Source organism: Phaseolus vulgaris, unplaced genomic scaffold, assembly GCF_000499845.2.
Source record: "Phaseolus vulgaris cultivar G19833 unplaced genomic scaffold, P. vulgaris v2.0 scaffold_19, whole genome shotgun sequence".
In the NCBI taxonomy this organism is placed as follows: Eukaryota; Viridiplantae; Streptophyta; class Magnoliopsida; order Fabales; family Fabaceae; genus Phaseolus; species Phaseolus vulgaris.
The window spans coordinates 9,893-81,981 of NW_027174088.1; the positions used below are offsets into that span (position 1 = coordinate 9,893).

The 72,089-nt window shown below is 46.6% G+C and overlaps 1 long non-coding RNA gene across 4 annotated transcripts; it reads left to right on the forward strand.

The window, feature by feature from the left end:
* Positions 1–29,198: 29,198 nt before the first annotated feature.
* On the forward strand, positions 29,199–32,468 carry LOC137817181 (uncharacterized). 4 transcript variants are annotated; one of them, XR_011081936.1, is made up of 6 exons: positions 29,199–29,534; positions 30,317–30,430; positions 30,562–30,916; positions 31,025–31,143; positions 31,276–31,384; positions 32,253–32,468. It is a non-coding gene; the product is annotated as an uncharacterized lncRNA (long non-coding RNA). The 4 variants fall into 4 exon arrangements; XR_011081937.1 differs by having other exon boundaries at positions 29,201–30,430; positions 30,562–30,708; positions 30,849–30,916; XR_011081935.1 differs by having other exon boundaries at positions 29,201–29,534; positions 30,359–30,430.
* Positions 32,469–72,089: the final 39,621 nt, after the last annotated feature.

The following is a 72,089-nucleotide window of genomic DNA, read 5'->3' on the forward strand; positions in this document are numbered from 1 at the left end:
CTCGCCAACACCACAGGCTCCTTCTTCACCAGTCCAAGCGGTTCCACTGGCCACTACGCCACCTGCAGCTGAGGCCCAAGAGCCAAATTTCCTGGAGGACCCCCCGAGCGCCTCTACACCGTATGTGTCAGCCGGAGGGGGTCCCCCTTCAAACGCCTCCGCTGCAGGAGATGTTCCAATCGGGGATGAGGTTGCTCACACCTCTCCGATTCTAATCACCGAATCCCCGATCCCGTCGCCACGCCAGGAAGCAAACACTGAAGATCCTGCTAAGGAAGGTGGCGACGAGAACCCACAACAAGCCCACCTGGCGCCTCTCCAAGCAGCAAACCTTCCCCTTGAGGTCACAAGGATGTGGGAACCTCTGACCGCCAAACTGAAAACCATAGCAGAGGACATCCCAGCGATTATAACCAGGGCTGTGGAGGGCTCAACCAGGAGGCTCCAGGACGACCTCTTCAACCTCAAAACCGAAAACAACACTATGAAGATCGAGGTGGAGAAGTTGTCCTTCAGCCTGACGCTCGCAGAAATCGAACACTCCCGAGTGGAGGATGCAATGAATACCGAGCTCAGGCTGGCGCGCAAGGAGGCTACTGACCTTCGCCGCAAAGTTCACGATCTTGCCCAAGAGAAGGTCGAGCTGGAAAGCAAAATCGTGCCTCTTCGCGCCAAGGCGATCGACCTGGAGGCTTACATTCAAGCTGACGCCGCTAAGGTGCAAAAACTGGAGCAGAGGTCGATCGACCGAGAGAAACTACTTGGGCAAGTAGAAAAGGCGAGGGACGACGCCATGGCTGATCTTGCTGAGGCCAACAAAGAGAAGGGAAAGATGGCTGCTGAGTTGGCCCAAGCACAATCGGAATCCAAGAAGGTTACTGAAGACCTTCTCCAGGCTCAAGAGACCAACGGACAACTTAAAAAACAGGTTGAAGAGCTGGAACAGCAGAACAAAGAGTTGAAAGAGCAAACCGAAGACCTCAAGAAGCGGATTGAGGAACTTCAGGGGCAAATCGAAGCACTCAAGCTAAATTCTGCTCAGATTCTGGCTGCTGGATTCGAAGCTGCGCGGGAACAATTCGCTTGCCTATTTCCCGATCTGGATCTCAGCCTGGTGTCGTTGAACAACGAAGTAGTAGATGGAAAGGTCGTTCCTGCTGAAGACTAATCAACTCCACCTCATCTGCTACTTTTATGATTTCCCTTGTATTATTCTATAAAAACTCCTGTATGTATGCCTTTAACAAATACTTATCTCAACGACAAAGTTTGGGTATTCACTCTCTTGACTTCTTTAAGCGCTTTAACCTTCTTTGCATGTTTAACTTTGTCGGATATAACTTAACGATTTTGCAAACACGGCCTTTTGACTTAACTGCTTCGAACCACTTCAAACTCAAGCAAAAATCACTTTAACCAACTTGTACTCTTAAAGCAACTAACCTTATCACAAGAATACCCTTCAAGCAACGAACTGTAACACAATTATTGGCTCAAACAACGTCCCACTCGACCTGCTTTATCAAACAAGTCTTTTAACCTTCTCGCCGCTGTTTAATATTTCCCGATCGCCAAGAACTCTTGGTACCATTAGCTCTTCCTAGCCTCATGCTTTGGCAATCGTTCCTTCGCATGGGGCAGAGACGCCTTTAGGGATCTCTCTTTACCCTCCTGGACTTCAGAACAAAGATCGGCTGACTAGGCGTTCTCTTCGAACCTACCTTAGCCACCTTCCATACTTCTTTCACCCTCTGCGCCATACCTGAACTCGTTTGAGACGAGAAGGATTTATCTTGCCTAAGCTCGCATATAAGCGAGAAGGTCTTAACTCGCCTGAACTCGCTCAACGGCGAGAAGGACTTTATCTGGTGCCTCAACTTGCCCAGGGTGTACATCTCCTCCCCCCTGGATGCACTGAGGACCTTTTCTTTCTCTCGCCCGCACTCGCCCGACGGCGAGGAGGTCTTTGACTGGCCTTAGCTCGCACAACGGCGAGAAGGACTTTATCTGGTGCCTCAACTTGCCCAGGGTGTACATCTCCTCCCCCCTGGATGCACTGAGGACCTTTCTCTTTCTCGCCTGCACTCGCTCGACGGCGAGGAGGTCTTTAACTTGCCTCTACATTGCCCCAGGGGTTCCATCTTCTCGCCCCCAGAAACATGGAGGACTTTTTACTCTTTCTCGCCTGCACTCGCTCGACGGCGAGGAGGTCTTTACTTGCCTCAGGACGCGCGAGGGCGTTGAGGTCTTTCATCTGGTGCCTCCGATCGCCGAAAGACGATGAGGACTTTTAAAACTTAACTGGTGCCTCCAATCGCCGAGAGACGATGAGGACTTAAAACTTAATTGGTTCCTCCAATCGCCGAAAAACGATGAGGACTTAAAACTTTTAACTGGAAACATGCGATATATCTTTTCTTGCCTTAAATCACTTACAAGTGAAAAGGTCTTTCTTCAAAACTTTTGGAAAACAGCAAACATGCAACCAGAAAACGCCTTATACTTCGAAAACTCTTCTTTTATTGGGTGGCCTCATTAAAAACCCTCCTTAGGGAAAAAAGAGTGCCCCCTTGAAACTGTTTTAACAGAGACATTGTAATATAACATTTGTGTTTGTCTTTACTTACAAAGCTCTTAACTATAGTACAACTTCAGGTGTGTGGCGTTCCAGGTGCGAGGGATCGCCCCTCCTTCTAGCGTTTCTAAGCGGTAGGCCCCGTTTCCGAGCGCCTCGGTTATTCTGAACGGTCCAGTCCACTTGGGTGACAATTTATTCTCCATCTCGTACTGGTGGGCCTTCCTCATCACCAAGTCGCCCTCTCTAAACTGCCTTGGCATCACCTTTGAGTTGTATCTTCTTTCAACCCTTCTCTTCACGGCCTCAGCCTTCAACCTCGCCTCTTCCCTGACCTCATCTAGCAGATCCAGGTTTAGCCTTCTCTCTTCATTCGAGTCTTCCTCTACGAAGTTCTGGAATCTCGGCGAGCTCTCCTGGATCTCCATTGGAATCATGGCATCACACCCATAGACCAAGCTGAACGGGGTCTCGTGGGTTCCTGACTGCACGGTGGTGTGGTACGCCCAGACTATACGGGGCACCTCCTCAGCCCAACTTCCTTTGGCTTTCTCAAGCCTTCTCTTCAAACCACTCAACAACACCCGATTAGCTGACTCCACCTGGCCATTTGTCTGAGGGTGCTCGACGGATGCAAACACTTGTTGAATTCCCACCCCTTCGCAAAGCTTCTTCAACAGGTGGCTTGCAAACTGCGTCCCATTATCCGACACCAGGCGTTTAGGCACTCCAAACCGACACACGATGTTCTTCCATACAAAACCTTCGATCTTGTGTGCGATGATCTGGGCCACTGGTTCTGCTTCAATCCACTTGGTGAAATACTCAATCGCCACCACCAAGTACTTCATTTGCCTGATCGCCAGCGGGAAAGGTCCCAGGATGTCGATTCCCAAGTATGAAACGGCCAAGGGCTATAGATCGACTTCAACTCCTCGGGAGGTGCCTTATGCCAATCGGCGTGCTGCTGGCATTGTTTACAACATTGGGCATATTTCTTGCAATCTTCTCTCATCGATGGCCAGTAGTAGCCTGCACGGAGAGTCCTCGCGGCCAGAGCTCGACCCCCGACGTGGCTTCCGCATATACCTTCGTGGAGCTCCGCCATGATTCTCGTGCACTTCTCGCCGTGTACACATTCCAGGAGCGGGTGAGTGAACCCAAACCTGTACAGATCGCCATCAATCAACGTATACTTGCTGGAATTTTTCTTTACCTTCCTAGCTTCCGTCGGATCCAACGGGAGGAGGCTATCTGCCAGGCACCGTTTGTATTGCGTTATCCAAGTGTCTGGCTCATGGGCGGCGCAGACCTGCATCACATCCACCTTCTCTCCTCGACATGCCCTAACTCTCGGCGATCTCAGAGTTTCTTGCGTCAAGGACTTATGGCTTCTCGCTGCTCTCTCCGTCGACTTGCTTATTTGAAGGACCAGGTGATCTGCTACAAATGCCCTTGGCGTCTTCAGAGTTTCTTGAATCACCGTCCTCTGCCTACCCCCCTTGCCTGAGCTGGCGAGCTTAGCAAGCAAGTCAGCTCGGGCATTCTGCTATCGGGGCACATGTACTACTTCAAAAGACGCAAAGGAACTCTTCAATTCCTGCACATACGCCAAGTAAGCCGCCATTTGTGGATCTTTAGCCTGGAACTCGCCGGTTACTTGCCCTGTGACTAGCAGCGAGTCACTCTTAGCCATCAGCACCCTAGCTCCCATCTCCTTGGCCAGCAAAATCCCGGCGATCAGCGCCTCATACTCTGCTTGGTTGTTGCTGGCTTTGAAGGCAAACCTCAAAGATTGTTCAATCAGCACGCCGTTGGGTCCTTCCAATATGACTCCAGCACCGCTGCCCTGCTGGTTCGACGATCCATCCACCGAAAGTACCCAACGGAAATCGTCTCCTTCAACCCGCGTCGCCTCTGATGAGAGCTCAACCACGAAATCTGCAAAGATTTGCCCCTTGATCGAGCCTCGGGGCTCGTACTTAATATCAAACTCTGACAACTCTACCGCCCACTTCACCATCCTTCCCGCGACGTCGGGTTTCTTCAAGACCTTTTGGATGGGCAGGTCAGTCATCACCAGTATTGTGAAACTGTGGAAGTAGTGGCGCAACCTCCTCGCCGAAAACACCACAGCCAGCGCAGCCTTCTCCAGGGCCTGATATCTCGTTTCTGGGCCCTGCAACACCTTGCTCACGAAATAAATAGGCTTCTGAGCCTGATCTTGATCCTGGGCGAGCACCGCACTCACCGCCCTCTCAGTCACAGCGAAATACAACCTGAGAGGGATTCCCGCCAGCGGTTTGCACAGAACCGGCGGGCTCGCCAGATACACCTTCAGTTTGACGAAAGCTTCCTCGCACTCCTTCGTCCAAGCAAACTTATTATTGCGCCGCAGACATTGAAAATAGGGATGCCCCTTTTCTCCGCTAGCTGACACGAAGCGAGATAGGGCTGCCATCCGACCTGTTAGCTGCTGGACTTCTTTTACCGTAGCCGGGCTTCTCATCGCCAAGATGGCGGCACACTTGTCTGGGTTAGCTTCTATTCCTCTTTCAGTCAAGAGAAAACCCAAAAACTTTCCAGCCTCCACGCCGAAAATGCATTTTTCCGGATTGAGCTTTAACTTGAACTTGGCGATCGTCGTGAACAATTCTTCCAAGTCTGCAACGTGCTTGCTTTTCTCCTGCGAGGTCACAACCATGTCATCGACGTAGGCTTGCATGTTCCTTCCCAGCATTGCTGCAAGTACTCGATCCATCAGCCTCTGGTACGTGGCCCCCGCGTTCTTCAGCCCAAACGGCATCACCTTATAGCAGTAGCACGACCTCTCCGTCATGAAGGCTGTTTTTTCTTCATCCATGGGATGCATCTTGATCTGATTATAGCCCGAGAAGGCATCCAGGAAACTCAGCAGCTTGCACCCTGCAGCACTATCAACCAAGGCATCAATGCTTGGTAAAGGATACGAGTCCTTTGGGCAAGCTTTGTTCAGATCGGTGAAATCGACGCACATGCGCCATTTCCCGTTACTCTTCTTCACCAGTACGACATTTGCCAACCACTCAGGGTACTGGACTTCCCTGATGTGGCCTGCAGCGAGGAGTTTCTGTGTTTCATCCCTGATCGCCTGCCTCCTCTCCTCGTTGAATTTTCTTCTCCTTTGTCGCACCGGTCTCACCAAAGTGTCCATCGCCAGATGATGGCACAAGAAGTCGGGATCAATCCCGGGCATGTCCGAAGCGGACCAAGCAAATGCGTCCAGATGCCGCTCAATCACCTTGGCGATCTGGTCCTAGAGATCGACCTCCAGAGATCTTCCGAGCTTGAAGATTTTCCCTCCGATCTCCTTCTCGAGCCACTGCTCGACAGGTTTAGGCCTGGATTCTCTGGCGATCACCGCCCTGGCGATTCCCTGTTCCCTTGCTTCCTCGGGGCGATTCCGCGCCTCTTCCTCCTCCAGGCCAGCATTCCTCTCCCCTAGCTCAGCGTCTACCATCTCTACATCCCTTCCGGCGGCCTCCTCTGTTACCGGCGGTCTGGGCTTCACACCGGGAGGTGGGGTGGTTGTTACATAACTCACTGATCTTTTGTTTTTCAAGCTATTCTCATAGCACCTTTTCGCTTCTTTCTGATCAGACCTGATCGTGATCACCACCCCTTCCATGGACGGCAACTTCACCTTCATGTGCCGAGTCGACGGAATGGCGCCTATCCTGTTAAGAGTGGGCCTTCCCAACAGGATGTTATATGCTGAAGGGGCGTTTACGATGAGGTACTTGATTTTCTCCGTCCTCGACCCGGCCTCATCTGTAAACGTGGTTCTCAGCTCAATGTACCCCCTGACCTCCACTTGGTCACCAGCGAACCCATATAAGCACCCTCCATAGGGCCTTAGCTGATCAAGGGGCAATTCCAGCTGTGTGAAAGTCGGCCAGAACATCACGTCTGCCGAGCTTCCTTGGTCCACCAGAACTCTATGGACCTTCCTCCCTGCTGTAACCAACGAAATAACTATGGGATCGTTGTCATGAGGCACAACGTCCCGGAGATCCTGCTTGGTGAACGTAATGTCCACTTCCGGCGAGTGATCTTCAAACATGTCCACTGTCATCACCGATCGCGCATACTTTTTCCTCTGCGATGCGGTGCATCCGCCACCTGAGAAACCCCCTGCAATGGTGTGGATCTCCCCGTGGATAGGCATCTCGTGTTGCTGGGCTTCTCCACCTGCTGGCTGGGAACTCGACGCTCCCCCCGTCCTCCTATCCAGCAGATAGTCGTTTAGGAACCCGCTCTTAACCAGATCGTCGAGCTGATATCCCAAAGACAAACACGAGTCCAAGGTGTGGCCAAAACATTGGTGGAACTCGCACCAGGCGTCCGACTTTGACCCCAGCACCTTGTCGCCCACCTTCTCAGGCGCCTTCAACCTAGCAGATATGTTAGGGATAGCGATCAGGTCCGCTAGTCCCATGACAAATTTGTGCTTAGGCGGGCGATTGTAATCCCGGCGTGCTGGTTGTTGGCGCGCTTGGCTTTTTCCCTTGTTTCTCCTGTCGTAAGGATGGCGAGTCCTCTGGTCTTTTCTGGCCGCCGCCGCCGTTTCCAGCACCCTCTGCGTCTGGATCCTGGTCTGGGCGCGTGGCCTGGCGGGAGCCACACTGCCTCTCTTCTCGGCGACTTCACTCTCGTCGGCGATGTGGGCCACCGCAAGTCGCCTGCCTTCAGCAAACGTCGCTGGATGAGCCCTGATCAAGGCCTCGCAGAATGGCCCTGGCTGCACGCCCTTCTTGAAGGCATAGACCAGCATTTCTTCATCCTTGGCCGGCGATCTGACCATCTGCGCTCCGAAGCGATTGAGGTAGTCTCTGAGGGACTCCCCATGGTACTACCTTATATCAAACAGATCATAAGACACCCTGGGCGGTGCCTTATTCACAATGTACTGCTCGACAAAGATTTTCGAGAACTGTTGAAAATTGGTTATGTGGCCGTTAGGCAGGCTCACAAACCACTCCATCGCCGTTCCCTGGAGCGTACTCACGAACATCTTGCAGTAGACGGCGTCTGACCCTCCCGACAGCATCATCTGCGTGTGGAACGTGGTCAGATGAGCCTCTGGATCCTCCACGCCGGTAAAGACAGCCTTAACCGGAACCACGCTCGTGGGAATAGGCGTGTCGGTAATCGCCTGAAGAAAAGGCATTGGGAAAACACGAGGTGGCGTCGACGGCGCCACCTCTTCAGCAGAAGAACGTCCTTGCTGCTCCTGAAGGGCTCGACGCAGCTCCTCAGTCACCTTGCTGAGCTCCTCGTTCCTGGCGCGAGAGGCGACCAGGTCCTCATGTATACTCGCCTGCTCTACGCGCGAGGCTTCCACAGTTGCCTGCAACGAGCACATCATCTCTGCCATCTGCACCATGGTCATGGCGGTGTCGGCTTCAGCAGCGACAGGCGCCACGGGACTGGAACGATTGCTTCTCATTTTTCTCATTAACTTCAGCGAATCACAGGAATGCAGCAAACAACACTTCAGCCTCGATCGAATCAGCGATCAATCGGAGAAAACAGTGCGGAACAGTGCAAGAAAACTCAAGAACACCGTAAGTCTTCAAAGAAAATCACAACTTCGCCAGAAACCACCCCTTTCCCGCGAACAACCAAACAAGCGAAAGAACTCGAACTTCCACCAAACAGATTACGCGTAAGCAGCAGTAAACCTTACTCCACCGATCGAAAAGCCAAAAGAACGGTTCAAAATGCAAATTCACCGAACGAAACTCCAAGAAACTGCGAACGACGGTTGCACCAGCACACAACCACGCAAAAAACCTCGAAAACTTCCAAGAACTCACGCTGTGGATGGGAGCAAGTTTTACACGGCCCCACGGTGGGCGCCTGATGATCCTGCCTGTTGACTGGAACGCTGGAAACTGCCTCATCAAAGGATCGTCGTGCGCACCGCTTCTCACCTCCGTTCCTCTTCGGGATCTATCTCAAGAACCTGCAAAGAAACAGCGCGGCGCCGCTGCGGCCGATCGCACTCCAACGCTCAAGTCAGTGACGGTATCACCAAAAACTAAGAGAACTGGAACTGTGCAAATCCTCTCTCACAGTTAGCTCTATCACTCGCAAGCGTAAAGTGTATGAGCTGAACGTGCGTACCTCAGAAAGTTTGTTAAGAACTCTTATATACCTGGTGGCTTTCTCTCTCCTGGCAATTACAGACTCGGACACGTGGCTCGCATCCAACTGTACACGTGCCATCATCTGGAGGCTCCCTGACTTGGCGCTGCTTCTACTCTCATTTTGGCTAAGTTTCTTATGCATGGTACTGCCCAGTGCATAGCTAACTTAGGAGTGCGATCTCTACTGGAACTGGCGAGTTAGGGGCCTTCATACACCTTCCCTGTGGTCTCGCCGGCCGCCTTCGTAACCTGCTTCTCCTTCATCTTCGGCGATGTGCTTGTTCTGGCGATCTCCGACTGCTTGGTCGCCTGGGTCTACATCTGGCGACTTCATCTTCAACCTGGCGATCGCCCATTCTGGTAAGCTGGAAGTCGGAACACGCCAGCTTAACAACTGGCGACTACACGTGCCCCCCGACTTCCTTCCTTTCTGCCAACCTGGCGCCTTGTCAACACGCCTACACTGTAGCAGGATGCCACGTCATCACACCCGACCATCAGGGCGGTACACAAGCCATTCAGGGTACTGGACTTCCCTGATGTGGCCTGCAGCGAGGAGCTTCTGGGTTTCGTCTCTAATCGCCTGCCTCCTCTCCTCGTTGAACTTTCTTCTCCTCTGCCGCACCGATCTCACCAAGTTGTCCATCGCCAAATGATGGCATAAGAAGTCGGGATCGATCCCGGGCATGTCCGAAGCGGACCATGCAAACGCATCCAGATGCCGCTCTATCACCTTGACGATCTGGTCCTGGAGCTCAACCTCCAGGGATCTTCCCAGCTTGAAGATCTTTCCTCCGATCTCTCTCGAGCCACTGCTCGACGGGTTTTGGCCTGGTTTCTCTGGCGATCACCGCCCTGGCGATTCCTAGCTCTCTCGCTTCCTCAGGGCGATTCCTCGCCTCTTCTTCCTCCAGACCAGCGTTCCCCTCCCCCTGCTCAGCATCCACCATCACCACGTCTCTTCCGGTGGTCTCTTCTATTACCGTCGATCTGGGCTTCACACCGAGAGGCGGGGTGGTTGTCACGTAACTCACCGACCTCTTGTTTTTCAGGCTATTCTCATAGCATTTCTTCGCTTCCTTCTGGTCGGATTTTATGGTGATCACCACCCCTTCCATAGACGGCAACTTCACCTTCATGTGCCGAATCGACGGTATAGCGTCTATTCTGTTGAGCGTGGGTCTTCCCAGCAGAATGTTGTATGCTGAAGGAGCGTTTACGACAAGGTATTTGATTTTCTCCGTTCTCGAACCCGCCTCATCTGTAAACGTAGTCCTCAACTCTATGTACCCCCTGACCTCCACCTGGTCACCAGCGAAACCATACAAACAGCCTCCATAAGGCCTCAGCTGGTCAAGGGGTAGCTCCAACTGCGTGAAAGTCGGCCAGAACATCACGTCTGCCGAGCTTCCTTGGCCACCAGCACCCTGTGGACCTTTCTTCCTACTGTGATCAACGAGATGACTATGGGATCGTTGTCATGAGGCACAACGTCCCGAAGATCTTGCTTGGTGAACGTAATGTCCACATTCGGCGAGTGGTCTTCAAACATATCCACCGTCATCACAGACCTCGCGTACCTCTTCCTCTGTGATGCGGTGCATCCACCACCCGAGAAACCCCCTGCAATGGTGTGGATTTCCCCGTGTGTGGGCATCTCGTGCTGCTGAGCCTCTCCACCTGCTGGTTGGGAGCTCGACGCACCCCCCGTCCTTCTATCCAGCAAATAGTCGTTTAGGAACCCGCTCTTGACCAGATCGTCGAGCTGGTATCCTAAAGCCAAACACGAATCCACGGTATGGCCAAAGCCCTGGTGAAACTCGCACCAGGCGTCTGGCTTTGGTCCCAGCACCTTGTCGCCCACCTTCTCGGGCGCTTTCAACCTAGCTGATATATTGGGAATGGCGATCAGGTCCGCCAATCCCATGACAAACTTGTGCTTATGCGGGCGATTGTACTCCCGGCGTGCTGGTTGCGGGCGTCTTTGGCCCCTGCCCTTGTTCTTTCTTGGATCATAAGGATGGCGAGTCCTCTGATCCCTCCTAGCCGCCGCTGTCTCTAACACCCTCTGTGGCTGGATCCTGGTCTGGGCACGTGGCCTAGCGGGAGCCACGCTTCCCCTCTTCTCGGCGACTTCACTCTCATCGGCGATGTGGGCCACCGCAAGTCGCCTGACCTCAGCAAACGTGGCAGGGTGAGCCCTGATCAATGCCTCGCAGAATGGTCCCAGCAGCACGCCCTTCTTAAACGCGTAGACCAGCATTTCTTCATCTTTGGCCGGCGATCTGACCATCTGCGCCCCAAAGCGATTCAAGTAGTCCCTGAGGGACTCTCCCTGATACTGCCTTATATCAAACAAATCATAAGACACCCTGGGCGGTCCCTTATTCACGATGTACTGCTCGACGAAAATCTTAGAAAACTGTTGGAAGTTGGTTATGTGACCGGTAGGCAGGCTCACAAACCATTCCAGCGCCGTTCCCTGGAGTGTGCTTACAAACATCTTGCAGTACACGGTGTCTGATCCTCCTGACAGCATCATCTGTGTATGGAACGTGGTGAGATGAGCCTCAGGATCCTCCACGCCGGTAAAAACAGCCTTAACAGGTACCACACTCGCAGGGATAGGCGTGTCAGTGATCGCCTGAGCGAAAGGCATAGGAAAAACACGAGGCGGCGTTGACGGCGCGACCTCTTCAGCGACTGGGCACCCTCGCTGCTCCTGAAGAGCTTGACGCAGCTCTTCAGTCACTTTGCTAAGCTCATCATTCATGGCCCGAGAGGCGACCAGGTCCTCGTGCATTCTCGCCTGTTCTATGCGCGAGGCTTCCACATTCGCCTGCAACGAACGCATAATCTCCACCATCTGCGCCATGGTCATGGCGCCGGCGCCTTCAGCAGCAACGGGCGCAACTGGACCTGAACGGTTGCTTCTCATTTTTCTCATGAAACTTGACGAATCACAGAGTGCAACGAACAACACTTCCTTCAGCGGCGATCGATTCAGCGATCAATCGGTCAGAACTTCGCGAAACTGCGAAAGAAACCTCAAGAACACAGCGAACCTCCACAGAAACCTCCAACTCCACCAGAAACCAACGCTTCTTCCACGAAAAACAAAACAAGCCAAAGAACTCAAATCTCACCGAACAAAACTCGCGCAATCAGAAGAAAACTTCACCTCACCGAACAAAATCCAAACGAACGGTGGAAAACGCGAAATCACCGAACAAAACTTAGATGAACAGCGAGCAGTGGTTGCGCCAGCACACAACCACGCAGAAAACTACAAAAACCTCCAAGAACTCACGCTGTGGATGGGAACAGGTTTTACACGGCCCCACGGTGGGCGCCTGATGATCCTGCCTGTTGACCAGAACGCTGGAGCTATGCCTCGTCAAACTTGGATCGACGTGTGCGCCGCGTCAACCTCCGTCCTTCACTGCGATCCACCTCAAGAACCTGCGAAAGAACAGAGCGGCGCCGCTGCGGCCGATCGCACTCCAACGCCCAAGTCAGTGACTGAACCACCAAATACTAAGAGCAACACTCAAGAACTCTCAAGGAACCGTGACCCAGTTCTCTCTCAGTATTCTCTAGAACTCGCAAGCGTAAAGAAGACAATCTGAACGTGCGTACCTCAGAAGTTCGTTGGGAAACCCTTATATACCTGGGCACTTTCTCTCTCCTGGCAGTTACACATCTGGACACGTGGCTCGCATCCAGCTGTACACGTGCCATCATCTGGAGCCTCCTTGACTTGGGCGCTGCTTCTGACTCTCCTTTGGCTAAGTTACTTATGCATGATACTACTCAGTGCATAGCTGTCCTGGAGTGCGATCTCTACTGGATTGGCGAGCTAGGGTGCCTTCGTACACACCTTCCCTGTGGTCTCGCCGGCCGCCTTCATAATCTGCACCACCTTCATCTTCGGCGATGTGCTTGCTCCGGCGATCTCTAATCACTTGGTCGCCTGAGTTTACATCTGGCGACTTCATCTTTAACCCGGTGACCGCCGGTTCTGGTGTGCTGGAGATCGGAGCACGCCAACTTAATAACTGGCGACTTCATGAGCACCCCGACTTCCTTCCCTTCTACCAACCTGGCGTCTCGTCAACACGCCTATACCGTAGCTTGATGCCACGTCATCACTTCTGACTACCAAGGCGGTACAGTTACCAACAACGTCTCTAGGACCGAAAGTGTCCTTCACATGAGTAGAGGACCCAGAGGCCCATCTCACGTCGTTCCACACCCAGATGATGCTTGCACGAGGATCTGACGTTGTGTACTGCAAGTTGCTTTTGAGCACGTTGGCAGGCGCGGCGTTGGAATGGTTCGTTAGCCTTCATGACGGACACATCACCACCTTTGACCAGTTTGCGACGCTGCTCAGAGAGCAATACCTTGTTAACAAGGCCCCTACCCGGCTTTTTTATGATGTCTTCGACATCAAACAATACTAGTGGGAGTTCTTGAAGGACTACCTAAACAGGTTTGGGGTCCAAGTGGTGAGGTTGAAACCCACTGATGAGGCCATGACGGTGCATGCCTTTGTCAAGGGAATGTTGCCTGGACCTTTCAGTGAATCACTGCTAAGGTTCTACCCGAAGAGGTTCACTGAGATTAGACGTCGAGCGTTAGCACACATCGCCGTAGATGATCGAGTAACACAAAAATAAGGTTATGTCGGTCCTATTCGACCTCGAACGGCGACACGACATCCGCCTATGAGAATGCACGAGGCAACCATGGAGAAAAAGGTGGCGAGAAAAACCCTACGAACAGACCCAGGCGGGAACGCGCACGCAAAGGGACCCAACAAGAACTCTTGGTGTGAGTTTCACCAAGTAAATGGCCACTACATAAGCAATTGCCTGGCCCTGGCACACCAACTAGATGAGCTGGTGAACAACGGTTTCTTAAAAGATTATCTTCAAGAGCCACAGAACGATTAGGTGTTGGTAACTGCAGCGGCAGATCAGGGGCACGAGGTGCCTATTCACGGGGAGGTAAACACAATCTCAGGAGGATTCTCAGGGGGAGGATGCTCTGCCTCCCAGCGAAAGAGTACGCACGAGAGGTGATGACGGTGGAAGTACAACAAGTAGATCAGACCCCCGATGTCGACCTCTTCTTTGCCAAGGCCGACCTCCAGGATGTCATACCCCACGACAATGACCCGGTAGTGATTTCGCTAGTCACAGCAGGAAGGAAGGTGCACCGCATCATCGTGGACCAAGGAAGTTCAGCCGATGTGATGTTCTGGACGACCTTCAACAAGTTACAACTGTCCACGGACCATTTAAGGCCCTACATCGGATGTTTGTATGGTTTCAGAGGAGACTAGGTGGAGGTTCGTGGGCATATAGAGTTGATGACGACATTCACGGATGGCACGACTTCCCCGCACTACCAATATCAGGTATCTCGTTGTTAATGCTCCATCGGCCTACAATATAATGTTAGGTAGGTCAGCTTTAAACAGGATCAGAGTAGTTGCCTTCATAAGGCATATGAAGATGAAGTTGCCTTCCCTTGAGGGTGCGGTGATCACCATTAAGTCTGACCAAAAAGATGCTAAGAAGTGCTAGGAAAACAGCCTTAAGACCAAGAGAGGGTGTTCACTATTACGACCCAGCCTCCGAGGGAAGAAGGGATCACCTGTGCAGAGATCGCCCGGTAGAAACAACCCGAACCCGCTGGAGACGTAGTAGAAAGAGAGATCGGTGGGAAGATGTTCAAACTTGGCCGATATTTGAGCCAAGTGTCGCAGGATCAGGTTGCTGAGGTCATAGCGCGGCACCTTGACGCTTTCGCGTGGTCTGCCTCTGACATGCCTGGCATAGACCCTGACTTCCTGTGTCATCATCTTACCATAGACCCCCAGGTTTGACCTGTTCGCTAAAGAAGGTGAAAATTCAATGAAGAAAGGCGTCAGGTCGTATGCGAAGAGACGAAGAAGCTGTTGAAGGCTGGCCACATTAGGGAGATTCAGTATCCCGAATGGCTAGCCAATGTGGTATTAGTAAAGAAGGCTAGAAAGAAGTGGAGGATGTGCGTTGACTTTACGGACCTCACAAGGCCTGTCCGAAGGACTCCTACCCGCTGCCCAGTATTGATGCCTTAGTGGACAACGCCTCTGGATGCAGGCTCCTCAGCTTCTTGGATGCTTTCTCTGGTTACAACCAGATCATGATGCACCCCAGGGATGAGGGCAAGACAGCATTTATGACAGAGTTGTCTTGTTACTGCTACAAGGTAATTCCGTTTGGGCTAAAGAATGCAGGTGCCACCTGCCAGCGATTGATGGACAAAGTACTAGCGCCCATGTTAGGACGGAATGTCCAAGCATACGTGGACGACATGGTGGTCACCTCCCAGCAGAAGGGGCAGCATGTGGTCGACCTGGAAGAGCTGTTCACCATGATAGCAAAGTACAGGTTGAAGCTGAACCCGGAGAAGTGTGTGTTCGAGGTTGAGGCAGGCAAATTCTTAGGTTTCTACTCACTGAACATGGGATAGAGGCAAACCCTGAGAAGTGTGTTATGATAATAGACATGAGGAGCCCAACCTCGGTGAAAGAGGTGCAACAGTTGACGGGGCGCATGGCCGCTGTGTCCAAATTCATATCGGCGGGAGGAGACAAGGGGCACCCTCACTTCCAGTGCCTGAAGAGAAACAACAGGTTCGTGTAGACCCGGGAGAGCGAAGAGGCATTTGCGAAGCTAAAGGAGTACTTGGCCACCCCACTGGTGTTGTGCAAGCCAGAGCCAGGTACCCCGCTCTGCCTATACTTCGTGGTCACAGAGAAGGCGATCAGTTCGGTCCTATTGCAGGAGCAAGACCAGGAGCAAAGGTTGATCTACGTCGTCAGCAAGGTGTTGCAAGGGCCAAAGGTAAGATACCATGATGGAAGAGGCCCCAACACCAACCCTTTTAAGAGGCCACCAAAATGCTACATTGAGGCAACCACTAGAGTCATAGTCAAAGAGGGGTCAAGAGGAAACATTTTACATGTCATAAACTCTAGTGTGTAATACCTTTTTACTTTTGTCAAGTAGCATAGTTTAAATCTTTTTGTAATTGTGATGAAACATGCAAAGTGGTACTTAGAAGGCTAAACCTAAGTTTAATTAGAAATACCCATTTCTAATTAAACTAAGGTATGGTCCAATTAGCTAGACCTAATGGAGGTAAGTTCTAGACCAACCACACAAGGAAGGATTCTACAACCTACCTCCATTTAGGCGCCACTTTTCACATGTGCCATCACTTTGAATTTTCCCTCCTTTTCTCTTAGCAAGTCTGGCCTCCAAGGTCCTATATAAGGAGTGCTTTGGGTCATGTATTGACAATTTTTATTGAATAGTGAAATGCTACCAAAATTGTACCATTTCACTCCTTGCATAAACTCTCTTAGGAATAGGCTTTTAATCTTCAAACCTTCACCTACAAAGGAAGTTGGTTGAAGCACTCCTACTCTTCCTACTTCTCATGCACCTCCAAGGCTATCACAACTCTTAGGAGAGCCTTGTTCCACCATCAATCCATGGAGCTTCCGCATTCATCAACAAAAACTACAAGAAAGGAGACACAAATCCCTCATTTGGTATCAGAGCATAGGTTCTACAAGAGCTAAGTGTCTTCTCTCATTTTTTTGTGTTTGTGTTCTTCTTATTTTTGTGTTGTTCATCACTTGTTCATGTTGTCTAGCTATTTTTTTTATTTTTAATTTGATTTAGTTGCTGTTTTAAGCAATTCAATCGGTGCAAAATGTTCAAATTGTTCTTGAGCTTCTTATTTTCATATTTTGTGTAGGAATCTATATGAAATTGCGTTGTTGTTTTGATTTTAGGTTGTTTGAGTCTTTTTTGAAATTTTGTTCGGTTCATATGATTTGTCTTGAGTCATTTTATTTTCTGAATCCTTTGATGTTTTGTCTAGTCATGTATTTCCTAATTTATCATCAAATCCTTGTGCTGAATTTGTTGATAATTTTGGTTTCTTGATTTAATTTGAGTCCATAATTATATTTATGTGTTTGTTGATCCTTTGGTGCATTTTTCTTTTAGTTTGAGTTCATATTTGTATGCTAGTTCCATACAAATTCATATACATCTACTCCATTGTGTTTTTGAAGTTTCTTATTCTGTTTTTAAATTCTAGAATTAGGACTTCTTTGTGTTTTCAAATTCTGTACTGGCTGTTTTTTGTTATGAAATTTTAATACGTTGAAGAAAAATTCTGAAAATATGGATTAATAAATTTTCATGTGTTAGAAAATCAAGAAAAAAATAATTAGATGAAAAGATCAAATAGAAAAAAATGATAAATAAAAAAAAAGTGCATCCTGGCGCCAAAATATATGGTAGTTAGACAGTGATTTTGAAAACTTTATCACAATTATTTGGTGCATGTTTTTGGTGTGATTCCAACCCGAAACATTTGCTAAGACATTGAATCGTTTGTGGTTAAATTTTCATAAGCAAATTCAAAATAGCCAGCTCAGCATAAATATTTTAAGTCACGCTTTCTGAACCTAATTTTTTCCAGTAGTGTTGTTTTGGTTTTTCAAATCAATTCTAGTGCCTTTCTTTAGGTTCCTTTTGTGTGCCATCCTTTATTTAGTGCCTATTTTTTTTTGCTTGTCCAATATCATTCGAAACTCTTTCTAAGTTTAGTCACATAATTCAAATCCATTTGTTGTGGTACTGTTTTAAAATTTAATTTGTTTCTTGCTTTCTTTTCTTGACCTCTAAATTGTTGGTGGATAAATTCAATTGGTGCTTGTTAAGTGGAATTGACTTTGTGGTAAGTCTAGCTCTACTTAGTAGGTACTGTTTTGGAGAATTTAATTGTCTATTCATAAGAGGTTAAGGCAAGGAGCAACAGCAAACACAAATACAAATACCAAACACATACACTTTGAAGGACACAATAAAGAAGAATAACTACAAGCCTAAGGAGTGCATAGTATAGAAATCTGAATTTTAATTTGTGCAATTCAATTTCTTTGTATTTATTTGATTTGTAATTACATTTAATCTTTGTTTAATTAGTGGATTAATCACGTGTAGACGGTGGGTGTGTCTTCAAAGGCTCAAAGTGTCCAGAAGCCTCACCTAGGAAACGTCTAGTTTAAAGCTTTGTCAATTAGCAATCTTTAATTCTTCTTAGCTAGTTTGCTTTACATTAATTACTTGTATAGCTTTGCTTAATTGTTTACGGTAATTACTTGTCTAGCTTTGATTAATTGCTTTGTTTGTTAATTGTTTTGCATTGTTTTCCTTTGCATAAAATTTGACTTTTCATTCCTCATTGTGGTTGATCCTGCCTATTGACCAGAACGTTGGAACCTGCCTCGTCAAAGGATCGACGTGTGCACCGCTTCAAACCTCCGTCCTTCTTCAAGATCCACCTCAAGAACCTGCAAAAGAACAGAGCGGCCGATCGCACTCCAACGCCCAAGTCAGTGACCGAACCACCAAAAACTAAGAGCAAGAACACTCAAGAAATCTCAAGGAACCGTGCAATGTTCTCTCTCACAGTAAGCTCTAGAACTCGCAAGCGTAAAGAGTATAATCTGAACGTGCGTCCCTCAGAAAGTTCGTTGAGAACTCTTATATACCTGGTCACTTTCTCTCTCCTGGCAGTTACAGACCTGGACCCGTGGCTCGCATCCAGTCGTACACGTGCCATCATCTGGAGCCTCCTTGACTTGGGCGCTGCTTCTGACTCCCTTTTTGGCTAAGTTATTTATGCATGGTACTGCCCAGTGCATAGCTAACTTGGGAGCGCGATCTTTACTGGAATAGGCGAGTTAGGGTGCTCTCGTACACCTTCCCTGTGGTCTCGCCGGCCGCCTTCATAATCTGCACCACCTTCATCTCCGGCGATGTGCTTGTTCTGGCGATCTCCAATCGCTTGGTCGCCTGAGTTTACATCTGGCGACTTCACCTTCTACTGGGCGATCGCCTGGTATGCTGGAGATCGGAACATGCCAACTTAATAACTGGCGACTTCACGAGCCCCCCGACTTCCTCCTCTTCTGCCAACCTGGCGCCTTGTCAACACGCCTGCACTGTAGCTTGGTGCCACGTCATCACTTCCGACTACCAGGACGGTACACAAGCCCCCCAGTCTTAAGCGAAGACTTGTCCAGCGAAAAGACTAAAAGAGTCACGTCAACACCGACCTACGTGGCACTGACGCAGAATTCCAAGCGGTTGTACTTTCTGCTTCTTTGACGCTCCACCAAACCCCTCACCCATCGCTCGACTCGTGGCTTCATCAACGGTTACCTTCAGTTACCGTTTGCGCTTCCCAAACCCATTTCGAAAAACCCTTAAACCCATTTTCACTCCACTGTTCCATCACTTTTCTTCGTATTCGCAAACGCTCTAACTTCCTTCTGCAAAAAAGCTCTCAGCGCTCTTCAACATTCTGAATCACCAGCATCCTTCATCGTCTTCCTGACCATCAAAAGGTACCTCCTTTCCTTCTTCTGCTGGTTTTTCCTGCATTTTAACCGATTCGCATCATCCTGTAACTGTCTGGTGCATACGTTGTGGGTTGTTTTTGCGATTTCTCCTTCTTCGTAACTTAGGGCTCTATCAACGTCACAACGAACCTACATTCGTTCGTTTTTCACCTTTCTTCCATGATCGAGTCAGCCTCTATGACCCCTGATCATTTTTCCTTTTCTTCTTCCTTTGCAGCTTCAACAATGACTCGCTCAAAGATCACCCCAAATCCTCCTCCTTCATAACGAAACCCCTCTTCACAAGCACACGACCCACCGCGAGTACGTGGCGCTTCGTCTTCTCAGGCTGAGAGGCCTGCACCTTCCCGCCCCAACCTGGCCCAGGCTACTCCCCTTGTCACCGGAGGAGCCTCCGTCCCCCCACCAGACTTCAAAAAGCTATACCCCTGGGCCAACTCGACCCTGTTGGGGGAAACATCTTCTGTGAACACTGCAGGGGCAGTTCTGCGATTGACGAAGGGGGATGAATTTCATCAATCATTCCACAAGGAGCACGATGAGAAGATGACAGTGCTACCTTGCCCCTCCGATCTGCCAGTTTGCGCCGACGACAAGGCGAGCAACGATGGGCCCTTCTGCTTTGTCTACACAACTCTATTCAAGAAGGTGAAACTCAGGTTTCCCTTCACTCGCTTTGAGAGGGAGCTTCTAACCGAGCTCAACATCGCCGCCGCCCAGCTCCATCCCAACAGCTGGGCGTTTGTGCGGGCGTTCCAAGTGATGTGCGACCATCTAGGGTTGCCAGCATCGGTGGATGTTTTCTTGTTCCTTTTTGAAGCCAAGCACCCAAGAGACCGCCTGTGGGTAAGCTTGAATGGGATTGCTGGGAGGTCGATCCTCTCCATCTTCCAGCAATCCTATAAAGACTGGAAGGGAAAATTCGTCCAAGTGCGCCCCAACGACAAGGACGCTTCCCTACTCGACGGCTTCCCCTTGTACTGGGTAAACAAGGGGAGCAAAGAGTCCAAGAGCTGCTTCAGGAGACCCAGAAGTCCTGATAGCATGGGCGCATTGGACAGAGATCTCTGCTTCTTTTGGAAAAGTGTGGCGGATGCCAACATCACCTTCCTCACCACCACCCTGATCTGCTTCGAATTCTTCGAGGACCAACCCGAAATTCGAATAGGTTAGAACATTCAAGTTCTTCTTCTAACACTGCTTCTGCTAACTGTTTCTGGGCGTCTTGTGCGTTGTGCGCAACACTTTGATTTTATTTTTCAGCACCCTTTATCTGCTTTGCTGTTGCATACTGCCTTATGCATTTATCTTCTCTCTGAACTAACCCATGCATTTTTGCTCCATGCAGATAACATGTTGGGCCAAGGCAAGCTTGCTGAATTAAGGACGCTCGCCCGACTCCACGGGTTGGCAACGGGTTCCCAAACGGTGCCAAATTCGGTGGTGGAGATCGCCGCCGCACAGGGCCGATCGCCACCCAAGGGCCGAGCTCCTTCCGATGTCCAACCCGCCGCTCAACGCAAGAAATTTGTCCTTAAAAGGCCTAAGAGGAAAACTCCCCAGGTAGTCCATGAGGAGGAGGAGGAAGACGACGAGGCCACTGAAGATGGCCTTGTTACGAAGAGGAAGAGGGTGGCACCTTCTTCACCATCTGCACCACCCCCTCTTCCAGCATCAACACCAGCTGCGGCCGATCGCACTCCAACGCCCAAGTCAGTGACCGAACCACCAAAAACTAAGAGCAAGAACACTCAAGAAATCTCAAGGAACCGTGCAATGTTCTCTCTCACAGTAAGCTCTAGAACTCGCAAGCGTAAAGAGTATAATCTGAACGTGCGTCCCTCAGAAAGTTCGTTGAGAACTCTTATATACCTGGTCACTTTCTCTCTCCTGGCAGTTACAGACCTGAACACGTGGCTCGCATCCAGTCGTACACGTGCCATCATCTGGAGCCTCCTTGACTTGGGCGCTGCTTCTGACTCCCTTTTTGGCTAAGTTATTTATGCATGGTATTGTCCAGTGCATAGCTAACTTGGGAGCGCGATCTTTACTGGAATAGGCGAGTTAGGGTGCTCTCGTACACCTTCCCTGTGGTCTCGCCGGCCGCCTTCATAATCTGCACCACCTTCATCTCCGTCGATGTGCTTGTTCTGGCGATCTCCAATCGCTTGGTCGCCTGAGTTTACATCTGGCGACTTCACCTTCTACTGGGCGATCGCTTGGTATGCTGGAGATCGGAACATGCCAACTTAATAACTGGCGACTTCACGAGCCCCCCGACTTCCTCCTCTTCTGCCAACCTGGCGCCTTGTCAACACGCCTGCACTGTAGCTTGGTGCCACGTCATCACTTCCGACTACCAGGACGGTACAGTGGTCTAAGTAATTTACTTAGAAAAAGAATTGTGTGAAGTTTTTTAGGGATAGGTTTTGGCAAGGAAAGACTTGGTACTTAAGAATTCCTACTGACTCACCTTTCCTTCCTAGAAAGCTACCTTCACTACTTTCCTCTTCTTTCTTGAAGTAAAATACTTTTAAACACAAATATTTAGCCTTGTCTTCTCACTCTCAAAATCTAATGAAAGTGATATAAATACCACCAAATTTCTTATAAAACAATTAGCCAAGGACTTTCAATCACTCTCATATAGACAATTGGAGCATGAGCCCAAATCAAGGAGTTGAGATTGGCTAAAGAAAAGGATGAGATTTCTCAAAAATAAAAATAAAATACGTTCTCATGCATCTAGTTCTAAAGATCATGATTCTTTTGGGGAGGAAAGCCTTAGGATATATGAGTATTATCAACCACCCCCTAGAAGAACTAGAAGAGATAGAACAGAACAAGAGAGCCCAAGAGAGGTTAGGGTATACCTACCCATTTCCATGGAAAAGAAAATGTAGAAGTCTATTTAGATTGGGAAATGAAGGTAGAACAATTATTTGCTTGCCATAGAGTGAGTGAAGAAAGAAAAGTACCCCTAGCCACTCTTAGTTTTCAAGGAAACGCTATGTATTAGTGGACATCTTTAGAAAGAGATAGGCGTCTTCATAAGGAGCCTCCGATAGAGTATTGGAATGACCTTAGGTGATGGATTTCCTATGAGCTCTTCTTGGATTTTTGTTGATGATGGTAGCTTACTAGAGGAGATGGACAAGGTCCTCCTAAGAGGTGTGGTGACCTTGAAGGTGCATGAAGAGTGTGGAAATGGGGAGGTTCGGCCAACCCCTTTGAAGGTGGTGAAATGAAGATTAAAACCTAGAAGCTAGGCAAGGAGTAATGTATGATACTAAATTGGCAGCATAACAATACTCTATTCAATCTTGAAAATACAAGGTGTAGGCTCCTCCTTTTATTGGCTAAGGAGGACCATAATGCAACCCTAATGCTAATCAAAATGAAATGCAAATTACTCCACATGGAGCACATGGCCGGCCATGTGAGGAAATGTTTTAGAACGTGAACAAAATCTAGGGTAAATCACATGTAAGACAAGTTTATGCTATTTACACTACACTTAGTACTAAGCTACCCTTAATGGGCCTTCATGGAGCATATACATGTTGCTTTCTCTCCCATCCGTGGCTTGGCCCAAGGCTCCCATCCGTAGCTTGGTCATGGACCTAGTAAGAGGTCCTAGATGCTCTCCTCCTCCTTCTAGACGCTCCCCCTCTAGACGCTCTTCTTCATGTGCTAGACGCTCTAGGTTTGGCTCTTGTCTTTCATGGGGTGTTGAGCTTGGCCCTCTTCCATCATCCCCTCCCCCTTGGAAAGGATTTGTCCTCAAATCCAAGTCGTCTTCATCGTCATTGGTACCTACAAATGGAGATAGATCAATTACATTAAAAGTATCATGTACTCCATATTCAAGAGGTAGATCCAATTTATATGCATTGTTGTTGACTCTCTTGAGGACTTGAAAGTGTCCATCACCTCGGGGGCTTAGTTTGGACTTCCTTTGAGTTGGAAATCTGTCTTTTCGAAGGTGAAGCCAAACTAAGTCTCCTTCCTCAAAAATTATTTCTTTCTTCCCTTTATTGTTGTATTTTGTATACTTTTCATTTTGTTGTTGTATTTGGATTTTAATCTTCTCATGCATTTTCTTCACAAAATCGGCTTTGATTACTCCTTCCTTATGCACAAATTCTTGTGGATTAGGAAGAGGTAATAAATCCATAGGTGTGAGAGGATTAAATCCATATACCACTTCAAAAGGAGAAGCATTAGTAGTCTTGTGGACTACTCGATTGTAAGCAAACTCAATGTGGGGAAGATACTCATCCCAAGATTTATGGTTTCCCTTCATGATAGCCCTAAGCATAGTCCCAAGAGATCTATTGACTACTTCGGTTTGACCATCCGTTTGAGGATGACAAGAAGTTGAAAATTGTAGTCTTGTTCCAAGTTTGCCGCAAAGAGTTTTCCAAAAGTGGCTTACGAACTTGGGATCTCTATCGGATACTATACTTCTAGGGAGACCATGGAGTCTCACCACTTCTCTAAAGAAGAGTCTAGAAATATTTTGAGCATCATCTACCTTGTGGCAAGGAATAAAATGGGACATTTTGCTAAAACGGTCCACTACCACAAAGATAGAGTCATGGCCTCTTGCAGTCCTAGGGAGTCCTAAAATGAAGTCCATGCTAATGTCTTCCCAAGGAGCATTTGCAATCGGCAAGGGGGTATAGAGTCCATGAGGCATTGTTCTAGACTTTGCTTTTAAACATGATATGCATCTAGAACAATGTCTTTGGACATCCTTTCTCATGGGTGGCCAACAAAAATTTTCTTTCGAAATGTCTAGAGTCTTATCAACTCCAAAATGGCCCATGAGTCCTCCTTCATGTGATTCCTTGACAAGGAGCTTCCTATGTGTGCCTTGGGGAATGCAAAGTTGTCCTTCTTTAAAAAGATATCTCTCGGCCACATAGTAACCTCCTTGCGCCCTATGTTGACATTGGGCATAGATGGATGAAAGTTCTTGATCCTCTTGATAAAGCTCTCTTATGTGATCAAATCCAAGAATTTGGGCACCTAATTTGGAAAATAGTGTATGCCGTCTTGAAAGAGCATCGGCCACTATATTTGTGCTTCCTTTCTTGTATTTGATTACATAAGGAAATTGTTCAAGAAACTCCATCCATTTAGCATGTCTCTTGTTGAGCTTGTGTTGGCCCTTTAAATACTTTAAAGACTCGGGATCACTATGGATGACAAATTCTTTGGACACAACGTAGTGTTCCCAAGTCTTTAGGGCTCGCACAAGAGCATATAGCTCTTTGTCATAGGTAGGATAGTTGAGGGTGGCACCATGGAGTTTTTCACTAAAATATGTAATGGGGTGTCCACCTTGCAACAATACCGCACCTATGCCCACTCCCGATGCATCACATTCTATCTCAAAAGTTTTGGAAAAATTTGGGAGAGCTAGAATTGGTGCATTGGTGAGTTGAGCCTTTAGCCTTTAGAAGGCTTGCTCATGCTTATCACTCCAACAAAATGCAACATTTTTTTTTACAAGTTCATTTAAAGGAAAAGCTAAGCTTGAAAAATTAGGCACAAACCTTCTATAGAAGCTAGCTAACCCATGAAAACTCCTTACATCACTTACATTTTGTGGACTGGGCCACTCTCGGATGGCTTTGATCTTCTCGGGGTCAACATGCACCCCTCTTTTCTTAACTATGAAACCTAGGAAAACTACACTATCTACACAAAAGGTGCACTTATCCCTATTGGAAAATAAACTATTGTTCCTAAGCACTAGAAGAACTTCCCTAAGATGACTTAGATGGTCTTCTAGGGTTTTGCTATACACTAGGAGATCATCAAAGTAAACTACTACGTATTTACCTATACAATCCCTCAAGGTATGATTCATGAGCCTCATGAATGTACTAGGGGCATTAGTGAGCCCAAAGGGCATCGCCAACCACTCATATAATCCAAACTTGGTCTTAAAAGCGGTTTTCCACTCATCACCTTCTTTGATTCGAATTTGGTGATACCCACTGTTAAGGTCAATTTTAGAAAATATGGTTGACCAATGTAACTCATCAAGCATGTCATCAAGCCTCGGGATTGGATGCCTATACTTGATGGTGATGTTGTTGATTGCTCTACAATCACAACACATACGTCATTTTCCATCTTTTTTGGGCACCAACAAGACAGGTACAGCACAAGGGCTTAGGCTTTTTTGAACCCAACCCTTCTCCAACAAGTCTTGAACTTGTGACTCTATCTCCTTTGTTTCCTCGCGGTTAGTTTTATAAGCGGACCTATTTGGCAGGCTTGCCCCCGGAATGAAGTCAATTTGATGTTCTATACCTCTAATGGGAGGGAGTCCAATGGGTCCTTCATTAGAGAATATATCTTCAAATTCACTTAAAAGTTTTTCCACTTGAGGAGGTAGACTCATGAGTTCATCACTTGTGGCAGTGCATGCAAGTGTTCCTTTACAAAAGATTAGGCTTGGTTGTTCAACAAGAAGCAAATTTTCCAAGATGTTTTCAAAAGGCTTTTCTTGTTGAGCAACCTTGTGGGAAGGAACACTCTTTTCCCACGCCTTCCTATCCCTAAGGATTTTCTCTTTTTCTAGCACTCTTTTTTTTTTTTTCCTCATCCCTCTTATGTTTCATTTGTATTTGTTCTTTCACCACTTGAGAATGTGGTAAAGGACTAAGTACAAACTTCCTATGCTTATGGGTGAAGGAAATGTCGTTAGTGAGACCATCATGCAAGGTTTTCTTGTCAAATTGCCATGGTCTCCCTAATAAGACGTGGCAATTTGTCTTTGTAGTTCCCTATGGAAAACTTGATTTCCACTTGCTTATCTACACTTAGTTCCCCATTTTCATTAATCCATTGTAGTTTGTAAGGTTTTGGGTGAGGAACTACTTGTAGATTAAGCTTATCAACCATTCTAGCACTACAACAATTGCAACTAGATCCACTATCCACAATGAGGGAACATATATTTTCTAAAACATTACATCTTGTATGAAAGATGTTCTCCCTTTGTGTTTCCATGGAAGTGCTAGGTTGATTGTTGAGGGTTCTCCTAATCATTAGCAATTCTCCCTCTAATGGAGCTACCCTCTCATCCTCTCCCCCTTCCGCTCTCTCACTTGGCTCATCCTCACCACTGGTGTATTCATCTACACCGTTTAGAAACAAAGTCCTTTGGTTTGGGCATTGTGCTTGCACATGCCCTCTTCCATAGCACTTAAAACACTTAACGTCCCTAGTTCGGATGGGTGGGGTGGAGGCTTCTTTTGCTAAGGGCTTGGTAGTTTCCTTTGGTTTTTCTCTAGATGTGCTACCCACCCTCTTATAGTCTTTCTTGGGATAAAAGCTAGAGCATGAACCCACCCTTTGACTTAATGTTTTGCGCAAATTTTGTTGTTCAACTTTAATGCAAAGTTGAACCAAGTCATTCAAGTCTTGGTAGGGAAGGAGTTCTACCCTATCTCTTATCTCAAGATTTTGCCCACTTAAAAACCTAGATATGGTGGTGATCTCTTCCTCTCTAATGGATGCTCTCATCATGTAGAGCTCCATTTTCTGCCTATACTCTTCCACACTCATGTTCTTTTGTTGCAGTCTTTAGAGCTTGTCCATTAACTCCCTATGGTAGTAGGAAGGTATGTGGCGACGTCTTAGGGCTCCCCTAAGGTCATTCCAATATTCTATGGGAGGCTCCTTATGAAGACGTCGGTCTCTCTCTAGAGAGGTCCACCAACACATGGCATTACTTTGGAAACTAAGGGTTGTTAAGGGTACCTTACTTTCTTCACTCACCCTATGACAAGCAAAGAGTTGCTCTACTTTCATCTCCCAATCTAGGTATACCTCTACATCTTCCTTACCATAGAAATGGGGTAGGTCTACCCTTACTTCCCTTGGGCTCTCTTCCTCTCTTCTTCTATTTCTCCTAGGGGGTGGTTGGTAGTAATCATGGATTCTAAGGCTTCCCTCCCCTAGAGATTCTTGGATTTGTGAAAGAGATGCATGGTTATTGGATTTTTTTTAAATTTGGGATTTCTCTTCCTTTGCTCTAGCTAACTCATTGATTTTAGACTCATTTTCCAATTGTCTATATGAAATGAGTTGTACGTCCTTTGCAAGTTGTTTTAAAATAGATTTCATGGACTTTACATCACTTTCAATAGACTTTGCAAAATGAGATGGAGAAGACATGGCTAGAGCTTTGTTTATAAAAGTGTTTTACTTTGAGAAAAATTAGGGAAGTTAAAGAAGGTAGTTTTCCTGGTAAGAGAGGTGAGTCACAATGGACTACTTAAATACCAAGTCTTGCCTTAGCCAAAAACTATCCCTCCAAATCTTCACACAAATCTTTCTCTTAGTAAACCACTTAAAACACAATCAAGTTGGAGAAATCAAATTTTAAATGTAAGAGACAATGCAAACTATCTAATCAACCAAGCAAAATTAACAAGGCTTTAAACAATACAAGACAATTAATAAGCATAGCTAATTAAAGCAAAGAGATGCAATTAAAACATTTAACAATTGCTAAACTAGATAGTTCTATACTAGTCGGCCCTAGGTGAGGCTTCTTGGACACTTGGAGCCCTTGAAGACACACTCACCGTCTAATTGCGTAATTAAACAATAATTAACAAGAGTTAAGTAGAAAGAAATTAGATGAACTCCCTTTTGTTTATTTTTCTATTTGCACTTCTTTTTGTTGTCTCTTCTTGGTTGGGCCTTCCAATGTATGTGGTGTATTTAGAAGGTGTTTGTTTCTACTCCTTGCCTTTGTTCCTCTTGGAAGTAGGTGATTAATTCTTCAATCCAGCACCTATTAAGCAAACTAGACTCCCCTCAAGTCAAATCCCACACAATCAAGCACCAATTGATAATTAATTCCACTACCAAGCTTAGAGGTCAAAGAATTAAAGCAAGAAACAAATTAATTTGAAAAACAGTACCACACAAAAGGAATTAAATGTGACAACTAGAAAGAGTTCCAAAGAAATTAGACAAGCAAATAAAAGGTACTCAAAGAAAGATGGCACACAAAATGGGAACCTAAAGAATAGCACTAGATTTGATTTCAAAATCAAAAACAGCACCACTGAAATAATTGTTGTGGTCCAGAGAGCGTGGTTTTCACTGATTTATGCTGAGCTGGCCTTTTAGAATTTGCTTCTGAAAATTTATATGCAAATAATTCAAGATCTTAATTTCATTCCAAACGCATGCACCATTGTTTTTTAATAAATTTTCTAAAATCAGTGTTCAGTTACGCCAGTTGTAGCGTCAGGATTGCACACTGTTTTTATAATATTTATCATTTTTTTTCTGTTGATTTTTTTGAACTGATTCTTTTTTTTGTATTTTCCCTAACACCTCAATCTTGAAAAATCCAAAGGCTCAGAATTTTCTTATGTGGGAAAATAATTTTCATAAGCAAAACAACCAGCACAGAGTTATGCAAAACAGGGGATTCTGTAAATCTAAAAAAAAAACAGCAAGATATACCAAAAAAAAACACAATGGAATTGGTGAAAAGGAATTTGTGTAGATCTAAACACAAATATGAACTCAAGCTAAAAATAAAAAGCACCAAAGGATAAAAAACACAGCAGATTCAGATCAAGCATTTATACCAAAAACAAGAAACAAATAAGCCAAACAAAGTACTACTATCACTACAAAAAATCATGTATAAAGTGGCGGTTTTAATATGGCGGTTATTAATAACCGCCACAAATTTCTGTATAATACGACACTTTAATAACCGCCATAATTATCCTTCAAAATGTGTCGTTTTAAACTGTCACAATTATCCTTCAAAATGTGTCGTTTTGAAGTGTCACAATTATCCCTTTTGAAATTAAAACCTAGTGTTTTCCTTCCCTCCATACCTCTTCTCATTACTCTCAATTTTTTTAAAAAAATCACCTTTCACTCCCTGGAAACCTAGTGAACTAAACGTGACTCTTCCCTCTCCTCTCTCTGCAAACTCTTCACGAACGAAACCATCTCTTTTGGAACGAAACCCTCTTTTCACTCTTCCCTTCACTGTCACTCTCGCCTTCACTGTCACTCTCGCCTTCACTCACTCTTCCCTTCACTGTCGCTCTTCACTCTCGCCTTCACTCTCGCCTTCACTCTTCCCTTCACTCGCGCCCTAAACCTAACCCTCACTCTCGCCCCTTTCAGTGTTCTCCAAGATTTTCCACGTATTCAACCGTACAATAGAAAACCGCAATTCCTCCAAGATTTCGAATAGGTAACTCCTGATAGAATGTGGTCTTTTGTTTCTTGTAAGGATTAGAGCTAATCAATACAAAATCGTTTGATTATAGTAAAATTGACTAAGTTTTTATTTATTAATTACTATTAATTATTAACTTTTGATTCGTGTCTGTTAATTTAATATTTGCAAATAATGTTGTTGCAGTGAGTTTATCATGATCTTTGCTTTGCTCTGTTATGCATCTGTATTGTTAAGTTCAGGTAATGGTATCCATGGTTTGTGAAGGTTCTTTATTTTATAAGATCTTTTAGGTTATATCTAGGATCCTGTCGGTGATCATTGATTTTTTATTTTAAAAATATTATCTCATGATCTGGCTATTGAAATGTAGTGAACTAGGGATTTGGTTGAGAAAGAGTAAATATAAGTATTAAAAGAGGGATAAGTGAGAAAGAGATCAAGAATGTTGGTTTTGTACTTCCATGTAGATGATGCACCATCTTAAATTAAGCTTTTTCCTTCGTTTGTCAATTATTATTATTCGATTCAACAAGAATATTAACAAAAAAGAACATATTGAAGTTTTGATATGCCTTTGCTTTTAGATATACCATTCTATTGGAAGAATGGCAATATCGTTATTGAAAATAGTTAGAGCTTTAGTCTGAGATGAACGAGGATAACAATTTTGACTAAATAGCAAATAATGTATTGAAAATCAAGATATTGTCTTGCATGATGATTCCTTATCTGAGCTGACTCTATTTGTTTATTGTGACTTATTTCAAATTGATGTATTCTAACAATTTATGAAGTTACCGGGACCTTGAACTAGCTTCTGTTGATGTGATTTCCAGCTACTTAGCAGTGGAAGTTCAGAGACCCACAAACTCCACGTCTTTCACTTCATAAGTACTCTTCTTATCAAAGTAAGTTTAATAAAATCCATTTTTTTTTGTGTTGGCCTAGGCGTGCAAATTATGATTTTATGCCGACTCCTTAGTTCTTTTACCGTCGCTTTTTTTATTCTTTTTATTAATTTCTCTACACGTGTACAAAGGATTCACAAACTTCAGAATCATGATTCAATGAGAAAAATGTCAAGGGTTCAAAGTAATATGAAGAGGAAAAGGAGAAGATGCACCAGAATGGGGGTGGATAATGGCACTAGAAGAGGACCCAATACAGGGTCTTGTGAAGTGGAAAGGTTTGGGTTTGAAATTGGTGCAAAATTTACCTTGGAAACATTTCAGAGATATGCAGAAGATTTTAAGCTCCAATACTTTAGAAAAAATGAGAATGTATCTCTTTAGGATGCTAATACAACAATTTTAAATGGTACCTCAGAGCCTTCTATGGAGAGCATTAAAGGTGAATATTGGCGGATGATCGAGAGTCCTATTGAAGAAATTGAGGTCACATTATGTAGAAACTCAATAATTTTCTGTTGCACGAAACTATTATCTATTTGTTGCCCTTATTATATGCTTCTCTGCTTACATTTAATTTTCTATCACTTCCAGGTGCTTTATGGAGCTGATTTGGAAACTGGGATTTTGGGAGTGGTTTCCCTAGTAAATCTAGTCAACTAGGTTCTGCTTCACATGAACAGTACATAAAGTTTGGCTGGAATTTAAATTGGGTAAGGACTACATAGTTTCCTTATTTTCTAGCATGTATTTCATTGAATTCATCACAATTTGTGTTATGCTTGAGAATAAAGAAAAAGATTGAAAAAAATGCTTCATTTCTGATTGATTGAACTGTACAAAAGGATACAAGAAGGTCAATGGGAGCTTAATTTGCTAAAGAAGAATACTTTGGATAATCTACGATGGAAGGATGTTTGTGGAAAGGAAGGTCTTTTGGCAAAAGCACTTAAGGTAAATTATGCTTCTCTCTAATCCCTGTAATGCATGCAGTATGAAGGGATGATATTTATGATTTTGTATTAACTTATGCCATGACCATAAACAAGGGAGTTGATGTTTAAATAGTCTTGTTTATAGTTGTAAGAATCTTCTGGTTCACAATGTAATTCCTTCAATATGCCACCTATTGATTCATATCTAAAGATGAATTTCTGATGGCTTTGAATCCTATGACACATGAGTGAATTGGTACAATTTCATATCCTTTACACAAATCATATGATTCCATGTTTCATAGGTTTCTTTTCTTGTTGATTACATAAAGTGGGACCATTGTCATGCATTGCTTTCTATACATGCCAATTTTAGTCATTTGATCGTAATTTCAGTGGTGTTGCATGTTTACTCTGGATGAGAGGGTTTATTCTTGTTGCATTTGTAGTAAAAGTGGGTCACCATTCATTGCCATTTTGTGTTTGGAACTTCTTACTTTGAACCCATCAACTTTTTATACTTCTATCTAACAACTAAAAATATTATTATTTTATTTCAAAATTTTATTTATATTTATTTTTTAATTAAATATAATATTTTTTATTAAAAAGAGTTGTAAATTAAAAATAAGAAAAAGATGAGTTTTAAAAGATAATTTTTCTTTTGTGTTTATTTTTTTCCTCCTACTTTGTTTTGGCAAGGTTTAGATATCTCTGTATTTTTCTTTTGCAAGTGATATCTTTTTTGGTTCAGCATCTTTTCCCTGCAAGTTTTCTTTCATTGGCTAGAAATTTTGTTGGTATTAATATATTTAAATATTTATTGGTGTCTTTTATTTTATAATTATAAACATACAAATTCATTAACTTAAAATTATTTATTTCAGGCATCAGATTATGGAAGTGGTGCTCCATCACCTTATCAAGTATTATGATCAAGTGTTGGAAGCAAAACTGATTAGGGATGTGTTTTTTAATTTTAAGCTTGATTATGGATGTATGAACTTTTAAATAATTATGTGTTGTAATTTTAAACTTGATTAGGGATTTATGAACATTTTATGTGTTTTAATTTTCAATTACATATAAACTTTTGAACATTATTATGTGTGCTTTAATTTTCAATGAAATGAATGGATGTTTATAGCTTTGTACATTATTTTATTTTATTATGAAAAAGTGGTGGTTAAATTTTATAATTGTATAAAACTGTTCCGTCCGGTTGACCTGTGACGTCTTTGTGCGCGACCTCAACCGTTAGCTAGGGACTCCTTCCCACTGGTTACCTGTGGATTCCTGCAAAAAGAGGACAAAAGGGCGCCCTACCGGCCGTTTGCACTCCGACGCTCAAGTCAGCCAGCAAGAAACACCAAAACTGTGCACCTCCGTATCTGAGCACCGCGTATGGCACTCTGAAGGTGGTAAAAAGAACTGTGTATCGTGTGTATATTCTCGCTCTGGAAAACAACCTCTTTTCCAGTCCCTTGTGCGTAGCCTCACGATTTCGAGCAAGCAACTGGAGTGTATTCTGCGAAAATTTGCCCAAACTTCGAACCCCGTTCCCAACATTCTCAGCGCTATTTAAACTACCCAAGCATTTAAAGCGCCTTAAAGCACTTTTAATCACAAACGTAACGCACTCAATCAGCATGTCTAATTAGAAAACGTAGCGTATTTAAGACGTTGAAACGCTTGGGAGCCTTTATAGTACCTTAAACGCTCGAAACAGAAACTGTACTGAATGACTTTAATTACCTGATACCTGGCTAAAGGGTGTTTCCATTCTGACCTGGCTGTCGTACTCGTGGAGGGCCTCACAGCGCCATGGCCCCATCCGGGGACGTTTCTACGTGTGAGTCCCCCTGCTTGGGAGTGCTACTGCGCAAAGGGGCGACTTTTTGGGTGCCAACTCATGCCCCCAATCATCTAGTCACTCACTTTGAGAGAGTATCTGCCTTCCTCTCGTACCCTGCACCCGGCTACCCTGGGCGTGACCTTCCTCTTGAGTCGTATCTGTCCCAAAGGCGTCTCTGGGGCGGCAGGGGTACTTCACGAGTCAGGCTGCCCTACACTGGTGTTGTTACTATAGCCTTGAAGCCACCTTTCTCTTCTCTTTATCACTCTCCCAGATCATCGGGACCTGAGGCCTTCCCACGGCGTCGCTCCCTCCATGGTCTTTCCTACCCATGGATATCAGGGAACTACACTGTGATTGCCTTGCCTTAGTAATATTTGATCTGGGCGACGCCCTGGTTGGGCGACGCCTTCACCAAGGCAACGTCTTGCCTTGGCGATGCTTCCTCTTGGCGTCACTGGTACGTGGCGCCTCTTTACCCAGGCGACGCCTTGTGTTGACCTTGACTCCTGGTGTTGACTTTGACTCCTGGTGTTGACTTTGAACTTGACTTAGTCAACGCCCGGATATGGGACGGTACAAAAACAAATTATAAAAACTGGTTAAATTTTATAATTGTATAAAACAGATTATAAAAAAGTGATGGTTAAATTTTATAATTATATAAAATAGATTATAAAAAAATAGTGGTTAAATTTTATTTATTTAGAATTAAAATTACGTCTGTTAAAAACGTCACTACTTACGTATATTATGGCGCCATAATCTTCTTCAATGAATGTAAATTGTGACGGTTATAACTGACATTATTTACATATAAAAACCGCCATTACTTACATTATGTTTAAAGTGGTGGGTGTTGCGACGGGTAGCGTAAAACCGCCACATTAAACTTTGTGGCGGCAAGTTCTATGGCGGTTTGGAAAACCGCCACAAGCGTATATTGTGGCGGTTATAAACGCCAGTTTATACGAAAATAACCGCCATAATATACACTTTTTTTGTAGTGTATGATTTGATGACATTTTGGAAGAACATGACTAGACAAAACACATATAGATTCAGATATTAAAAGACTCAAATCAACACAAAATGAACCAAATAAAATTGCAATAAGGGCTCAAATACCTAAAATAAAACAGCAACACAAACTATATGGAATCCTACCAAAAATTGCACAAAGATTGCTCAAGAACAATTCAACAAGATGCACCGATTGGAATTTCCAAACAGCACACCAATTTAAAAAAAAAAATTAAAAAACAACAAGACAAATATGGAAGATGAAGAACAACACGGATTCAAGAAGAACTCAAAAAGAAAAATGACAAAGAGATACTCATCTTTGAAGAACCATAGCTCATGATACTGATGAATTTCCTATGAGCTCTCCTTGGATTTTTGTTGATGATGGTGCGGAAGCTGAATGGAGGAGATGGACAAGGTCCTCCTAAGAGGTGTGGTGACCTTGAAGGTGCATGAAGAGTGTGGAAATGGGGAGGTTTGGCCAGCCCCTTTGAAGGTGGTGAAATGAAGATTAAAACCTAGAAGCTAGGCAAGGAGTAATGTATGGCACTAAATTGGCCGCATAACAATACTCTATTCAATCTTGAAAATACAAGGTGTAGGCTCCTCCTTTTATAGGCTAAGGAGGACCATAATGCAACCCTAATGCTAATCAAAATGAAATGCAAATTACTCCACATGGAGCACATGGCCGGCCATGTGAGGAAATGTTCTAGAACGTGAACAAAATCTAGGGTAAATCACATGTAAGACAAGTTTATGCTATTTACACTACACTTAGTACTAAGCTACCCTTAATGGGCCTTCATGGAGCATATACATGTTGCTTTCTCTCCCATCCGTGGCTTGGCCCAAGGCTCCCATCCGTAGCTTGGTCATGGACCTAGTAAGAGGTCCTAGACGCTCTCCTCCTCCTTCTAGACGCTCCCCCTCTAGACGCTCTTCTTCATGTGCTAGACGCTCTAGGTTTGGCTCTTGTCTTTCATGGGGTGTTGAGCTTGGCCCTCTTCCATCATCCCCTCCCCCTTGGAAAGGATTTGTCCTCAAATCCAAGTCGTCTTCATCGTCATTGGTACCTACAAATGGAGATAGATCAATTACATTAAAAGTATCATGTACTCCATATTCAAGAGGTAGATCCAATTTATATGCATTGTTGTTGACTCTCTTGAGGACTTGAAAGGGTCCATCACCTCGGGGGCTTAGTTTGGACTTCATTTACATGATGAGAGCCTCCATTAGGGAGAATGAGTCCACCACCATAGCTAGATTCTTAAGTGGGCTAAATTTTGAGATAAGAGATAGGGTTGAACTTCTACCTTATCAAGACTTGAATGACTTGGTTCAACTTTATATCAAAGTTGAACAACAAAATTTAAGGAAAACATCAAGTCATAAGGAAGGTTCATACTCCAACTCTTATCCAAAAAGAGAAATTAAAAGGGAGGAGAGTACATCTAAGGAAACACCAAAAGAGACTCTTAAAACCTTAGGTAAAGATATGCTCACTCCACCCATTCACACTAGGGATGTTAAATGCTTTAAATTCTTTGGAAGAGGACATGTGCAAGCTCAATGTCCCAACCAAAGAACCTTGTTTTTAAAAGGAATAGATGAATATGCTAGTGGTGATGACGAACCTAGTGAGAAAGAAAAGGGGGAGATGAAGAAAGAGTGTATCCTTTAGAGGGGGAATTATTGATGATTAGAAGAACCCTCAACAACCAAACTAGTGTAACTATGGAACACAAAGAGAGAACATCTTTCACTCAAGATGCAGAGTTTTAGAAAACATATGTTCTCTCATTGTGGATAGTGGTTCATGTTGCAATTGTTGTAGCACTAGGTTGGTTGAAAAGTTAAATCTATAAGTAGTCCCTCATCCTAAACCTTACAAGCTTCAATGGATAAATGAAGATGGGGAACTAATTGTAGATAAAAAAATGAAAGTCGAGTTTTCTATAGGTAACTATCAAGACAATGTTTTATGTGATGTAGTACCTATTGAAGCTTGCCACATTTTATTGGGTAGACCATGGCAATTTGATAAAAAGAAACCTTGCACAATGGTCTAACCAATGAGATTACCTTCACCCACAAGAAAAAGAAGTTTGTACGTAATCCTTTACCACATTCCCAAGTGGTAAGAGATCAAATACAAATGAAACAAAAGAGGGATGAAGAGAAAATAAAAATCAAAATAGAAAAAGAGAGGACTCTTAGGGAACAAAAGGCGTGGGAGAAGAGTGTTCCTTCCCACAAGGTCATTCAACAAGACAAAAGAATTAAAAATACCTTTGAAAATATGCTTCTTGTTGAACAACCTAGCCTTACCTTTTGTAAAGGAACACTTGCAAGCATAGTAAAAAAAGAAGAATCCTTAAAAGAGGCTTGCATAGATAAAAATGTAGTAGATTATTTTACGTATGTGATAAGATATCACCAAGTGAAGGTCAAGTTATCTATAGGCATCTACAAAAATTAATTTTTATGTGAGGTAGTACCTAAAGAAACTTGTCATGTCTTATTGAGACAACCATTGCAAAGAATTAAAATTTTCATGAACAATGTATACCTTCACGCATAAAACAGAAATTCTTCATGAAGGAGAACTCATGGGCCAAATTAGAGTTGATAAAACTCTAGAGCTTTTAAAAGGAAAATTCTTTTGGTAACCCATGAGAAACGATGTTCAAAGACATTACCCTAGATGCATTTCTTGCTTTAAAACTAAAAATAAGGAAATGTCTCATGAACTCTATACTCCTTGACCTTTTGCAAATGTTCCATGGGAAGATATAAGCCTAGATTTTATAATAGAGCTTCCTTGGACAACAAAAGGTATTAATTCCATTTTTATGAATAAGCTCTTCTCTAGAGATGTAATAGGACTTCATAGTTTATCTCCAAGCATAGTATGAAAAGAGCTCCAAAATTTGAAAACCATTTTTTTAGGATACTTTTAGAAAAACTTGGAACTAAGTTGTCCTCTTCAAATTCTTATCATCCTCAAAAGAATGGTCAAAATGAAATTGAAAACATAGCTCTTTCTACTATGCCTAGAGTAATCATACAAGGCAAACACAACTCTAGAGATGAGCATGCATATTATAGAGTAGTCCACAAGACTACTAATATTTCTACATTTGAAGTTGTATGTGGACTTAATCCTTTTTTTCCTTTTGATTTGTTACCATTTCCTAATCCACAAAGATTTGTGCCTAAGGAAAAAGTAACAAAAACCGAATATGTTAAAATACATAAGAGGATTAAAGAACAAATACAACAATCAAAAGAGCAATATTGTAAAAAGTTGCCCAAAACAATAGAAAAACAAAAACAATGGCAACTTCATAAAATTGATTTTTATACAATTGCTTCAACTAACTCATTTGCTTTGTTTGAAGATTCCCATAGATGGACGTTTGATCCGGGAGAACGAGCTTAGTTGTCAAAGCAATAGGTTGCTATCCAAGATCGACACTGTGGATCTGAGGATAGATTTTCTCAGGAAGGAGGAGATGATGGACACCATTCAGCCATATACATCCACCTACTTTTGACAAGGATGAAGCCTTGGATTTGAGGACAAATCCTTTTCAAGAGGGAGGGGATGATGGAAGAGGCCCCAGCACCAACCCTTTTGAGAGGCCACCAAAATGCTACATTGAGGCAACCACTAGAGTCATAGTCAAAGAGGGGTCAAGAGGACACATTTTACATGTCATAAACTCTAGTGTGTAATACCTTTTTACTTTTGTCAAGTAGCATAGGTTAAATCTTTTTGTAATTGTGATGAAACATGCAAAGTGGTACTTAGAAGGCTAAACCTAAGTTTCATTAGAAATACCCATTTCTAATTAAACTAAGGTCCGGTCCAATTAGCTAGACCTAATGATGGATTTCCTATGAGCTCTTCTTGGATGTTTGTGGAAGATGGTGCGGAAGCTTAATGGAAGAGATGAACAATGTACCGTCCCGTCCCCGGGCGTTGACCAAAAGTCAAAGTCAACATGTGGTAGGACCCCTCGTGGGACCCAAGGAAGAAAGTCAACAGATTGACCGCCTGAGGCATCGTCGGGTTAATGCGTCGCCTTGACAAGGCGTCGCCTAAGAAAGGCGTCGCCAGGTTAAAGCATCGCCAAGTAACGCCGTCGCTAAGTTAAGGCGTCGCCTAGACAAAACACCGAGCTAAGACATCACAAGGAGGCTTCGGACTTCGATAGTTCAGAATAGTAACGAAGAGAAGAGAAAGATGGCCTCAGAGCTATAAGTTCTAGTACCAGTAGGGGGTAACCTGACTCGTGAAGTACCCACGCCACTGATGGGAGACCCTGGAACAGATACGACCCATGAGAGGGCCACGACCAGGGGAGAACCGCGTGCATGGTACGAGAGAAAGGTAGATACACCCCCAGGGCGAGTGACACGAGCCTGGAGTGCATGAGTTGGCACACAGAAAGTCACCCCACGCGCCAGATGCACTTCAAGGAAGGAGGACTCACACAACGGATTAACCCTAAGTTGGGTTACGTCGCTGTGAGGCCCTCCACACAAAATAACGATCAAGTCAGAAGGGCACGTGGCAATGCACACGTGCTCATTAACGGTTTCAGTGAAAGTTTGCCAAGGTATGCGTTAACTTAGCTTACGTATCAAATGTTTTAAGGCACATTTTTATACGCTTTCAACGCGCTTGAATGCGTTTTAAACACGAGAGGCGTATAAAAAGGGGCCTTAGGGCGTTTGAAAAGGGATCCGAGTTTTAACCTAATTCTCGCAATTTTACACAGAGCACTAACCCTAGTTCTTCTCGCTGCGTACCCACTGTGAGCATAAGGCAATTAGGGCAACTCAATTTTAGTCATTCAACATAGTTTTCGACCACCTTCAGAGGGTGTGTCACCCTTGATGTTTCTCGCTAGCTGACTTGATCGTTGGAGTGCAAACGACTGCGAGGGCGCCCCTTTGTTCACTTCTTTTCAGGTATCAAGGACGGAGCATAACGAAGGTGCCCCAGTGCGCAAGGACAAGCCACGCACAAAGACGACCCTGGTCTACCGGCGGGAACATTTGGCACCCACCGTGGGGCTCGATGTAAAACATCAGTCCCACTACACGAGTCTTTCAGTTCCGGTTCTCAAAGCCCAGATAAGTCGAGAAGGTTTCCGGAAAAGCCATGAACACGAGGCCTGCACGTTCTAGGAGTGAAGAGATGACCATGCAACAACTGGTGGGCATGATGCAAGGGCTGCAAGAGGCAATGGCAGCGTCTAGAGCGGAGCAAGAACGCATGTAGGCGGATCTCACAGCATCTCAGGCGAGAAACGATGAGCTCCACCACGCCAATGAGGAGTTACATCGTGGCTGGCGCGATGTAGACGAGCCTGAGACTGCCTCCCCACCCATAGAATTCACAACACCGTTCTCACAGGCGATCCTAGAGATCGCAATCCCCAGTACGTTCACGGGGCCCAAGGTAACCTTCACAGGGATGGAGGATCCTGAGGCGCACCTCACTGCGTTCCACACACAAATGATGTTGGTTGGCGGTTCTGATGCCGTAAGGTGCAAGCTCTTTATGAGCACGTTGACTAGGATGGTTATGGATTGGTTCATTAGCCTCCCAGAGGGTCACATCACGTCCTTTGCACAATTCTCAGGACTACTCACGGAGCAGTATCTAGCCAACAGGGCCCCAACCCCAGTTTCGTACGACCTTTTCGACGTAAAGCAGTATCAAGGGGAGACCCTGAAAGAGTACATAAGCCGTTTTGGGGCACAAGTTGTGAAGGTGGGTACCACTGACGAGCCCATGATCGTGTACGCATTCAGGAAAGAAGTGCGCCCTGGGTCTTTTATCAAGTCACTCAATTGCACCCGCCCCAAGACTTTTGCTGAAATAAGGCGTCGGGCAGTGGAACACATTGCCTCGGAAGGCGAAGCATACGAGAAGTGCATAACAGCTGCGCCTACGCGCCCAAGAGCACAGATGCGTGTGCAACCCGTCAGAGTCCACGAAGCTACCACATAAAGAAAGAATCAGGACAGGAGGCGCACCTTCGAGACAAGGAGAGCTCAACCTAAGGGTCGATCAGAAGGAAGGAGAGAGAGCAACAGACCTCTAAGGGACAACTTTGTAGTAGAACTCAAAGATCTCATCGTTGTGCCCAATATAGCTGACAGGTTGAGTCCACCAGTGAAGTCCGACAAAATACTGGGACCTCACAAAGAATCATGGTGCGAATTTCACGAGGCATTTGGGCACCACATTAACAACTGCTTAGCGCTGGGATATCAGTTGGAGGAGCTTGTGAAGAATGGTTTCTTAAAGGATTATCTCGCTGGATCGACTGCGACCCCAGACGCGGCGGCGCCAGAGGAAGGTCAAGCGCATGAAGTCCCAACTCACGGAGAAGTGCACACCATCTCTGGTGGCTTTTCCGGGGGAGGACCCACTGCCTCTCAAGGAAAGAAATACGTAAGGTCAGTAAATTTGGTGGCAGAAGAATTTTCGAACGACCCGTGGGAGTCAGACCTCGTTTTCACAAGAGTTGACCTGCGGAATGTCGTCCCGTACGACAATGACCCGGTGGTCATTTCGGTAGTCACAGCGGGAAGAAAGGTACATAGGGTCCTCGTCGACCAGGGCAGTTCCGCGGACGTCATGTTTTGGTCAACCTTTAAGAAGCTACAATTGTCCCCTGACCTGTTGACACCCTATACGGGGTGCTTGTATGGGTTCGCAGATAACCCAGTAGAAGTACGTGGCTATTTAGAACTGAGGATGGCGTTCACTGATGGAGCGGCATCGCGCACCGAGGGCATTCGATACTTGGTGGTTAACGCCAACTCAGCTTACAACATTCTGCTACGCAGACCCGCCTTGAACAGATTAAGGGCGGTGTCTTCCACACGCCACATGAAGATGAAGTTACTAGACCTTAGCGGCAAGGTGATAGTCATCGAGTCAGACCAAGAAGAGGCTCGAAAGTGCTATGAGAATAGTTTGAAAACAAAGAGAGGCGTAGTTATGGTGATTGAACGACCACTTGTCTCAGATTCACCTACAGAATTAGAATCATGGGATGGGGTGGCGCCCGCAGGGTTCACACTAGTCGAAGCCACCTTAGGGGCGACACCTATGGAAGGCGCACATACAGAAGGAAAAGATGGCGAGGCCTCGCCGATAGAAGGAGCACACGGAAAGGCCTCGCCCGCAGATGAAGTACCAAGGATCGTACGGGCTTACCACGCCACGCCTCAATCCTCCACCATGGAGACACCTTTCAGCTTGGTGTGTGGATCGGACACCATAATCCCAGTGGAGATCCACGAGAGTTCGCCCCGTTTCCTGGGTTTTGTGGCGGAAGAGTCCGACGAAGAAAGGAGGGTGAACCTGGACCCGATAGATAAAGCCAGAGAAGAAGCGAAAATCAAGGCTGAGGCCGTGAAAAGAAGGGTGGAGCGTCCGTACAGCTCCAAGGTGAAACTACGACAGTTCCAGGTCGGTGATCTGTTCAGGAGGAAGGCCTAGCCCCACGAATTAGAAAACAAGTTGTCCCCCAAGTGGACTAGACTGTTCAGGATAACCAAGGCCAAAGGGAATGGTTCGTATGAGCTAGAGACTTTAGAAGGGGGGCCCATCCCATGTGGCTGGAATGCGGTGAATTTAAAGTTTTATTTCAGTTGATGTTATTCCAGTTAAAGTTTGTAAAGGGGACACTCTTTTTCCCTCCCGGGGGGTTTTTTAATGAGGTCACCCAAATAAAGAAAAGAGAAGTTTAAGATATTTTTGCCCTAGTTTTTCTCTCATTCGAATGTAGGATCAAAGGTTAAAGAAACAAAGACGAAAAGATGAGGCGTTACCAAGATGAGTCGTCAAAACCAGTCGTCGCCAAGAAGAGGCGTCGCCCAGATGAGGCGATGCCAATATAAGGCGCTGCCAAGATAAAGCGTCGCCAAGATAAGGCGTCGCTAAGACAAGGCGTCGCCAAGATAACAATGCCGAGACAAGGTGTCACTAGAACAGGGCGTCGCCAGCACAAGGCGTCACCACCAGATAATCAAGTGGAGGTCAAGATACTAGGTATGTCTAGTATGAGTTAAAATCCAGGCGCTTAGTCCTTGATTAAGGGTTAAGGGATTCCTTCGGGACGCCCCCTCCTCGAGTATGAACAACTAGCCCCGGTTCCAGATATCAGTATGAGTTAAAATCCGGGCGCTTAGTCCTTGATCAGGGGTTAAGGAATTCCTTCGGGACGCCCCCTCCTCAAGTATGAACAACTAGCCCCAGTATCAGATATCAGTATGAGTTAAACTCTGGGCGCTTAGTCCTTGATCAGGGGTTAAGGGATTCCTTCCGGACGCCCCCTCCTCAAGTATGAACAACTAGCCCCGGTATCAAATATCAGTATGAGTTAAAATCTGGGCGCGTAGTCCTTGATCAGGGGTTAAGGGATTCCTTCGGGACGCCCCCTCCTCAAGTATGAACAACTAGCCCCGGTGCCAGATATCAGTATGAGTCAAAATCCGGGCGCTTAGTCCTTGATCAGGGGTTAAGGGATTCCTTCAGGACGCCCCCTCCTCAGGTATGAACAACTAGCCCCGGTATCAGATATCAGTATGAGTTAAAATCCGGGCGCTTAGTCCTTGATCACGGGTTAAGGGATTCCTTCGGGACGCCCCCTCCTCAAGTATGAACAACTAACCCCGGTGCCAGATATCGGTATGAGTTAAAATCTGGGCGCTTAGTCCTTGAGCAGGGGTTAAGGGATTCCTCCGGGACGCCCCCTGCTCAGGTAGGAACAACTAGTCCCAGCATCAGACGTTTAGAACGTTACACATTGGTGTTTTCAGACACTCTGAGGACGATACGATGTTGCGATAGCAGGCCTCTCCTCAGTCGTGGGCACTAGAGCGCAACTTTTGTCCCAAAGTATTTAGACACACTGAGGACACCTAAAGCAGGTCCCCCCTTGAGTGTAGACACCCAGCACAAGTGAGATAAGTCCTCCTCACCCTCAAGCGACGCTGAGGCAGCAGAGAGGAACAAATAAAGTCCTCCCTCACCTTAGAGCAATGTTGTAGAGACCAAATTCATCCCTGCCCATGGGCAATAATGAGGCAGGCGACGCTTCATGAGGAAGATTCCTCACAGATACGAAGGCCAAGCAAGTTCCTCGGTGGAGAGACCAAGGGAAGGGTACGCATCACGACTCAAAGGGGGAGAGTAGGAGAGGAGATCACGTGCTACTTATAGGGTTAAAGTCGAACGCGATGAAGGGGAGTATTGAAGGTAACGCACGTGGCAAAGATAGCAGAAGCAGACACAAGTAGCGAAGATAAAGCGAATAGCATTTAAGCATGAATCAAGAGTCGTAATTGCAGATAAGGTTCATGGCAGTTGCAAGTTAAGCAAAAGGCAATTATATACACATCCAATGTTTGGGTGAAACGCAAAATCAGGCTACTCTTCGGGGGCCTCCGGAGGTTGAGCGGGCGATGCTGAAGCTCCATCTTCGGACCTCAACACTTGAGCCAGCCGCAACCTTCGTTGCCTGTCCATGTTCAAATCTGCGTCAAGAGGACAAATACAGTAAAGGGCGGGCACAAACCAAGGTGCTACGCAAAGAGACAAGATAAACCATGCATCAAGCAAGAATCCAGCAAAAGCAAAGAATAGAAGGTTGTAAAGGGAAGATCTCATACTTATATATTTTTCCAGAACCTCGGCGTTATACTCCAGGCTTATCAAGGCGGCGGCATCAAAGCCCCCCGCACTAGCCAGAATCCGGCAAGCCTCTCGATCATTCGAAGGCAACCCCTTAAGAGACTTGGACTTCAGGGTTCTTGCCTCCTTCACCTAATACAAAGGGAAGCCGTCAAGGGCAGAGGGTACGAGGTTGGAGCAGCAAGCCTTGAAGAACTTGCCTTTCCACCCCTTGAAGGAGTGCTGGAATAGGGTTAAAAGGACCCTCCCGGGAACGTTGCTGAGAGTCACCCAGAGGTTATTCCTTTGTTTCTTCACTTCGAAGAAGTGTAGGAAGACGTCAACAAAGGGTGTACACCCAAAGAACCCGCACAACACGCCAAAAGCCTTGATGAAACCCAACCGTTGGGGTGCAGCTGGGCTGGGGCGATGTTGATCTCCGTCAGTAACTCCCTCTCAAATCGGGAGAAGGGCAAGCGCATCCCAATACGCTTGAACACCACTTGATAAAAATAAAAGAAGTGGACTCCGTTGTTAGCCCGTTCATCCCCACACACGGGCTCCCCTAGAGTGCAAGGAAGCACGGCGATGTCGTTATCGTGCCTTTTCGCGAAGGCGCGATGATCATAGGTGCTTGGCTCCTCTATATGTCCCTTCAAGCTTTGATGGAGACCAAGTCCGAACACTCGTCAAGCAGGTCGTCTGGAGCCCACGGATAAAGGGCCTTATGGTTGACGGAGGGGGGTGGAGGATTGGCCGTTGTTTTAGTACGTGCCATTGATGAGGAAGCTGAAGAATGAAGAAGAGGAAAGGTTCAGTGAATAGGGTTAAGGAGAAAAAGGGGAAATAAACCCTAAGAAGACCCCTACCCACACGAGAAATCCAGAAAAGAAAGGAGAACGAAGGAATGCGGAGGAAAGGAGTAGAACATAAGAAATACATAAAAATAAACAGTCCCAGGCAGTTATGAGATCAATACAATGAAGTGTAAGGGCGAGCGGAGTAGAAAAACCATACCTTTGGTGTTTGGAACGTGCAAAGGGGAGAGCTTTCGTGAAGAAGAAGCGCAAAATTACGGGAAAGATGAACAGTAGGGAGGAATGCGAAGAGAATATGAATAATGATGGAACAGTGCCTTGAGCGCGCGTTTTCGAAAGGTTATAACGTTAACTTGGAGAAGCGCTAGCGACCCTCGTCCTCAGTCGTAGGATCATGCCACGTGTCGAGGGGTTAGCGCACGACTTAAGACGTCACATCTTTAAAGCAGAAAACGTCACATTAAACTCTCAGGGAGTGTCAAGTCAAAATGAACAAAGGAATGCCACGTGGATAATGGGCGAGGCCTTAGTCTTTTCGCTGAAACAAGTGTCAACTCAAGACTGGGGGGCTTGTGTACCGTCCCGTCCCCGGGCGTTGACCAAAAGTCAAAGTCAACATGTGGTAGGACCCCTCGTGGGACCCAAGGAAGAAAGTCAACAGATTGACCGCCTGAGGCATCGCCGGGTTAATGCGTCGACAATAGGGGGCGTCGCCTTGACAAGGCGTCGCCTAAGAAAGGCGTCGCCAGGTTAAAGCATTGCCAAGTAACAGCGTCGCCAGGTTAAGGCGTCGCCAAGACAAAACACCGAGCTAAGACATCGCAAGGAGGCTTCGGGCCTCGATAGTTCAGAACAGTAACGAAGAGAAGAGAAAGATGGCCTCAGGGCCATAAGTTTTAGTACGAGTACGGGGTAACCTGACTCGTGAAGTACCCACGCCACTGATGGGAGACCCTGGGACAGATACGACCCATGAGAGGGCCACGACCAGAGGAGAACCACGTGCATGGTACGAGAGAAAGGTAGATACACCCCCAGGGCGAGTGACCCGAGCCTGGAGCGCATGAGTTGGCACACAGAAAGTCACCCCACGCGCCAGATGCACTTCAAGGAAGGAGGACTCATACAACGGATTAACCCTAAGTTTGGTTACGTCGCTGTGAGGCCCTCTGCACAAAATAACGATCAAGTCAGAAGGGCACGTGGCAATGCGCACGTGCTCATTAACGGTTTCAGTGAAAGTTTGCCAAGGTACGCATTAACTTAGTGATCCTGCCTGTTTACTAGAACGCTGGAAACTGCCTCGTCAAAGGATCGACGTGTGCACCGCTTCAAACCTCCGTTCCTCTACGAGATCCACCTCAAGAACCTGCAAAAGAAACAGAGCGGTGCCGCTGCGGCCGATCGCACTCCAACGCCCAAGTCAGTGACCGAATCACCAAATACTAAGAGAACGAGAACCGTGCAAATCCTCTCTCACAGTTAGCTCTATAACTTGCAAGCGTAAAGAGTATATCTGAACGTGCGTACCTTAGAAAGTTCGTTGAGAACTCTTATATACCTGGTTACTTTCTCTCTCCTGGCAGTTACAGACTTGGACACGTGGCTCGTATCCAACTGTACACGTGCCATCATCTGGAGCCTCCTTGACTTGGGCGTTGCTTCTACTCTTGTTTTACTAAGTTACCCATGCGTGGTACTACCCAGTACATAGGCAACTTGGGAGTGCGATCTCTACTGGAACTGGCGAGTTAGGGTGCCTTCATACACCTTCCCTGTGGTCTCGCCGGCCGCCTTCATAATCTGCTTCTCCTTCACCTTCGGCGATGTGCTTTCTCTGGCGATCTCCAATCGCTTGGTCGCCTGAGTTATCATCTAGCGACTTCATCTTTAACCCGGTGATCGCCTATCTTGGCATGCTGGAGATCGGAACACGCCGACTTAATAACTGGCGACTTCACGAGCCCCCCAACTTCCTTTCCTTCTACCAACCTGGCGCCTTGCCAACACGCCTATACTGTAGCGGGATGCCACGTCATCACTTCCGACTACCAGGGCGGTACACAAGCCCCCCAGTCTTAAGCGAAGAATTGTCTAGCGAAAAGACTGAAAGAGTCACGTCAACACCGATCTACGTGGCACTGACGCAGAATTCCAAGCGGTTGTACTCTCTGCTGCTCTGACGCTCCACCAAAACGGGTCCTTTAACATTCTCGCCATCATTTGAACTTTTCCTGGTCACCAGAAACTCTTGGCGATCAGCTTCTCTCTGGCTTCACGCCTTGGCCATTGCTCTTTGATCTGGAGGTAGAGATGCCTTTCGAATCCTTCTCTGCCACCTTGTGCTTCAGAGCGAGAGACCGGGTGGCTAGGCGTTCTCTTCGAACCTACCTTAGCCACCTTCAGAACTTCTTCCACCCTCTACACCGTACCTGAACTCTTTCGAGACGAGAACGATTTTATCTTGCCTGAACTCGCTCATAGGCGAGAAGGTCTTTAACTCGCCTGAACTCGCTCACAGGCGAGAAGGTCTTTTACTCGCCTGAACTCGCTCACAGGCGAGAAGGTCTTTAAATCGTGCCTCTACATTGCCCCAGGGGTTACATCTTCTCGCCCCCAGAAACACTGAGGACTTTTACTTGCCTCTACATTGCCCCAGGGGTTACATCTTCTCGCCCCCAGAAGCACTGAGGACTTTTTTTTGCCTCTACATTGCCCCAGGGGTTACATCTTCTCGCCCCCAGAAGCACTGAGGACTTTTTCTTGCCTCTACATTGCCCCAGGGGTTACATCTTCTCGCCCCCAAAAGCACTGAGGACTTTTACTTGCCTCTACATTGCCCCAGGGGTTACATCTTCTCGCCCCCAGAAGCACTGAGGACTTTTACTTGCCTCTACATTGCCCCAGGGGTTACATCTTCTCGCCCCAGAAACACTGAGGACTTTTTCTCTTTCTCGCCTGCACTCGCTCTACGGCGAGGAGGTCTTTTACATGCCTCGGGACGCCTGCGGGCGTTGAGGTCTTTTAACTGGTGCCTCCGATCGCCGAAAGACGATGAGGACTTAAAAAACTTTAACTGATGCCTCCAATCGCCGAAAAACAATGAGGACTTAAAAACTTTAACTGATGCCTCCAATCGCCGAAAAACGATGAGGACTTAAAAACTTTAACTAATGCCTCCAATCGCCGAAAAACGATGAGGACTTAAAAACTTTTTAGAAAGCATGCAAAATATCTTTAACTCGCCTTAAATCACGTATAAGTGACAAGGTCTTCTTCAAAACTTTTCTGGAAAACAGCAAGCATGCAATCTGAAAACGCCTTATACTTCGTAAACTCTTCTTTTATTGGGTGGCCTCATTAAAAACCCTCCTTAGGGAAAAAAGAGTGCCCCCTTCAAACTGTTTTATCAGAAACATCGTAAATAACTTTTGTGTTCGTCTTTACTTACAAAAGTTCTCAACTGTAATACAACTTCAAGTGCGTGGCGTTCCAAGTGCGAGGGATCGCCCCCCCTTCCAGTGTCTCTAAGCGGTAGGCGCCGTTCCCGAGCGCCTCGGTTATTCTGAACGGTCCCGTCCACTTAGGCGACAGCTTATTCTCCATCTCGTACTGGTGGGCTTTTCTCATCACCAGGTCGCCTTCTCTAAATTGCCTTGGCATCACCTTCGAGTTGTACCTTCGTTCAATCCTTCTCTTCACCGCCTCAGCTCTCAGTCTCGCCCCTTCCCTGACCTCGTCCAGTAGATCCAGGTTCAGCCTTCTCTCTTCATTCGAGTCTTCCTCTACAAAGTTCTGGAATCTCGGCGAGCTCTCCTGGATCTCTACCGAAATCATCGCATCACACCCATAGACTAAACTGAACAGGGTCTCATGGGTCCCTGACTGCTCGGTGGTGTGGTACGCCCAGACTATACGGGGCACCTCCTCAGCCCAGCTTCCCTTGGCTTTTTCTAGCCTTCTCTTCAAACCTCTCAACAACACCCGATTAGCTGACTCCACCTGGCCATTTGTCTGAGGGTGCTCGACGGATGCAAACACTTGTTGAATTCCCACCCCTTCGCAGAGCTTCTTCAACAGGTGGCTTGCAAACTGAGTCCCATTATCCGACACCAGGCGTTTAGGCACTCCAAACCGGCACACGATGTTCTTCCACACGAAACCTTCGATCTTGTGTGCGGTGATCTGGGCCACTGGTTCTGCTTCGATCCACTTGGTGAAATATTCAATCGCCACCACCAAGTACTTCATCTGCCTGGTCGCCAGCGGGAAAGGTCCCAGGATGTCGATTCCCCAGGTATGAAACGGCCAAGGGCTATAAATCGACTTCAACTCCTCGGGAGGCGCCTTATGCCAATCGGCGTGCTGCTGGCATTGTTTGCAACATTGGGCATACTTATTGCAATCTTCTCTCATGGATGGCCAGTAGTATCCTGCACGGAGAGTCCTCGCGGCCAGAGCTCGACCACCGACGTGGCTTCCGCATATACCTTCGTGGAGCTCCGCCATGATTCTCGTGCACTTCTCGCCATGTATACATTCCAGGAGCGGGTGAGTGAACCCAAACCTGTACAGATCGCCATCAATCAGGGTGTACTTGCTAGAATTCTTCTTTACCTTCCTAGCCTCAGTCGGATCCAGTGGGAGAAGGCCATCCGCCAGGCACCGCTTGTACTGGGTTATCCAAGTGTCTGGCTCATGGGTAGCGCAGACCTGCATCACGTTCACCTTCTCTCCCCGGCAAGCTCTAATTCTCGGCGATCTCAGAGTTTCTTGCGTCAGGGACTTATGGCTTCTCGCGGCTTTCTCCGTCGACTTGCTGATCTGAAGGACCAGGTGATCTGCCACAAGTGCTCTCGGCGTCTTCAGAGTTTCTTGAATCACCGTCCTCTGCCTACCCCCCTTGCCTGAGCTGGCGAGCTTAGCTAGCAAGTCAGCTCGGGCATTCTGCTCTCTGGGCACATGCACTACTTCAAAAGAGGCAAAAGAACTCTTCAACTCCTGCACATATTCCAGATAGGCCGCCATTTGTGGATCTTTAGCCTGGAACTCGCCTGTTACTTGCCCTGTGACTAGCAGCGAGTCACTCTTAGCCATCAGCACCCTAGCTCCCATCTCTTTGGCCAGCAAAATTCCGGCGATCAGCGCCTCATACTCCGCTTGATTGTTACTGGCTTTGAAGGCAAACCTCAGAGATTGTTCGATCAGCACGCCGTTGGGTCCTTCCAATATGACTCCAGCACCGCTGCCCTGCTGGTTCGACGATCCATCCACCGAAAGTACCCAACAGAAATCGTCCCCTTCAACTCGCGTTGCCTCAGATGAGAGCTCGACCACGAAATCTGCAAAGATTTGCCCCTTAATCGGGCCTCGGGGCTCATATTTGATATCAAACTCTGACAATTCTACTGCCCACTTCACCATCCTTCCTGCAACGTCAGGCTTCTTCAAGACCTTCTGGATGGGCAGGTCAGTCATCACCAGTATTGTGAAGCTATGGAAGTAGTGGCGCAACCTCCTCGCCGAAAATACCACAGCCAGCGCAGCCTTCTCCAGGGCCTGATATCTCGTTTCGGGGCCCTGCAACACCTTGCTCACAAAATAGATAGGCTTCTGAGCCTGGTCTTGATCCTGGGCGAGCACCGCAGTCACCGCCCTCTCAGTTACAGCAAAATACAACCTGAGAGGGGTTCCCACCAGCGGTTTGCACAGAACCGGCGGGCTCGCCAGATACTCCTTCAGCTTGACGAAAGCTTCCTCGCACTCTTTCGTCCAAACAAACTTATTGTTGCGCCTCAGGCACTGAAAATAGGGATGGACCTTCTCCCCGCTAGCGGACACGAAGCGGGACAGGGCTGCCATCCGACCTGTTAGCTGTTGAACCTCCTTCACCGTAGCTGGGCTCCTCATCGCCAAGATGGCGGCACACTTGTCAGGGTTGGCCTCTATGCCTCTTTCAGTCAAGAGGAAACCCAAAAACTTCCCAGCTTCCACGCCGAAAATACATTTCTCTGGATTCAGCTTCAATCTGAACTTGGCGATCGTCGTGAACAATTCCTCCAAGTCGGCAACGTGCTTGCTCTTTTCCGGCGAGGTCACGACCATGTCATCGACGTACGCTTGCACGTTCCTTCCCAGCATCGGTGCAAGTACTCGATCCATCAGCCTCTGGTACGTGGCCCCCGCGTTCTTCAGCCCAAACGGCATCAGCTTGTAGCAGTAGCACGACATCTCCGTCATGAAGGCTGTTTTCTCTTCGTCCATGGGATGCATCTTAATCTGATTGTACCCCGAGAAGGCATCCAGGAAGCTCAACAGCTTACACCCCGCAGCACTATCCACCAGGGCGTCTATGCTTGGTAAAGGATACGAATCCTTTGGGCAAGCTTTGTTCAGGTCGGTGAAATCGACGCACATGCGCCATTTCCCGTTACTCTTCTTTACCAGCACGACATTCGCCAGCCATTCAGGGTACTGGACCTCCCTGATGTGGCCTGCAGCGAGGAGCTTCTGAGTTTCATCTCTAATCGCCTGCCTCCTTTCTTCGTTGAACTTTCTTCTTCTTTGTCGCACTGGTCTCACCAAGCTGTCCATCGCCAGATGATGGCACAGGAAGTCGGGATCAATCCCGGGCATATCCGAAGCGGACCATGCAAACGCGTCCAGATGCCGCTCAATCACCTTGGCGATCTGGTCCTGGAGCTCGACCTCCAGAGATCTTCCTAACTTGAAGATTTTTCCCCCGATCTCTTTCTCGAGCCACTGCTCGACAGGTTTTTGCCTGGATTCTCGGGCGATCACCGTCCTGGCGATTCCCTGTTCTCTCGCTTCCTCAGGGCGATTCAGCGCCTCTTCCTCCTCCAAGCCAGCGTTTCCCTCCACTAGCTCAGCGTCCACCATCTCCACGTCCCTTCCGGCGGTCTCGTCCGCTACCGTCGATCTGGGCTCCACACCGAGAGGTGGGGTGGTTGTTACATAACTCACTGATCTCTTGTTTTTCAGGCTATTCTCATAGCACTTTTTCGCTTCTTTCTTATCAGACTTGATCGTGATCACCACCCCCTCCATGGACGGCAACTTTACCTTCATGTGCCGAGTCGACGGAATGGCGCCTATCCTGTTAAGCGTGGGCCTTCCCAACAGGATGTTGTATGCCGAAGGAGCGTTTACGATGAGGTACTTGATTTTCTCCGTCCTCGAACCAGCCTCATCTGTAAACGTGGTTCTCAACTCAATGTACCCCCTGACCTCCACCCGGTCACCAGCGAACCCATATAAGCACCCTCCATAGGGCCTTAGCTGGTCAAGGGGCAACTCCAGCTGCATGAAAGTCGGCCAGAACATCACGTCTGCCGAACTTCCGTGGTCCACCAGAACTCTGTGGACCTTCCTTCCCGCCGTAACCAACGAAATGACTATGGGATCGTTGTCATGGGGCACAACGTCCCGAAGATCCTGCTTGGTGAACGTAATGTCCACTTCCGGCGAATGATCTTCAAACATATCCACTGTCATCACCGACCGCGCATACTTCTTCCTCTGCAATGCGGTGCATCCACCACCGGAGAAGCCTCCTGCGATGGTGTGGATTTCCCCGTGGATAGGCATTTCGCGTTGCTGGGCTTCTCCACCTGCTGGCTGGGAACTCGACGCTCCCCCCGTCCTCCTATCCAGCAGATAATCATTTAGGAACCCGCTCTTAACCAGATCATCGAGCTGATACCCTAAGTACAAACACGAGTCCAAAGTGTGGCCAAAGCCCTGGTGAAACTCGCACCAGGCGTCTGGCTTTGGTCCCAGCACCTTGTCGCCCACCTTCTCAGGCGCTTTCAACCTGGCAGATATGTTGGGAATGGCGATCAGGTCCGCTAATCCCATAACAAACTTGTGCTTAGGCGGGCGATTGTATTCCCGGCGTGCTGGTTGCTGGTGTCCCTGGCCCCTCCCCTTGTTCCTCCTATCATAAGGATGGCGAGTCCTCTGGTCCTTCCTGGCCGCCGCCGTTGTCTCCAGCACCCGTTGCGGCTGGATTCTGGTCTGGGCGCGTGGCCTAGCGGGAGCCACGCTCCCTTTCTTCTCAGCGACCTCACTTTCGTCGGCGATGTGAGCCACCGCAAGTCGCCTGACCTCAGCAAACGTTGCAGGGTGAGCCCTGATCAAGGTCTCGCAGAATGGTCCCGGCAGCACGCCCTTCTTGAATGCATAGACCAGCATTTCTTCATCTTTGGCCGGCGATCTGACCATCTGCGCTCCAAAGCGATTCAGGTAGTCTCTGAGGGACTCTCCCTGGTACTGCCTTATATCAAACAAATCATAAGACACCCTGGGCGGTGCCTTGTTCACGATGTATTGCTCGACGAAAACCTTCGAAAAATGCTGAAAACTGGTTATGTGACCGTTAGGTAGGCTCACAAACCACTCCAACGCCGTTCCTTGGAGCGTGCTTACAAACATCTTGCAATACACGGCGTCTGACCCTCCCGACAGCATCATCTGCGTATGGAACGTGGTCAGATGGGCCTCTGGATCCTCCACGCCGGTAAAGACAGCCTTGACAGGGACCACGCTCGTAGGAATGGGCGTGTCGGTAATCGCCTGAACAAAAGGCATAGGGAAAACGCGAGGTGGCGATGACGGCGCCACCTCTTCAGCAGAAGAATGCCCTTGCTGCTCCTGAAGAGCATGACGCAGCTCCTCAGTCACCTTGCTGAGCTCCTCATTCCTGGCACGAGAGGCGACCAGGTCCTCATGCATTCTCGCCTGCTCTATGCGTGAGGCTTCCACAGTTGCCTGCAACGAACGCATCATCTCTGCCATCTGCGCCATGGTCATGGCAGCGGCGCCTTCGGCAGCGACGGGCGCAACTGGACTTGAGCGATTGCTTCTCATTTTTCTCATGAAACTCAGCGAATCACAGAATGCAGCGGACAACACTTACTTCAGCGATGATTGAGTCAGCGATCAATCGGAAAAACTGTGCGAAACTCCGGGAGAAAATTCAAGAACACCGTAAACCTTCAAAGAAACTTGTAACTTCACCAGCAACCACGGCTCTTCCCGCGGACAACCGAACGGATGAAAGAACTTAACTCCACCGAACAAATCGCGCGAAAACAGCAGGAAAACCTCACTTCACCGATCGAAAACCCGAGCGAACGGTGTAAAACGCGAATTCACCGAACAAATTTCAAGCAAACAGCGAACGATGGTTGCACCAGCACACAACCACGCAGAAAACTTCGAAAACCTCTAAGAACTCACGCTGTGGATGGGAGCAAGTTTTACATGGCCCCACGGTGGGCGCCTGATGATCCTGCCTGTTGACTAGAACGTTGGAAACTGCCTCGTCAAAGGATCGACGTGTGCACCGCTTCAAACCTCCGTTCCTCTACGAGATCCACCTCAAGAACCTGCAAAAGAAACAGAGCGGCGCCGCTGCGGCCGATCGCACTCCAACGCCCAAGTCAGTGACCGAATCACCAAATACTAAGAGAACGAGAACCGTGCAAATCCTCTCTCACAGTCAGCTCTATAACTCGCAAGCGTAAAGAGTATATCTGAACGTGCGTACCTTAGAAAGTTCGTTGAGAACTCTTATATACCTGGTTACTTTCTCTCTCCTGGCAGTTACAGACTTGGACACGTGGCTCGTATCCAACTGTACACGTGCCATCATCTGGAGCCTCCTTGACTTGGGCGCTGCTTCTACTCTTGTTTTACTAAGTTACCCATGCGTGGTACTACCCAGTACATAGGCAACTTGGGAGTGCGATCTCTACTGGAACTGGCGAGTTAGGGTGCCTTCATACACCTTCCCTGTGGTCTCGCCGGCCGCCTTCATAATCTGCTTCTCCTTCACCTTCGGTGATGTGCTTTCTCTGGCGATCTCCAATCGCTTGGTCGCCTGAGTTATCATCTGGCGACTTCATCTTTAACCCGGTGATCGCCTATCTTGGCATGCTGGAGATCGGAACACGCCGACTTAATAACTGGCGACTTCACGAGCCCCTCGACTTCCTTCCCTTCTGCCAACCTGGTGCCTTGCCAACACGCCTGTACTGTAGCGGGATGCCACATCATCACTTCCGACTACCAGGGCGGTACACTTAGCTTACGTATCAAATGTTTCAAGGCACATTTTTATACGCTTTCAATGCGCTTGAATGCTTATTAAACACGAGAGGCGTATAAAAAGGGGACTTGGGGCGTTTGAAAAGGGATCCGAGTTTTAACCTAATTCTCGTAGTTTTACACAGAGCACTAACCCTAGTTGTTCTCGCTGCGCACCCACTGTGAGCACAAGGCAATTAGGGCAACTCAGTTTTAGTCATTCAACATAGTTTTCGACCACCTTCAGAGGGTGTGTCACCCTTGATGTTTCTCGCTAGCTGACTTGATCGTCGGAGTGCAAACGGCCGCGAGGGCGCCCCTTTGTTCACTTCTTTTCAGGTATCAAGGACGAAGCATAACGAAGGTGCCCCAGTGCACAAGGACAAGCCACCCACAAAGACGACCCTGGTCTACCGGCGGGAACAAACAAGGTCCTCCTAAGAGGTGTGGTGAACTTGAAGGTGCATGAAGAGTGTGGAAATGGGGAGGTTCGGCCAGCCCCTTTGAAGGTGGTGAAATGAAGATTAAAACCTAGAAGCTAGGCAAGGAGTAATGTATGATCGGCAGCATAACAAAACTCTATTCAATCTTCAAAATACAAGGTGTAGGCTCCTCTTTTTATAGGCTAAGGAGGACCATAATGCAACCCTAATGCTAAACAAAATGAAATTCAAATTACATCCAAAGACTAAAGGCACATGGCCGGCCCTAGCCTAAAGATTCCTTCTAGAAAACGTACCAAATCTTAACAAATCTAGGTTAAGTTCTTATGAAACAAATGTGTGCTATTTACACCACAACTAATACCAAGATACCCTTAATGGGCCTTCATTTATCATACACAAATCTTCATGAATTCGCTTGGCCATGGACCTAGCAATTTGGTCCTAGACGCTCCTTCCATTAGCCTAGACGCTCCTTCCATTAGCCTAGACGCTCCTCCCTTATCCCTAGACACTCTTGGTTTGGCTTTAGATGATCTTGTCTTGGCTCTTGTCTTTCTTGTGAGGTTGTGCTTGGCCCTCTTCCATCATCCCCTCCCTCTTGAAAAGGATTTGTCCTCAAATCCAATGCTTTTTCTTCAGCTAGGGGGATGGTTATGGCTGGATGGTGTCCATCATCTCCTCCTTCTTGAGAAGATTTATCCTCAGATCTACAGACTTGATCTCGAATAGCAGCCTCTTGCTTCGTCAAGGTGTGTCCTCCCGGATCAAATGTCAATCTATGGGAATCTTGAAACAAAGCAAAGGAGTTAGTGTGAGCGTTTTGAGAAAACTTAATTGTGTGAAGTTGCCATTTTTGTTTTTCTTTTGTGTTTGGCAACTTCTCACAATATTTCCCTTTTGATGGTTGTTGTACCGACCAGGTCATCAGGCGTGATGACGTGTCTTGCACGTGCTGGGGTGGAGCGTGCTCAATGGAACGCGTAGGCTAGAAAATATGAATGGTTCAGAAGTGGGCATAGTCGCCGATCGCTGAATTGGCGTTCTTCGATCTCTAGTGTGCGTAACCGGCGGTCACCAGAGTTATGTCGCAGTCGCCGTATGAGAGTGTTAGGAGAACGGATGATCAGAGATCGCCCGGGAATGCTAGGAGATTGGGTGGTTTACACGCCGCCATAAGGAGCACATCGCCGGACCTCCCAGCAAACTTAGTTAAAGCTGTTGAAGGCTCAGAAGGGTAATTTCAAGCGTGTAAGTTCAGTAAGACGATTGTGGCACCATCATGGGGCATGAAGGTCGAGTGGGTTGGGGGGAACACCTTGCTCATCAGCGACAGGATTCCCAGAGTGGACATTTGTTGATGGCAAGGTTTCCCCAGCTAGAACATGCATGGCGTAGCAGTAAGGAGGGTGCCATTCGCGATGAGCGATATCACAGAGATGATGCACTTTGTTGCATCCGATACTCACCTTGTCGGGTGGTGTTTCACAGCACATTATGTGCTAGGTTGCTCCTTGAGTTGAGGACTTAGCTGTGCGGCTGGTTACTACACAAGAATGACGTTCAAGTTGCCCCAATCCAGATGACGACACGTGTAGGGTTGTATGTCACCAGTTACTCCAACCTAGATGATGACACGTGTAGGGTTGGGAGCAATGGAGAAATGACGCTCAAGTTGCCTTAGCTCAGATGACGACACGTGTAGGGTTGGGCGCTACCTGCTATCCCAGCCCAGATGGCGACACGTGCAGGGTTGGATGCGAGCCACGCGTCCAAAAGCATAACGGCCTGGAGAGAGAAGAAACCTAGCTATAAAAGTAACCTTAACAGAATTTGCAGAGGTACGTTTTTCATTACAGCTGATACTGCTAGGGTTGTGTGCCTACAGTACGGTCCTACAGAGCATATTTTTCTCTTAGTTTTTGGGTGTTCTTGTCACTGACTTGAGCGTCGGAGCGCCACCGGCCGCAGAGGCGCCACTGTGTGTTTTTCAGGTTCTCAGAGAGGCTATCTGCTGTGTGGGCTTGAAGGACACGTGGTGACAAGCTGGTGGGGAAGACGGTGACGAGGCAACGCTCTTGCTCTGAGTCAACCGGCAGGATCATCTGGCGCCCACCGTGGGGCCGTATAAAAGGTGATTCCCAACCATAGTTTGTGTTTGTGGTGCCTTGAGTGTTTTTTGTTCGACTGCTCGCTATCGCAGTCGACTCTTGGAGTTTGCACCGTTTGTTTGGAGTTCTTTGAGCTGCTGAGTTTGCTGAGGAAGGATGAGGACAACACGCTCCAGTTCAGTTGCACCATCAACAGACGAAGATGCTGTGTCCATGACGCAAGTGATGGACATGATGAGGACGCTGCAGGAGAACGTGGCTGCATCGCGTTCTGAGCAGGAAAGGATGCACGAGGCGCTGGTGGCCTCGCAAGCAAGGAACGAAGAGCTCAACAGGATCAACGAAGAGCTGCGCAAAGCCCTTCAGGAGCGGGAGGAGCGTGCGGCAGGGGACAGATCTGCACCCCCATCCCAAGAGATCATGGACTCGGTGGTCCCGGCTAACACTGTGGCAGTGAAAGCGTCTTTCACTGGGGTGGAGGACCCTGAAGCCCATCTCACGGCGTTTCATACTCAGATGATGCTCTCAGGGGGCTCAGACGCAGTGTATTGTAAGGTGTTCATGAGCACTTTGAGCGGAACGGCGTTGGACTGGTTCGTCAGTATACCCACTGGCCACATTACCACGTTCCAACAGTTTTCCAAGATGTTTTTTTAGCAGTACATAGTGAACAAGGCGCCACCTTTGGTGTCTTACGACTTGTTTGATATAAGGCAGTACCAAGGGGAGTCCTTGAAGGATTTCCTGAACAGATTCGGACCTCGGATAGTCCGTTTGCCAGGAAAGGACGAAGAGATGTTCGTGCACGCCTTCAAAAAGGGCGTGTTACCTGGGCCTTTTAGTGAGTCGCTCATTAGGAGCCACCCCGCCACGTTCGCCGAAATCCGGCGACATGCTTGGCTCACATCCCCGCCGAGAGCGAGGTCACCGAGAAGAGGGGAAACGTGGCCCCAACTAAACCGCGCACCCAAGCAAGGGTACAACCGCAGAGGGTAATGGAGGCGGCGGCGGGAAAGAGGGATCAAAGGACGCGCCATCCTTACGACCCTAAGAAAAATAAGAGTAAGGGACCAGGGCGCCCCAGGGAGAGTAATCGCCCCCCGAGGTATTTGTTTGTGATGGGTTTGGCTGCTTTGATCGCCATCCCAAACATAGCTGCCGGACTCAAAGTGCCTGAGAAAACGGCGGAGAAGATTTTGGGGCCAAAGCCAGATGCATGGTGCGAGTTCCACAAGAGTTTTGGCCACTCTATCAACTCGTGTTTGGCTCTGGAACACCAGCTCGACGAGCTGGTCAAATGTGGTTTCCTGAAGGATTACTTGCTAGAGAAGCAAGCAGACCAAGCATCAGGGTCTCAACCGGCGAGCAGCGGAGGGCAACAGCACGAGGTGCCTATTCACGGCGAGATCCACACCATAGTTGGCGGATTCTCCGGCGGGGGGTGCACAGCGTCGCCACGAAAGAGGTACGCGAGGTCGATAATGTCAGTGGAAGTCTTTGAGGATCACTCGCTCGACGTGGACATCACGTTCACCAAGGGGGACCTCAGGGACGTGGTGCCTCACGACAACGACCCTATTGTGATCTCGCTTGTCACGGCGGGAAGGACCGTCCACCGGGTGCTGGTCGACCAAGGAAGCTCAGCAGATGTGATGTTTTGGCCAACATTTGAGAAGTTACAACTGTCCCCTGATCAGCTACGACCATATGGGGGCTGCTTGTACGGTTTTGCCGGCGACCAAGTGGAGGTGAGGGGGTATATCGAGCTGAGGACGACCTTCACTGACGGCTTGGCCTCACGAACGGAGAAGATCAGGTATCTTGTTGTAAATGCCCCGTCAGTGTACAACATACTGTTGGGAAGGCCAACGCTCAACAGAACAGGAGTTGTGCCTTCGAGAAGGCATATGAAGGTCAAGCTGCCGTCTGTGGAGGGCATGATCATCACTGTTTGCTCCGACCAGAAGGAGGAGAAGAAGTGTTACGAAAACAGCCTCAAGAACAAGAGGTCTGTGTGCCACGTAACCACAATGCCTCCCCCTGGCGTGGAGCCGGAGCGCGAACCCCGGCGAGTTTCGGAGTCGGTGTTAGAGGTGGTCGCCGAGGACGATGTGCCGATGGGGAGTGTAGAGGCGAGGCCGGAGAGCGGGAAGGGAGAAAGAAACTGCTCGGAGATCGCCAGAGAAACCGGTATCGCGAGAGCGCTGATCGCCAGCGAAAGGAAACCTCACCCAGTAGAGGAATGGCTCGAGAAGGAGATCAGCGGCAAGGTGTTTAAGTTGGGAAGGACCCTAGATAGCGAGACGCAAGACCAAATCGCCAAGGTGATAAGTAGACACTTGGATGCGTTTGCGTGGGCTGCTTCAGATATGTCGGGGATCGACCCCGATTTCTTGTGCCATCGTTTGGCAATCGACCCCCAAGTCAGGCCCATCCGCCAAAGAAGAAGAAAATTCAATGAGGAGAAGAGACAGGCGATCAAAGAAGAGATGCAGAAACTACTTGCAGCGGGCCACATCAGGGAAATCCAATATCCAGAATGGCTCGCTAACGTTGTCCTGGTCAAGAAGAGCAGCGGAAAATGGCAGATGTGCGTTGACTTTACAGACCTGAACAAGGCCTGCCCGAAGGACTCTTACCCTTTGCCAAGCATAGACGCTCTAGTAGAAAGTGCATCAGGGTGCAAGCTGCTCAGTTTTCTGGATGCCTTCTCGGGGTACAACCAAATCAAAATGCACCCCATGGACGAAGAAAAGACCGCCTTCATGACAGAAAGGTCATGTTATTGTTACAAGGTAATGCCCTTCGGGTTGAAGAATGCAGGGGCCACATACCAAAGGCTGATGGACAAGGTGCTCGCGCCCATGCTCGGAAGGAATGTGCAGGCATACGTCGACGACATGGTCGTGACGTCCCTGGAGAAAGACAAGCACGTCACAGACTTTGAAGAGTTGTTCATCACAATAGCCAGGTACAAGCTAAAACTGAAGCCTGAAAAGTGCGTTTTCGGTGTAGAAGCAGGGAAATTTCTGGGGTTTCTCCTGTCAGAGAGGGGAATTGAGGCTAACCCCGAGAAGTGCGCCGCCATTTTGGTAATGAGGAGCCCCGCCAATGTGAAGGAGGTGCAGCAACTCATGGGGCGGATGGCCGCCCTGTCTCGATTCGTATCGGCAAGCGGAGAGAAGGGCCACCCATACTTCCAATGTTTGAAGAGGAACAACAGATTTGTTTGGACAAAGGAGTGTGAGGAGGCCTTCGTAAAGCTCAAGGAATATTTGGCGAGCCCTCCAGTTTTGTGCAAGCCCCAAGACATAACACCCCTCAAGCTGTACTTTGCCATAACTGAGAGGGCGATCAGCGAAGTGCTAGTGCAGGATCAGGATCAGATCCAAAGGCCTATATATTTCGTTAGCAAGGTGCTGCAAGGCCCGGAGGTAAGGTACCAGGGCCTAGAAAAGGCAGCATTGGCGGTTGTATTCTTGGCAAGGAGATTGCGCCATTACTTCCAGAGCTTCACAGTACTGGTGATGACTGACCTGCCAATCCAGAAGGTTTTGAAGAAGCCTGATGTGGGTGGAAGGATGGTGAAGTGGGCGGTCGAGCTTTCAGAGTTCGACATCAAGTATGAACCCCAGGGATCGATCAAAGGGCAAGTCTTCGCTGATTTCGTGGTCGAGTTGTCCTTCGAGGTGGCACAGAACGCCGAGGGTGACTTTCGCTGGGTACTCTCTGTTGATGGGTCGTCCAACCAGCTGGGCAGCGGGGCTGGGGTCATTTTGGAAGGGCCCAACGGAGTGTTGATAGAGCAGTCATTGAGGTTCGCTTTCAAAGCAAGCAACACCCAAGCAGAGTATGATGCTTTGATCGCTGGAATCCTACTGGCTAAGAGCGACTCGCTGTTGGTCACAGGACAAGTAACTGGCGAGTTCCAAGCCAAGGACCCGCAGATGGCAGCCTACTTGGAGTACGTGCAAGAGCTAAGAAGATCTTTCACTTCATTTGAAGTGGTGCACGTGCCAAGAGAACAGAATGCCCGAGCTGACTTGCTAGCCAAGCTCGCCAGTTCGGGCAAGGGGGGCAGGCAGAGGACTGTCATTTAAGAAACTTTGAAAGTGCCTCGAGCATTCGTGGCAGACCACCAAGTTCTCCACGTTTGTAGATCAATGGGAAGACCGGCGAGAAGTCATATATCCCTAACGCAGGAAACTCTGAGGCGCCGAGGGTCAGAGTGCGCCCAGCGGAAGGGGCAAGATCGATGCAAGTTTGCGCTGTCCACGAGCCAGACACGTGGATAACGCCTTACCAACGTTATTTAGCGGATGGTGTGCTTCCAGTAGACTCAACTGAGGCCAGAAAAATAAAGAAGAGCTCCAACAAGTTTACCCTTATTGACGGCGAGCTGTACAGGTTTGGATTCACACACCCTCTTCTTGTATGAATACACGGAGATAAGTGCACGAGGATTATGGCTGAACTCCATAAGGGAATTTGCGGGAGCCACATTGGAGGTCGATCGCTGGCGACAAGGACTATCCGTGCAGGCTATTACTGGCCCACGATGAGAGAAGATTGCAAGAGATACGCCCAGCGTTGCAAGCAATGCCAGCAGCATGCTGATTGGCACAAGGCACCCCCAGAAGAGCTGAAGTCGATTTACAGCCCCTGGCCGTTTCATAGTTGGGGAATTGACATTCTGGGACCCTTCCCATTGGCGATCAGGCAGATGAAGTACATGGTAGTGGCGATTCAATACTTCACCAAGTGGATCGAAGCGGAGCCAGTGGCCCAGATCACCGCACACAAGATCGAGAGCTTTGTATGGAAGAACATAGTGTGCCGGTTTGGTGTGCCTAAACGCCTGGTGTCAGACAATGGGACTCAGTTTGCAAGTCACCTCTTGAAAAATCTGTGCGAAGAGGTGGGGATACAACAGGTGTTTGCATCCGTCGAGCACCCACAAACGATTGGCCAAGTGGAGTCTGCCAATCGGGTGTTGCTGAGAGGTTTAAAGAGAAGATTAGAGAAAGTTAAGGGATCGTGGGCTGAAGAGGTACCCCGCATAGTTTGGGCATACCATACCACTGAGCAATCAGGAACCCACGAGACCCCCTTTAGTTTGGTTTATGGATGTGATGCGATGATTCCAGTCGAAATCCAGGAAAGCTCGCCGAGATTCCAGAACTTTGTGGCGGAAGACTCGAATGAAGAAAGAAGAATGAATCTGGATTTGCTGGATGAGGTCAGGGAGGAGGCGAGAGTGAAGGCTGAAGCAGTAAAGAGAAGAGTTGAGCGAAGGTACAACTCTAAGGTAATGTCAAGGCAGTTTAGAAGTGGCGATCTGGTGATGAGGAAGGCCCATCAGTATGAGATGCAGAACAAGTTATCGCCTAAGTGGACGGGACCGTTCAGAATAACGGAGGTGCTCGGGAATGGCGCCTACCGCTTGGAGACGTTAGAAGGAGGGGCGATTCCTCGCACTTGGAATGCCACACATCTCAAGTTGTATTACAGTTAAAGCCTTGTAAGTAAAGACGAATATGAAGAGATTTGAATAGTTTCTGTTAAAACAATTTCAAGGGGGCACTCTTTTTTCCCTAAGGAGGGTTTTTAATGAGGCCACCCAATAAAGAAGAGTTTTTCAAAGTTTAAAGCTTCTAAGTTTGCATGCTTATGGCTTTGAGAGTTTTAGAAAAAAGGCCTTATTACCCGTATGTGATCTAGGGCAACAGTAAAGTCATATTGCATGCTTCAATGAGTAAAAGTTTTAAAGTCCCCATCGTTTTTCGGCGATCGGTGGCAATAGTAAAAGTTTTAAAGTCCCCATTGTTTTTCGGCGATCGGTGGCAATAGTTAAAGTTTTAAAGTCCCCATCGTTTTTCGGCGATCGGTGGCAATAGTTAAAGTTTTAAAGTCCCCCTCGTTTTTCGGCGATCGGTGGCAGTAGTTAAAAGTTTTAGAGACCTCATCGTCTTTTGGCGATCGGAGGTACCAGTAGTGCAAAAAGCCCTCAGCGCTCTCGTGCATTTCGAGGCAAGAGAAGAAGTCCTCCTCGCCCTTGAGCGAGTGCAGGCGAGAAAGAGAAGAAGTCCTCCTCGCCCTTGAGCGAGTGCAGGCGAGAAAGAGAAGAAGTCCTCCTCGCCTTTGAGCGAGTGAAGGCAAGATTAGAAGTCCTTAGTGCATCCAGGGGGGAGGAGATGTACACCCCGGGCAAGTTGAGGCACCAGAGAAAGTCCTTCTCACCTCCGAGTGAGTTCAGGCAAGATGAAACTGAAAAGTCAGGGATGTTCGTGACCTTAAACGGCGGGAAGGGAAGGTCGATGGAAAACGCCTTTTCCCCCTTTAAGAGAAACATCAATATTGACCCAGTAAGGCCAGATAAAGCTTCCACGCTTGCGGGCGGTGTGAAGATAGATAAAATCCTTCTCGTCTTGAACGAGTTCAGGTACGGCGTGAAGGGTGGAAGAAGATAAAGGATAACTGAGGTAGTTTCGAAGAGAACACCTCACTACCCAGATCATTGTTCTGAATCTCAGGGAGGTAGAGAAGGATCCGAAAGGCGCCTCTACCCCCATATGAGGGAACAATGATCAAGTTATGCAAAGAAGAAAGATGACGTCGCCAGAACCCTATGGCGTGAAGGTTGAGACAGTGAAGGGGTTGTGCGGCGAGTGCCAGATCAGAAGAGTTCTGGGCGATGACAGAAGTAGGGGGCACTTCACTTGGCAGATCAGGTAAACTGTATTTTAATACTAGTTTGAGACAAAGCCTGCTGCCTAGTAAGTGATTTTATGTTAAGGTTTATTGCCTTAAGTTCATAAGTTTTATTGAATGTCATCGCCAAAGAGTTGATAGTTGCTCAAATTTACTTTGAGTTAACAGTTTGCCAAGTTTGTTATAAGGTTAACAATTTGCTCGAGTTAAAAGCGGTACGTGGAGGGTTAAGCTCAAGTATTGCTGAGTTCACGCAGTTGAGCAAGTTTCGCCAGTTATGTTAGTTAAACCAGTTGATTGCGCAGTAGATAAGTTAGAAGATTATATATATATATATATATGTATATATGCATATATGTGCACATGAGCATCGAACAGTTCGAACAAAATGAAAATTATTACAGAACAAGGTAAAGCATAAGAGTTTTCAAGGAGATAAGTCAATCGGGGGCACGATCTTGCCGTCCACCACCTCGTTGTACACTGAGAACTCAGAAAGATCGAGGTCAGGATATTTGCAAGCAAACTGCTCCAAAGCAACGCGCCAAGCCACGTAAGCCGCCGGATTTAAACCTCTCTAGTCTCCTCGCTGAACAAGTCGCAGCTCGAGACTGGGGGGCTTGTGTACCGACCAGGTCATCAGGCGTGATGACGTGTCTTGCACGTGCTAGGGTGGGGCGTGCTCAATGGAACGCGTAGGCTAGAAAAGATGAATGGTTCAGAAGTGGGCATAGTCGTCGATCGCTGAATTGGCGTTCTCCGATCTCTACTGTGCGTAACCGGCGGTCACCAGAGTTACGTCGCAGTCGCCGTATGAGAGTGCTAGGAGAACGGATGATCAGAGATCGCCCGGGAATGCTAGGAGATCGGGTGGTTTACACGCCGCCACAAGGAGCACATCGCCGGATCTCCCAGCTAACATAGTTAAAGTTGTTGAAGGCTCAGAAGTAATTTCAAGCGTGTAAGTTCAGTAAGACGATTGTGGCACGCATGGGGCATGAAGGTCGAGAGGGTTGAGGGGAACACCTTGCTCATCAGCGACAGGATTCCCAGAGTGGACATTTGTTGGTGGCAAGGTTTCCCCAGCTAGAACATGCATGGCGTAGCAGTAAGGAGGGTGCCATTCGCGATGAGCGATATCACAGAGATGATGCACTTTTTTGCATCCGATACTCGCCTTCTCGGGTGGTGTTTCACAGCGCATTATGTGCTAGGTTGCTCCTTGAGTTGAGGACTTAGCTGTGCGGCTGGTTACTACACAAGAATGACGTTCAAGTTGCCCCAATCCAGATGACGACACGTGTAGGGTTGGATGTCACCAGTTAATCCAACCTAGATGATGACACGTGTAGGGTTGGGAGGAATGGAGAAGTGACGCTCAAGTTGCCTTAGCTCAGATGACGACACGTGTAGGGCTGGGCGCTACCTGCTATCCCAGCCCAGATGGCGACACGTGCAGGGCTGGATACGAGCCACGCGTCCAAAAGCATAACGGCATGGAGAGAGAAGAAACCTAGTTATAAAGGTAACCTTAACAGAATTTGCAGAGGTACGTTTTTCATTACGGCTGATACTGCTAGGGTTGTGTGCCTACAGTACGGTTCTACAGAGCATATTTTTCTCTTAGTTTTTGGGTGTTCTTGTCACTGACTTAAGCGTCGGAGCGCCACCGGCCGCAGAGGCGCCACTGTGTGTTTTTCAGGTTCTCAGAGAGGCTATCTGTTGTGTGGGCTTGAAGGACACGTGGTGACAAGCTGGTGGGGAAGACGGTGACGAGGGAACGCTCTTGCGCTGAGTCAACCGGCAGGATCAGTTGTATGTGTCCTCTAATCCTCTTATGTTTTCTAAAATTTCCAATAGTAGTTACTTTTCCCTTAGGCATAATTCCTTTAGGAGGTGGTAACAACTTTAAAAGGGCAAGAGGACTATGTTCATATACAACTTCAAATATAGAAATATGAGTAATCTTGTGGACTACTCCATTGTATGCATGCTCAATAGGAAAAGGATTCTTATCCCAAGAATTGTGGGTGTCCCTCATGATTTCGCGAAGCATAGAAGGAAGAGCAATGTTTTCAAATTTTGAAGCTATATCCATCACTATTTTTGAAGATAAATCATAGAGACTTGTCACTTTTCTTAGGAAGAGTTTATCCACATCCATGAAAAAGGAATCAAAACCTTTTGTTGTCCTAGGAAGCTCTAATATGAAATTTGTGTCTTTCCAAGGATCATTTACAAAAGGTGAAGGAGTATAGAGTTCTTGAGACATTGCCTTAGGTGTAGTTTGAAAACAAGAATTGTACCTAAAGTAATGTCTTTGAACCTCTTTTCTCATGGGGGACAAAAGTTTTCCTTTTAAAAGCTCTAGAGTTTTATCAACTCTAATTTGGCCCATGAGTTCTCCTTCATGTAGACTTTTTCTTTTATGTGTAAAGATAGTCTCGTTGTTACAACCATTGTTTATGAAAATTTGTACACTTTGCAATGGTTGTCTCAATAAGACATGACAAGTTTCTTTAGGCACTACTTCACATAAAAATTTGTTTTTGTAGATGCTTATAGATAACTTGACATTCACTTGGTGATATCCTAGCACATATGAGAAAGAATCTTTATCTATGCAAGCTTCTTTTAAAGACTCTTCTTTTTTGCTTATGCTTGCAAGTGTTCCTTTACAAGAGGTAAGGCTAGGTTGTTCAACAAGAAGCATGTTTTCAAGGGTATTTTCAATGTGCTTGCCTTGTTGAATGACCTTGTGGGAAGGAACACTCTTCTCCCACGCCTTTTGTTTCCCAAAAGTTTTCTCTTTTTCTATTTTCTCTTCATCCCTCTTATGTTTCATTTGTATTTGGTCTTTTACCACTTGGGAATGTGGTAAAGGGCTAAGTACAAACTTTTTGTGCTTGTGGATGAAGGACATCTCGTTAGTTAGACCATCATGCAAGGTTTTCTTATCAAATTGCCATGGTCTACCTAATAAGATGTGGCAAGCTTCCATAGGTACTACATCACATAAAACTTTGTCTTTGTAGTTACCTATGGAAAACTTGATTTCCAATTGTTTGTCTACACGTAGTTCCCCATTCTCATTGATCCATTGTAAATTGTAAGGTTTTGGATGAGGAACTACTTGTAGATTTAGTTTCTCAGCCAATCTAGTGCTACAGCAATTGCAGCATGATCCACCATCCACAATGAGAGAGCATATATTTTCTAAAACATTGCATCTAGTATGAAAGATGTTCTCTCGTTGTGTCTCGATGGATGCACTAGGTTGATTGTGGAGGATTCTTTGAATCATCAATAAGTCCCCCTCCAAAGGATTTATTCTCTCTCCTTCCCCCTTTTCTTGTGTACTGGGTTCATCTTCACCACTAGTGTACTCATCTTTTCCTTTTAAGAACAAAGCCCTTTGGTTTGGACATTGTGCTTGCACATGTCCTCTTCCAAAACACTTAAAACACTTGGTGTCCCTAGCACGGATGGGTGGGGTGGAGGCATCTTTTGCTAAGGGCTTGGTAGTTTCTTTGGGTTCGTCTCTAGATGTGCTACCTTCCCTTTTAAAGTCTTTCTTGGAATAAAAGTTAGAGTAAGAACCCACCCTTTGACTTGAATTTTTGCGCAAATTTTGTTCTTCAACTTTAATGCAAAGTTGAACCAAGTCATTCAAGTCTTGGTAGGGTAGAAGTTCTACTCTATCCCTTATCTCAAGGTTGAGCCCACTTAGAAACCTAGATATGGTGGTAATCTCTTCGTCTCTAATGGATGCTCTCATCATGTAGAGCTCCATTTTCTGCCTATACTCTTCCACACTCATGTTCTTTTGTTGGAGTCTTTGGAGCTTGTCCATTAACTCCCTATGGTAGTAAGAAGGTATGTGGTGACGTCTTAGGCCTCCCCTAAGGTCATTCCAATATTCTATGGGAGGCTCCCTATGAAGACGTCGGTCTCTCTCTAGATAAGTCCACCAATACATGGCATTACTTTGGAAACTAAGAGTTGCCAAGGGTACCTTCCTTTCTTCACTCACCCTATGGCAAGCAAAGAGTGCTCTACTTTCATCTCCCAATCTAGGTATACCTCTGCATATTCCTTACCATAGAAATGGGGTAGCTCTACCCTTACTTCTCTTAGGTTCTCTTCCTCTCTTCTTCTATTTCTCCTAGGGGGTGGTTGGTAGTAATCATGGATTCTAAGGCTTCCCTCCCCTAGAGATTCTTGAATTTGTGAAAGAGATGCATGGTTATTGGATTTTTTTGAACTTTGGGATTTCTCTTCCTTTGCTCTAGCTAACTCATTGATTTTAGACTCATTTTCCAATTGTCTATATGAAATGAGTTGTACGTCCTTTGCAAGTTGTTTTAAAATAGATTTCATGGACTTTACATCACTTTCAATAGACTTTGCAGAATGAGAAGGAGAAGAAATGACTAGAGCTTTGTGTATAGAAGTGTTTTACTTTGAGAAAAATTAGGGAAGTTAAAGAAGGTAGTTTTCCAGGTAAGAGAGGTGAGTCACAATGGACTACTTAAATACCAAGTCTTGCCTTAGCCAAAAACTATCCCTCAATGTTTCACACAAATCTTTCTCTTGGTAAACCACTTAAAACACAATTAAGTTGGAGAAATCAAATTTTTAATGCAAGAAAACAATGCAAACTATCTAATCAACCAAGCAAAATTAACAAAGCTTAAACAAGAAAAAACAGTTTGATAAGCGTAGCTAATTAAGGCAAAAAGATGCAATTAAAGCAATTAACAAAACTAGGCTAGATAGTTATAAACTAGTCGGCCCTAGGTGAGGCTTCTTGGACACTTGGAGCCCTTGAAGACACACTCACCGTCTAATTACGTAATTAAACAAGTAATTAACAAAAGTTAAGTTGCAAAGAAATTAGATGAAACTCCCTTTGTTAATTTTCTATTAGCACTTCCTTTTTTGTCTCCTCTTTGTTGGGCCCTCCAATGTATGTGGTGTATTTAGAAAGTGTTTGTTTCTGCCCCTTGCCTTTGTTCCTCTTGGAATTAGGTAATTAATTCTTCAATCCAGCACCTATTAAGCAAACTAGACTCCCCTCAAGTCAATTCTCACTCAATCAAGTACCAATTGATAATTAATCCACCACCAAGCTTAGAGGTCAAAGAATTAAAGCAAGAAACAAATTAATTTGAAAAACAATACCACACAAGTTGTTGTGGTCCAGAAAGCGTGATTTTCACAAATTTATGCTGAGCTGGTCTTTTAATATTTGCTTCTGAAAATTGATATTCAAACAGATCAAGATCTCAAAAAAAATTTGGCGTTGGTTTCACTCCAAACGCGTGCACCATTTTTTTTAATAAATTTTCTAAAATCAGTGCTCAGATTCGCTAGTTGTAGCGTCAGGATTGCACACTGTTTTTGTAATATTTATCATTTTTTTTCTATTTGTTTTTTTCAACGGATTCTTTTTTTGTCCTCTTGCTAACACCTCACTCTTGCAAAATCCAGAGGCTCAAAAATTTCTTATGTGTATTTCAATTTTCATAAGCAAAATCAGCCAAAACAGAATGGTGTAAAACAGAGGATTCTGTAAATGTGGAAATAAAAAGAGAAAGATATACCAAAGGAAACACAATGGAATTAGTGAAAGGAATTTGTGTGGATCTAACACACAAATATGAACTCAAACTAAAAATAAAAAGCACCAAAGGGTAAAAAATACAGCAGATTCAAATCAAGCATTTATACCAAAAACAAGAAACAAATAAGCCAAAAAAAAGTACTACTAGGATTTGATGACATTTTTGGAAGAAACATGACTAGACAAAACACATATAGATTCAGAAATCAAAAGACTCAAATGAACACAATATGAACCAATTAAAATTGCAATAAGGACTCAAATATCTAAAATAAAAATAGCACCACAAACTATATGGAATCCTACCAAAAATTGCACAAAGATTGCTCAAGAACAATTGAACAAGATGCACCGATTGGAAAATTCCAAACAGCACACCAATTCAAAACGAAAATTAAAACAGCAAGACAATATGGAATCAAGATGAACATCTAGGAAATAAGAAAAACTCAAAAGTAAAGACACAAAGAGATACCCATCTTTGAAGAACCATAGCTCATGATACCAAATGATGGATTTCCTATGAGCTCTTCTTGGATGTTTGTGGAAGATGGTGCGGAAGCTTAATGGAAGAGATGAACAAGGTCCTCCTAAGAGGTGTGGTGACCTTGAAGGTGCATGAAGAGTGTGGAAATGGGGAGGTTCGGCCAGCCCCTTTGAAGGTGGTGAAATGAAGATTAAAACCAAGAAGCTAGGTAAGGAGTAATGTATGGCACTAAATTGGTAGCATAACAATACTCTATTCAATCTTCAAAATACAAGGTGTAGGCTCCTCCTTTTATAGGCTAAGGAGGACCATAATGCAGCCCTAATGCTAAACAAAATGAAATGCAAATTACATCCAAAGACTAAAGGCACATGGCCGGCCCTAGCCTAAAGATTCCTTCTAGAAAACGTACCAAATCTTAACAAATCTAGGTTAAGTCCTTATGAAACAAATGTGTGCTATTTACACCACAACTAATACCAAGCTACCCTTAATGGGCCTTCATGTATCATACACAAATCTTTATGGATTCGCTTGGCCATAGTTTAAAGTCATACATTCTAACAATTGGCATCAAGAGCTTGGTACTTGAAAGATAATCAAGTTTGATCCAAAAATCTTTTTCTATTGCTGGAAAACTATCTTTTGAGGATGGTGCTTCAATCTACAAACCACCTTTATTCTGTGGTTTGAATTATAAGTATTGGGAGGCTAGAATGAAAATCTTTGTTGAATCCATTGATCAAGGAATTTGGGATTCAATCGAAAAAGGCCCTTTCATTCCAAAGCTTAAAAAGAATGGATCTTTTATTGCAAAACCTTGGTCCTAATGGACCAATGAAGAATGTAAGATGGCCAAGCTTGATTGTACTGCTCAAAACATAATAGCTTCTGCACTAGATACTAATGAGTTTTTCAGGATATCAAAATGCAAATCTGCTAAAGAGATGTGGGACAAGTAGTGTAAGTTCTTCTTGTTCCGTCTGGTTGACCTGGGACGTCTTCGTGCGCGACCTCAACCGTCAGCTAGGGACTCCTTCCCACTGGTTACCTGTGGATTCCTGCAAAGAAGGACAAAAGGGCGCCCTAGCGGCCGTTTGCACTCCGACGCTCAAGTCAGCCAGCAAGAAACACCAAAAACTATGCACCTCCGTATCGGAGCACCGTGTATGGCAATCTGAAGGTGGTAAAAAGGAACTGTGTCTAGTGTATATTTTCTCGTTCTGGCAAAGATCTTTCCCCAGTCCCTTGTACGTAACCTCAAGGCTCGAGCAAGCAACTAGAGAGTTTATGGAAAATTTGCCAAAAGTTCGAACCCCGTTTCCAACATTCAAAGCGCTATTTAAACTACCCTAGCATTTAAAACGCCTTAAAGCGCCTTTAATCATAAAACATAGCGCATTTAATTAGCGCATGACCCCATCTGGGGGCGTTTCTTCGTGTGAGTCCTCCTGCTTGGGAGTGCTACTGCGCAAGGGGTGACTTTTTAGGTGCCAACTCATGCCCCCAATCATCTAGTCACTCACTTTGAGGGTGTATATGCCTTCCTCTCGTACCCTGCGCCTGGCTACCCTAGGCATGACCCTCCTCTTGAGTCGTATCTGTACCGTCCCTTATCCGGGCGTTGACTAAGTCAAGGTCAAAGTCAACGCCAGGAGTCAAAGTCAAGCGTTGGCTAGATGAAGAGACGCCAAGTGCCAGCGTCGTCAAGAGGAAGCGTCGCCAAGGCAAGGCGTCGTCTAGGTGAAGGCGCCGCCCAACCAGGGCGTCGCCAGACCAAACATTACTAAAGCAAGGCAATCACAGTGTGGTTCCCCGATACCCA